We start from the raw sequence: 72,089 nt of genomic DNA on the forward strand, positions 1-72,089 counted from the left end.
ATTGGTGGTATGGACATCCATTCAATGGGGAGGATTTTAAAAGGGTTACGCGTGTATATTACGCGCGTAACCGCGAAAACCCGCTCCTGCGCGCGCCGAGCCTAGTTTGCATAGGCCCGGCGACGCACGCAAGCCCCGGGACGCGTGTAAGTCCTGGGGCTTGAAAAAATGGGCGGGGAGTGGGTGTGGCCAGAGGCCTCTCCACTGCTGCTGGGCCCGGGGATCGCGCGCTGGCCAAGGCAGGCATAAATAAAAAAATAAAGGTAGGGGGGGATTTAGGTAGGGCTGGAGGGCGGGATACATAGGGGAAGGGAGGGGAAGGTGGGGGGACGGAAGGAAAGTTCCCTCCAAGGCCGCTTTGATTTCGGAGTGGCCTTGAGGGAACAAGGAAAGCCATCGGGGCTCTCCTAGGGCTTGGCTCGCGCAAGTCACACAAGTGTGCAGCCCCATTGCGCGCGCCAACCCCGGATTTTCTAACATACGTGTGGCTGCGCGCGCATGTTAGAAAATCGGGCATAGATTTGTGCGCACCGGGTTGCATGCACTAATCTACGCCCGCGCGTAGGTACAAATATCTGGCCCTATATGTGCAGATTTAAATGACAGATGTGTACATTTCTGGGACCAAAATCAAACTTGGCACTAAATAGCACTAAATAGCTAAGATATTTTTAAAGGAAATAACTGATTCCCCTCACGCAGACTTGCTTTCAAAACATGGCCCACAGGATTGGGACTATGAGACTTTGGGACTATTGAAAATATGGGAAGCAAGAAAATGCATATGTGATCACAAGATCTGGAAACTGAAGCCTAAAAGGAGCTGGCAAATCAGAGATCCTTGCCAAGATAAGTGAATTTAACTTATTTTATTTGCAAAAGATAAAAATTAATAAAAGACCTCTCAGCTGCCTCTTTATCCAAGATGAAGCATCCTAACCTCTTTAGCCTTTCTTCATAGGGGAATTGTTCCATCCCCTTTTTAATTTTGGTTGCTCTTCTCTGTACTTTTTCTAATTCTGCTATATCTTTTTTGAGATGTGGTGTCCAGAACTGCACATAATATTCAAGATGAGATTGCATCATGGAGCAATACAGAGCTTTGTGATATTCTCTGTTTTATTCTCCATTTCCTTCTTAATAATCAGTAGCATTCTATTTGCTTTCTTATCTGCTGCTGCACACTGAGCAGATGATTTCAATGTCTTATCAACAATGATATCTAGATCTTTTTCCTGAATGATGACTCCTAAGAACATAAGAACATAAGAAAATGCCATACTGGGTCAGATCAAGGGTCCATCAAGCCCAGCATCCTGTCTCCAACAGTGGCCAATCCAGGCCATAAGAACCTGGCAAGTACCCAAAAACTAAGTCTATTCCATGTTACCATTGCTAATGGCAGTGGCTATTCTCTAAGTAAACTTAATAGCAGGTAATGGTCTTCTCCTCCAAGAACTTATCCAATCCTTTTTTAAACACAGCTATACTAACTGCACTAACCACATCCTCTGGCAACAAATTCCAGAGATTAATTGTGCGCTGAGTAAAAAATAACTTTCTCCGATTAGTTTTAAATGTGCCCCATGCTAACTTCATGGAGTGCCCCCTAGTCTTTCTATTATCCGAAAGAGTAAATAACCAATTCACATCTACCCCTTTTAGACCTCTCACGATTTTAAACACCTCTATCATATCCCCCCTCAGCCATCTCTTCTCCAAGCCGAAAAGTCCTAACCTCTTTAGTCTTTCCTCATAGGGGAGCTGTTCCATTCCCCTTATCATTTTGGTAGCCCTTCTCTGTACCTTCTCCATCGCAATTATATCTTTTTTGAGATGTGGCAACCAGAATTGTACACAGTATTCAAGGTGCGGTCTCACCATGGAGCGATAAAGAGGCATTATGATATTTTCCGTTTTATTCACCATTCCCTTTCTAATAATTCCCAACATTCTGTTTGTTTTTTGACTGCTGCAGCACACTGAACCGATGATTTCAATGTGTTATCCACTATGACGCCTGGATCTCTTTCTTGGGTTGTAGCACCTAATTTGGAACCCAACATTGTGTAATTATAGCATGGGTTATTTTTCCCTATATGCATCACCTTGCACTTATCCACATTAAATTTCATCTGCCATTTGGATGCCCAATTTTCCAGGCTCACAAGGTCTTCCTGCAATTTATCACAATCTGCTTGTGATTTAACTACTCTGAACAATTTTGTGTCATCTGTAAATTTGATTATTTCACTTTCCAGATCATTTATAAATATATTGAAAAGTAAGGGTCCCAATACAGATCCCTGAGGCACTCCACTGTCCACTCCCTTCCACTGAGAAAATTGTCCATTTAATCCTACTCTCTGTTTCCTGTCTTTTAGCCAGTTTGCAATCCACGAAAGGACATCGCCACCTATCCCATGACTTTTACTTTTCCTAGAAGCCTCTCATGAGGAACTTTGTCAAATGCCTTCTGCAAATCCAAGTACACTACATCTACCGGTTCACCTTTATCCACATGTTTATTAACTCCTTCAAAAAAGTGGAGCAGATTTGTGAGGCAAGACTTGCCTTGGGTAAAGCCATGCCAATACAAGTTACCTTGTATTGTGTAGTTATAATTTGGATTACTGTTCCCTAAAGGCTACTTTTAGGCTTCAGTTTTCAGACCTTGTGATCACATATGCATTTTCTTGCTTCCCATATTTTCAATAGTCCCAAAGTTTACGTGCACAAGTGCCGGAACTATCTAGGGGGGTGGGCCGGGGCGGGGTGGTCAGCACCATTGTATGTTTCCCAGGAAAGCGAGCACCCCCCACACATGCATGTGCAGATTTTAAAATCTGGCACCATGTGCACGTGGCCATCAGATTTTATAACATGTGCGTGCATGTTATAAACTCGGCGCGTCCATGTGCATGCGCCAGGAACCGCGTGCACATTGAGGCGTACAAGCTCCTTTTAAAATCAACCCCTAAGCGTATTACTTTGCGCTTGGTTACATTAAATTTCATTTGCAATTTGCATGCTCAGTCTCCCAGTTTTGCAATGTCCTCTTAAAATTTCTCACAATCCCCTTGTGATATAACAACTTTGAATAATTTTGTTTCATTGGCAAATTTGAACACCTCACTTGTTGTTCTCATTTATTTATTTATTTATTTATTTATTTATTTATAATTTTTCTATACCGACATTCTTGAACAAAATATCAAATCATATCGGTTTCCATATAACAGAACAGTTGCGGCTATGGCGTTACATAGAACAATTGAGCAATGAACATAGAACAAGTCAACAATAACAAACAATAACAAACAATCATTTCCAGGTAATTTATAAATATATTAAAAAGCATCAGTCCCAGAACAGATCTCTGGGAAAATTTACCATTTAGCCCTTCTTTCTGTTTTCTATTTTTTAACCCGTTGGCAATCCACAATAGGACCCTGCCTCCTATCCCATGATTTTTTAATTTCATAAGAAGTCTCTCAAGAGGAACTGCTTTCTGGAAATGAAGATGCACTATATCAACTGACTCACCTTTATCTATATGTTTATTAACACCCTCAAAAAAGTAGCACATTAGTGAGGCAAGATTTACCTTGGCTAAATCCATGTTGGTTTTGTCCCATTAAACTATGCCTATCTATATGTTCAGCAATTTCGTTCTTCATGATAGTTTCTAACATTTTGCCTAGCACAGATGTTAGAATCTCTGGTATGTAGTTTCCTGGATCGCCCCATATCGCTTTTTAAAAATTGGCATTACACTGGCAACCCTCCATTCTTCAGGTACCAATATTACTGATAGATTACAAATTTCCATTTCTACTATGTTCTCTCACCTAGCTTGATAGTACCCTGTTATAAAGTCCATCACGCTAGGGTGAGAGAACATTGTAGAAATCTCATGTTTGTGAGACTTTCCTCACTCCAAATGATATCAAATTTTCACCAGGATGTACTGTACTGTTCATACATCTCACTCTGCATGTAATACTGGCCCCTAAATCCTAAACCACCACCAAAACCTCACCTTGAGCAATTAGCTGGCCCCCTTATAGAGATATAAATAGTTGACTACTAGGAAGCTCTTCCCAGAGGCTCTCTCACCCCCCCCCCCCCCCCAACCAAGCTAGTGTTAAAATCATGTAATAGTATATGTTATGCTATCACATGGTGCAATATTGCCCCTCTTTTTAATTAATCTCACCCAAACCCCTCCCCGATCCCACCCCTTTAAAAGATGTGCATTCACACCGTGCAGCAACATGATTATCTCATGCGTTAACACGTTGTTGTGTGTTGCGATCCCCCCTGCTGCTGCGCTGCAGGAGGTCTCTTACCTTCCTCCAGAGGCCGCTCTGACGCCAGGGCCTCGCCTGCGCATCATCCAGGACTTGCTCCAGGGCCTGAGAGGCCTAGCTGCTCCTGAGGCATGTCTGTGGCTTGCAAGCCTCAGCGTTTGGACTTCCTGCTTCCAGCCACGCCCATTTCTCTAGGGGCTGGCCCGCAGCTCTCTACCCTAGTTATAGGACCAGCGGTGGGCGGTCCTGGCAAGCTCCTCCCAGGGAGTTGCCTTCTACCTCCAGTATTTAAGGACTTTCTGTTCACTGTGTCTTTGCCTTCGGATCGGGCTCTACAGTAGTCTGTAACTCTCCCGATCCAGGTCCTCCGTGACTACGACTCCTGCTTGTCGTCAGCCTGCCTTGACTCCGGTCCGTGACTCCGACTCCTGCTTGTCTTCAGCCTGCCTTGACTCCGGTCCGTGACTCCGACTCCTGCTTGTCTTCAGCCTGCCTTGACTCCGGTTCGTGACTCCGACTCCTGCTTGTCTTCAGCCTGCCTTGACTCCGGTCCGTGACTCCGACTCCTGCTTGTCTTCAGCCTGCCTTGACTCCGGTCCGTGACTCCGACTCCTGCTTGTCTTCAGCCTGCCTTGACTCCGATCCGTGACTCCGACTCCTGCTTGTCTTCGGCCTTCGGATCAGGTCCTACAGTCGTCTGTACCTTGCTGATCCAGGTCTTCCGTGATCATATGCTTTGATGGATCCCTGTCCAGTGTCTCTGCCTAGATGTTTGTTCCTGTGCCTGCCAGCCGTAAGGACTTCGGATGTGAGTATCCCAGCATCGGAGTTCCTGTTCGCCTGGGTCTTCCCCGCGCCCTCCTTCTCAGCGTGGTCCGCGACCAGCCTTCCTAGGCTGTGTAGGGCGCGTCTGGGACAGGGTGGTCCGCGACTCAGTCCCATGGGTGGGCTGAGTAGGGCGCCCTGATGGACAGTGCAATGTTCCCGTCCAGCCCTGTCTACAGTGTCTGCTTCAGCCCTTGCCCGGATGTCTTCCTCTGCCAGCCGAGGGGGCTTCGGATGTGAGTATCCCAGCATCGGAGTTCCCGCTCGCCTGGACCTTTCCTGTGTCTCGCTTCAGCCCTTGTCCTGATGTCTCCGTCTTGCTTCAGCCTGCTTCTGCCCCGTCTGATGTCTTCTGTTTAAGGACTCTGTCTGCCCTCGCCTCTGTCCGGCCTGCTGCCCATTGCCGTTCCCTGCGGCAGGTCCGAAAGTGCCGGGAACAGTCGGAGGACCGTTCATTAGTCAACTTCCCCGTGTTGGCTACCATGGGCATGCAGGTCCGGCTGAGGGCCGGACTTCCTGCTTCTGTTCCTGCCTGCCTGGCTCACCATGCCTGCTCAGCTCACCTCCCACGGTGTGGCCTTGGGCTCCTCCTGGGGTCCTGCCGTGGCCCAAGGGCTCACCACCCGCCCGAGACGCCCGCGCGCGCTCGTAACAGTTGTGTGCATTAATGCCAAAACACATTTTGATGAAGACCTTATAAGACTCCTGAATTCCCTACATACTTCGGGATCCTTAGTGTAATAGATTTGTGCAATATGATAGAGAAGATGAAAGGATATATATGAAGAAGCATTTGCATGCATGAATATAGAAAGTATGTGAAATGCATATATGAGTCTACAAGGTATAACTGAATGATTATGAGAAACAAAGTCTAATTTGTGAATAAAAGGAAAAAGACATTTAAATTAGGATAAGATAGATGGTGTAAATGTTGTATAAAGTAATGGAGGCCAAAATGGTTTTTAAAAAGTAAGCTGCTTTCTTATTAAAAAAAAAAAAAACATGTCAAATTTGCTCTAATACTACTAAATAATGAGAGCTACATAGCTATGGCAGAAATCTGGGCCAGTGTTATTCTACCATAGGCCATTTAGATCTGAGTGATTTTGCAGGTGACTAAAATAATGTATGTTTTTTGTTAAATAAGTGCTTATGGGCATATCTGTGGGTGGCACAGAGAGCATTTATAGATTGTCTATGATGGATTCTCTTCTTGTCGACTATCTCGTGAATATTTTTCTGTGGCAGGTGCCATGCGATAAACTCCAACTATTTCTTGCTGTTCACACCACAGAGTCCAAAAAGAGTTTTGGTTAATCAGGTCATACATTATTTTTATCCCCTCCCCCATGGGTTAGTTGGAGACTTTGATGGCAAATTGGCAATTGTATAGGTCCTACTGTTGCAGGATCAGATTAAACACAGTACTGAAACACTGTTAACACTTCCCTCCGAAGTGAAAACTGCCTCCTACCTTTCTGTATTAATGATGCATAAAAATTCACAGAAGCAATGAATAATAGATCGGTCTTGAATGATATGATCTGTCACTTGGTACCAGGCTGTTAGTAGGTCCTTGAATCAGATGGTGTACTCATGCTCCACAAATAAGGTATCAGCTGCTAGTCAACCTCTGCAGCTATGAGGCATGAGTTATAAAAATGAACTCTTCAAGCAATAAATGAATGTAGTACGCTGGTGCATTCGCAATGAGAGGTTGAAGAGAGCATTTAATTTAAAAAAAAAAAGACTCTTGCTAATGGGCAATGGGCAAATAGACTCCCTGTTGGTTAATGAGGGCTTCTTTTATACATCGGAATTCATAATAGTAATACATTTCTCAACACATTTCAAAACATTCGATACTCTTTGTTTTTCCTGGAAGCAAACTTTCATACTGAAAGTACTTAAGTGGTTGCTAATGTAAGACCGAGCGGGAGAAGTCAGTCTTTCAATCAGATCTGTAGGAGGGGGTTCCATACAGAGTTTTTCAAAAGGGTTAAGGCTCCTGCTGGTCCTGTTCCTTATTTTCTTAGGGTGATGTGTAGTTGTCAGATAAGGATGTTGCTTAAAATCTACAACTTTCTAGTAATAGATATGCAGAAAGAAAATATATTTTGCTGTCTCTGTGACCAAAATATAAAGGGACCTCAAATGTAGGAAAAGGCAGAATATGAGATGCTTCTAAAAAAAGAGACGCTGTATAGCCCAAGTAATTTGACAGTTTTTCCAATCTACTGCAAAAGCATAGATACCACTTGACTATGCCCTTGCTTCCACATGGCTATGTTTCTTTAGTGCTGGTCCCATGCTTTTTTTTGAATGACATGTTTTTTTTGCTGACAGTACCTCCACTGACAGGCAGACTCATTTCTACCCTACCCATTTTGTGAAGCAAAACTTCTTTTCAGTACTCCTGAGCCCGCCTTCTCCAGCCTTATAATGAATGAATTATAGGATGGTAGGAGATCTCTACTCATGCCCTTTCACTCATGCACTTTGCTAGCTGGCACTTGTGTTTTACGTGCGACAGTTTCCAAGAAATCAGGGTCAGACCAGATTGTAAAATTCAGTATATCTGATAATGGTTATGAAGGCATTCCAGTTGCCCCTATTGGTTATTGTTCTAAACTTCAAGGGCTCCAGACCAAAACCGTCAAAAGATCTATCAATATCATTCCCTCTCTTGATCTTATTCCAAGGTTTCCTTTTTTTTGTCCTATTTTTTTTTTTAGATTTTATTTGGGAATACAAAATGTATCCTATTAATTGTGGGCATGATCCCTGCTTTTAAAAATCTCCTTCACTAAGGGGGCCATTTTCTATCCGTATCGCATGCGAAAAGGGAGTTTTCGCACGCGAAAATCCCCTTTTTGCGTATGATAGCAAGCGGGGGCAGAGTCGGGGCGGGGAGGGGAGGAGTCGGGGCGATGAGGAGGTGACGTGGCAGTATCTTCGCTGGTGGCGATAAGATAAGTTACGTTATTGTCGCCAGTAGCGCACCCAATAGCACCACCTTTCACAGTGGCACTATTGGGTGCGAAAGCCGGCAGCGATCACACCGCGGTGGTGCGATTGCTGCCGACTTTTGCAGGTCTGCCCCCCGTTACCTCCGGGATTCACCATTCTCTGCGAGAATGGAAAATCCAGGCCTAAGTCCACTCATCAGCTATATTTTCTGTATATGTATGAAACACATATACAGTATGGGGGTCATTTTCAAAGGAGTTACGCATGTAAATGTGACATACTATCGTAGCAATTTTCAAAAGCTATTTACTCGAGTAAAGTGCACTTACTTGAGTAAATCCTATGGACAATTCAATGGCATATAGGGGTAGATTTTCAGAGCCCTGCTCGCCTAAATCCGCCCAAAACCGGGCGGATTTAGGCGAGCAGGGCCCTGTGTGCCGGGAAGCCTATTTTACATAGGCCTCCCGGCGCGCGCAGAGCCCCGGGACTCGCGTAAGTCCTGGGGTTCTCGGAGGGGGGCGTGTCGGGGGCGGGCCCGGTCGTCGCGGCGTTCCGGGGGCGTGTCGGCAGCGTTTTGGGGGCGGGTACGGGGCGTGGCTATGGCCCGGGGGCGTGGCCGCGCCCTCCGTACCCGCCCCCAGGTCGCGGCCCGGCGCGCAGCAGGCCCGCTGGCGCGCGGGGATTTACGTCTCCCTCCGGGAGGCGTAAATCCCCCGACAAAGGTAAGGGGGGGGTCTAGACAGGGCCGGGCGGGTGGTTTAGGTAGGGGAAGGGAGGGGAAGGTGAGGGGAGGGCAAAGGAAAGTTCCCTCCAAGGCCGCTCCGATTTCGGGGCGGCCTTGGAGGGAACGGGGGGAGGCAGCGCGGCTCGGCGCGCGCAGGCTATACAAAATCGATAGCCTTGCGCGCGCCGATCCAGGATTTTAGTGGATACGCGCGGCTCCGCGCGTATCTACTAAAATCCAGCGTACTTTTGCTTGAGTCTGATGCGCAAGCAAAAGTAGGCTGATCGCGCTTCTTTTAAAATCTACCCCATATTGTAGCAATTTTGAAAAGCCCACTTACTTGAGTAAAGTGTATTTACTCGAGCAAAAACCAGTTTTGCTCGAGTAAATGCTTTTTAAAATCTACCCCTATCAGTTCAATATCCATTCAAAGCTTTAAACAGATCATCTAACGGTCCAACTGACTCCATCACAGGCTTTCTGCTTCGGATATATTTAAAAAAGATTTTATGGTGAGATTTTGCCTCTATGGCCAACTTCTTTTCAAATTCTCTCTTAGCCTGTCTTATCAATGTCTTACATTTAACTTGCCAATGTTTATGCTTTATCCTATTTTCTTCTGCTGGATTCTTCTTCCAAGTTTTGAATGAAGATCTTTTGGATAAAATAGCCTCTTTCACCTCCCCTTTTAACCATGCCGGTAATCGTTTTGCCTTCCTTCCACCGTTCTTAATGTGTGGAATACATCTGGACTGTGCTTCTAGAATGGTATTTTTTAACAATGACCACAACTCTTGCACACTTTTACTTTGGTAGCTGCTCCTTTCAGTTTTTTTCTATTTTTCTCATTTTATCAAAGTTTCCCTTTTGAAAGTTTAGCACGAGAGCCATGGATTTGCTTACTAGGGATGTGCAGACAAAAAGTTTATGTTGATAAGTCCATAAGTTGAAGGTGAGGGTCAATTTCGTTCAATATGGACATATGGAGAATTCCATAAGTTGAGGCTATGTCCATACGTTCACCGGTTCCCTAAATAAAAATTTAAACCCCCACCCTCCTTAATCCCCCCCCAAGACTTACCAAAACTCCCTGGTGGTCCAGCGGGGAGTCAGGAAGCCATTCCTGTATTCTTTTGCGAGGAGCACGTGACGTCGGCGTCACGTCGGAGTGACGCCGACGTCACGTGATTCGCCGTGCCTCCGCTCCGGGACCTCCGTTGGACCCAACCGGAACTTTTGGCCAGCTTGGGGGGGCCTCCTGACCAACTTATTCAACATAGCTATGTTGAATACGTCGAACCTAAATAAACAGTTAAACCCCCCACCCTCCTGACCCCCCCAAGCTGGCCAAAAGTTCCGGTTGGGTCCAACGGGGGTCCCGGAGCGGAGGCGCAGTGAATCACGTGACATCCGCGTCACTCCGACGTGACGCCGACGTCACATGCTCCTCGCAAAGGAATACAGGAATGGCTTCCTGACTCCCCGCTGGACCACCAGGGAGTTTTGGTAAGTCTTGGTGGGGTCAGGAGGGTGGGGGGTTTAAGTGTTTATTTAGGTTCAACGTATTCAACATAGCTATGTTGAATAAGTAGGAAATCGCAATCGTTGCACCTCATCACTTTTTCAAGTTAAAAAAAAAAAAAAGTTGTGTTTTACATATGCGTTCAAAACGAATGCACACCCCTATTGCTTACTGTCCCCCTTCCAGTCATTAATTCAAATTTGATCTTATTATGATCACTATTGCCAAGCAACCCCACCACCATTACCTCTCTCACCAAATCCTGTGCGCCATTGAGAATTAGATCTAAAATTGCTCCCTCTCTCGTCGGTTCCTGAACCAATTGCTCCATAAAGCTATCATTTATTAGGGATGTGAATCGTGTCCTCGATCGTCTTAACGATCGATTTCGGCTGGGAGGGGGAGGGAATCGTATTGTTGCCGTTTGGGGGGGTAAAATATCGTGAAAAATCGTTAAAAATCGTTAAAAATCGAAAAATCGAAAAAACCGGCACATTAAAACCCCTTAAAAACCCACCCCCGACCCTTTAAATTAAATCCCCCACCCTCCCGAACCCCCCCCCAAATAACTTAAATAACCTGCGGGTCCAGCGGCGGTCCGGAACGGGCTCCTGCTCCTCAATCTTGTTGTCTTCAGCCGGCGCCATTTTCCAAAATGGCGCCGAAAAATGGCGGCGGCCATAGACGAAAAAGATTGGACGGCAGGAGGTCCTTCCGGACCCCCGCTGGACTTTTGGCAAGTCTCGTGGGGGTCAGGAGGGCCCCCCACAAGCTGGCCAAAAGTTCCTGGAGGTCCAGCGGGGGTCAGGGAGCGATTTCCCGCCGCGAATCGTTTTCGTACGGAAAATGGCGCCGGCAGGAGATCGACTGCAGGAGGTCGTTCAGCGAGGGTTCCGGCGCCTCGCTGAACGACCTCCTGCAGTCGATCTCCTGCCGGCGCCATTTTCCGTACGAAAACGATTCGCGGCGGGAAATCGCTCCCTGACCCCCGCTGGACCTCCAGGAACTTTTGGCCAGCTTGTGGGGGGCCTCCTGACCCCCACGAGACTTGCCAAAAGTCCAGCGGGGGTCCGGAAGGACCTCCTGCCGTCCAATCTTTTTCGTCTATGGCCGCCGCCATTTTTCGGCGCCATTTTGGAAAATGGCGCCGGCTGAAGACGACAAGATTGAGGAGCAGGAGCCCGTTCCGGACCGCTGCCGTTCCGGACCGCCGCTGGACCCGCAGGTTATTTAAGTTATTTGGGGGGGGGTTCGGGAGGGTGGGGGATTTAATTTAAAGGGTCGGGGGTGGGTTTTAGGGGGGTTTTAGTGTGCCGGCTCACGATTCTAACGATTTATAACGATAAATCGTTAGAATCTGTATTGTATTGTGTTCCATAACGGTTTAAGACGATATTAAAATTATCGGACGATAATTTTAATCGTCCTAAAACGATTCACATCCCTATCATTTATTCCATCCAGGAACTGTATCTCTCTAGCGTGTTCCGATGATACATTTACCCAGTCAGTATTGGGGTAATTGAGTATCCCAAGGGTCATTATTAGGCCTGATACTATTCAATTTATTTATAAATTATCTGGATGATGGAGTAATGAATGAGATGGTGAAATTTGCAGATGATACTAAACTATATACCTGATTCATTAAGGGACACAAAATGGCAGAAAAGCCTTAATGAATCTGGCCCTATGCAGGGTAGTTACAACACAAGCTGATTGAGTAAAACTGCAGGAGGATCTAGAAAGTTTAGGAACTTTAGGTATCCAAGCAGCAAATGGAATTTAATATAGACAAGTACAAACCGATGCACATTGGGAGAACAAATCCGAACTGCCAGAACACACTGTTGGGAGGGAGGTCCACTCTGGGAAACTGCCATCAAGAAAGGGACTTGGAATTATTGTGGACCACACCCCAAAACCTTTGGCACAGTGTGCACTGAGTAGCAGCATCCAAAGAAGCACGGATAATTTGAAAAGGCATTGAGGACAAGTCTGAATTTATTATCATGCCTCTGTATAGAATTCTGGAGTGAGTACACTTAAAGTATTGTAAGCAGTTCTGGTCGTTCCACCTCAAAAAGAATGTATTGGAGCTCCAGAAAATACAGAAAAGGCAAACAGAATGGTGAGAGGACTTGGAAAAGAAAGTGAGAAAAAGTTTGGGGTTTTTTTTTTTTTAGCTTGGAAAAGAGAAGACTGAGGGGAGAACATGATAGAGGTCTACCAGATCATGAGTGGAGAAGATCCAACCACAAGTAAGCGTTTGTTTACCCTGTCCAAAAATACTAGGATCAGAAGGGCATCCAATGAAACTCTGTTAGCAGTTTCAAGACAAAAGCGCACAGGACTCAAGTAGGGTCTGGATGTGTTCCTGGAATACAAGGATAATATAACAGATATTAGAAACTGTGTGGGAGCCAAGTTGCTGTACATAAATATCTACAAGCAGCTCTTAGATGAATTCTGAGTTGAGTCTCTTTGGTTATTGCAAGAGAGGCAGGTATCTATGAAATATAAAAATGTTAATATGTAACTACAATTTATAGCATGAGTTAACATGTTAAAATTAAATGCAATACATGTCTCCGTCCACCAGATGACACGAGGAGATTTATTTAAAGGAGAAGGCTTGTTTATTTTAAAACAAGGTTTTATTTATATAACTTTATGGATTAAATAATCCATCAATAATTTACTGTAATGATCACTTTGACAATACATAGCTAACCATTGGGGTCATTTACTAAGGTTTTCCTCCCATTTTATGTCTATGGAGAAAATGCTTAGTAAATCAGGCCCTATATCACAAAACCATAACAACAAAGAAAGCAGCACATATCCTTCATATATCTCACAAGAGAAAACAAATCAGCAGCAGTGGTAAGTGTTGAACAATATCCTCCCACCTCACAAAATAATTCTCCTGAACACTCTGTCTACAACAAACTGAATCTATGGTGTGACCTACTCACTAGTGAACCAATGGAAATCATGTGGTTAATACAAATTTGTGCTAAGAAGGCTGATACTCCCCAGTTCCTCCAAATCAGCTCCAACTCACACTCTCCTCTCAGGAACAAATGGAGTAGAGGAGCAGTAGCGATTTTGAAAGGGACAATTGGTTTAACCTGTTTATCTACTAGGGAACTCAAAAATAGTGAAACTATGTACCTGCATGACAACAACTACCCAAATTGGGAATCTTCCTGGTGTATCTCCCTCTATCAGGCTCGGCTGAAACTCTACGGGACCTCCTAACAGTAATCTCTGAAATAACACTGGAGCATCCCAGAATGCTAAACTTTGGTGACTTCAACATTGATGACACACACCAAGACTCCATATATCACGGCCCTTGTAAGACCTAGGTTTAATTCAAATAGCCAAGAGCCAACCCACAATGCAGGCCACATATTCAACTCAGTATTTGCACCATTCTGGGTACTTACAGATCTAGAAATAGGAAATATGCAACCCACCAACTCCCTTGGCCACACCATCACATGATATAATTTGACTTCTGCTCATCTCCACCCCAAGAAAAAACAAAAATGAAAAAATCCGACATAGTATACCTAAAATGAGGGACCATCCTACACTCCTTCCAAAAGGACAACAACCTCCCCCCCCCCCACCCTGCTGCTTCTACCACTACAATGAGGGATAACTGGAATAAAGACCTCAAATTTGCTTTTAGTTCCTTGGCCCCACTGAAAGTTACCTACATAACAAACATTAAGCCTAGAATGCTAAACTTTGGTGACTTCACTCAGAACTGAAAGTGCTCAAGCAAATCAGCTGAAAACGAGTGCAAACAACACCAGATACTTTATTGCAGAACAGGCACAGAAGTAAAGAAAGCATATTTCACAGCTACAATCCACCAAGCAAATAACTCTCCTCAGGAACTATTGCAAACAATTAGCTCATTAAATCTACCCCTACAGTAAACCCCCCCCCCCCCCCCACACACACACACACACTTCAGAAACACACTGCAATAAGCTAGCAAGGTTTTTTAATGCCAAAATCCTATGCATCTAATTTGAACTGAACAACAGCCCAACAAGAACCATACCACATTACAATATTTTATTTATTTTAGATTTATATTCTGCTTTTCGCACTATTTTTCAGCGCTTCAAAGACACCTTGCCACACTTATACTAGCCTCTGAATCTTACAGGAAAATGAGGCCAATACCGTCTTAGACACACTCAAAGCTACCACCTGTCAACACAATTGTTGGCCTTCTTGGATAATCAAACAAGCTAAAACTGGACTACTTGACCATCTCCAGTCCGTTGTCAATGCCTCACAGAAGGTCTCTTACCAGATTGCTTGAAACAAACAATTATATGGCTTACACTAAAGAAACCCAGCTTAGATATCAATAACCTAAACAACTACCCCTTAGTCTCAAACTTCCCATACCTGGTCCAGAGATGGATTTAGGGTTTTGCCATCCTTAGGTACTGTTGCTGCTGTTGCCCCTTCCCTTCCCACCATAAGGTCATACAGTAGGGAGCAGGGGGGTCTAAGGCACAGTCTCAAAGTTTTCTGCAGCAGCACGGGAGTAGATTTTGTGGCAATAATTATTCAATCCTGAAGCACAAGGGAAACCATTTGTTATGGATGCCGGCCGCGGCAAACCGCGACCGGGGCCGACCATCATGGCCGCCGGCCGCGGTGGTCCGCGGTCGGGAAATAGCACTCACCCGCGATGCTGGGTAGACTCGGGGGCTCCTGCAGGAGCAGGGAGCCTCCTTCGGCGTTCTTCTCACGGCCTTGGCCGCTGCCCGGGCCGGCCGCGGAGCCCAGCAGGGCAGCGATGACCCCTCCCACTTCCTGGCTGCATAGGGCTGCGCGCGCAGCTGAAGAAATGATTTAAAGGGGCCACGACAGGAAATGTCGTGGCTCCCTTCTGAAGACTCCTCCCTTCTTCCAGGTATTTAAGGCAAGGTTTGCTCCTCAGACCTTGCCTTGGTATTGAGGATCAGTTTCTGGTTTCCTGGTTGGTGTTCCGGATCTGCTTCTTGCCCCGCTTCTGCTCTTCTCCTCGTTGGACTGATTCTTTGGCTCCTGTCCCTTGGACTGGTGGCGGTGACTTTTTGGCTTGGACGTGGACTGGCTCTGGACCCTTCTCCTTCTTGTTCCCAGATTGGCTTCAGATCATTCTCCCGTCTGCTCCTGGACCGGCTCTCGACCTCTCTCTGGACTGGACTAGGACTCTTTTTCCAGTATACACCCGGACTTCTCACGACCTGCTGGAGGCGCCAGCCATCTGGAAACCACAACCTGCAGGAGGCGCCTGCATCCAGACCATCTTCATTCTTCAGGGAGTCTCCTAAGTCCCAGCGGCCGTGCCCCTACGGGCTCCTCCTGGGGGGGTTCACGAGCTTCCAGGGTGAAGTCTTCAACTCTACCTTTCCAACAGGCCTTGCCATCCGACGGTAGAGACCGACAAGGGTTAACCCCCTTCTTGGCAGTGCTGACTCTACTTCGGAACAGGAGTCCACTCTCCAATTCTTAACAGAATACCAAGGCCATGGACCCGGCAGAGGCCTCAGCTCATCAGGTTATTCCTGGATTAGCCCAGAAGGTCATGGAGCAGCAACGAATACTAGAATCCATGGCGGCTTCCTTGGAACGGCTTAACGCCCGGCTGAATTCTATAGCCGCAACTCAAGCCATGCTGCCACCACTACCCTTGGTGGTGCAGAGCAATCCCTGGTCTGTGATTCCCCTACCGACTCCTTCACGTTACGCCAGAGACCCTCGCCTGTGTCATGGATTTCTCGACCAGTGCAGCATGCACTTTCACCTTCAAGCCTCTATCTTTCCAGATGATCTCACCAAAACAACATATATCCTATCGTTGTTGGAGGCTAAGGCCCTAGCCTGGACTTCCCCTTTCTGGTGATGGTCAGATCCAATCCTACAAAATCTGCCTAAATTCTTGGAATTATTTCAAGCGGTGTTTGACGACCCCGGGAAACAAGTGGTCGCGGGTTCCAAGATTTTACAACTCCGGCAAGGAGGTCAACCACTGGCCGACTATACTATTGAATTCAGAACTTTGGCATCCGAACTCCACTGGGAGGAGAACTGTCTTCGGTCTATATTCTTAGAGGGCCTGTCACCTAGAATAAAAGATGAAATACCACAATCCTTGGATGCTATCGTGGACTTGGTCACCCGAATTGATCGACGACTGCAAGAAAGACCGCGGGAGGGATCAAGAACGAGGAGGCACGTAGCAGGAGCCAAGTCTTCCCGTTCGGTTCCCGCCTCCCAAACGGCACCTAAATCTGAAGGAACTACGTAGAAACCTATGCAATTGGGGCGAGGTCCCCTTTCTCCAGAAGAACGGCAAAGACGCCGCATGGTTAAAAGGTGAAGTGAAAGAGGCTATAATGTTAAAGAATATCTTTCAAGAAATGGAATAGGTATCCAAATGAATAAAACAGCCACCGCCATTGTAAAGATGGCCGCCGGCCATTGGCGCCAACTTTATGAGTGGCAGCCGACGGCCCGAGAATGGGAGATCGCTCCCAGGACCACCACTAGACCACCAGGTAATTTTAAAATGTTTTGGGGGGGATCGGGAGGGTGGGAGAAGCTAAGGGGTCATCTTTAAAGGGTCGGGTGTTTTTTTTTTAATCGGGCCATCGGTGCCATTTTTGAGTGGCAGTCAAAATGGCGCCGATGGCCCGAGAGCAGGAGATCGGTCCCCACGCCCCCACTGGACCACCAGGTACTCGTAAAAAGTTTTTTTGGGGGGGGTTCGGGGGGGTGTGGGAAGGTAAGGGGTCAATTTTAAAGGGTCGGGCCTCACTAAAAAAAATTAACGATGTGAATCGGAACCAAATCCGATTCACATCTCCAGCGATCAGATTTTTTTCTCCCTCCAGCTGAACCCGATCGTTAAGAAGATCGGGCACACGATTCACATCTCTATTACTTAGGTCTTCCTTAAAATAAACCTCCCACTGCTGGATTTCCCTAAATTTCCATGCGAGTTGCAGGAGGACTGAGTTCATAGCTACAGTCAATCAATGCCCATATTGTAATTTTTTCTATCAGTGCCTTGCCGTGTTTTTACCAGTTGCCACTGAATTGTATTGTAAACTGCCTTGATTATTAAACTAATATTATTAAACTAAACTAAAACTCTTGCCACTGCTACCCAGCCTGCTTCTCGTGCCCTGCCTCTCTCCTGATTCAGCTCCTTGCTTTGCTATTGTACCATTGTTGTTGCCCTGCTTGCTCCTTCCACACTGTATATATCTCTTTGTTATACTGGGGTGTTTTGGCTACAAAAAACAAAAAAAAGTAGAAAAGAAAAAAGTAGAAAAACGTCTCCCCCACCCTACTTCTCTCCTGGTACCATGGTTTGCTGTGTTGTTATATAACGGTTACAGCCTAGCCTGTACCTCCAACCCTGATTCACTCTCAGTTATACTGGTGTTATTTTGGCCCCAAAATAACAATTTTTTTTTAAAGTAGAAAAAGAAAAATGGACTTTTCCTAATCTACCTCCTTCTATTCAGAACCTTCAGCTATATATATATGTATATTCTGCCTTTTACAACTTTTAGCTGTTTTGGACAAATAACAACAAAGCAAACATTTTATAAACATTTCTTACATAGAATAACTAAACATTAGGGGTGTGCATTCGTTTCTTATGGATTTGTAATCTGCAACGTATAGGGCCATGTTCGTTGTATTCGTGGGGAAGCGAAACGTATCACGATTCCCCACGAATACAACAAATCTTCGCCAAATTATTCATCCGCCTAAAGGAGCCAATTTAAACAACCCCCCACACCCTCCTGACCCCCCCCCCAAGACTTACCAAAACTCCCTGGTGGTCCAGCGAGGGGTCCGGGAGCCATCTCCTTCACTCACACCCTCGGCTGCCGGTATTCAAAATGGCACCGATAGTCTTTGACCTATTATGTCACAGGGGCTACTGGTACCATTGGTCAGCCCTGTCACATGGTAGGAGTAATGGATGGCCGGTGCCATCCATTGTGACATAATAAGGGCAAAGACTATCGGCGCCATTTTGATTACTGGCAGCCGATGGCCTGAGTGCAGGAGATCGCTCCCAGACCCCCACTGGACCACCAGGGACTTTTGGCAAGTTTTGGGGGACCCTCCTGACCCCCACAAGACTTGCCAAAAGTCCAGCGGGGGTCCGGGAGCAACCTCCTGCACTCGGGCCATCGGCTGCCAGTATTCAAAATGGTGCCGATAGCCTTTGCCCTCACTATGTCACAGGAGCTGACTGTTGGCCCCTGTGACAAAGTGAGGGCAAAGGCTATCGGCGCCATTTTGAATACTGGCAGCCAATAGCCTTTGCCCTCACTATATCACAGGGGCCGACGGTCAGCCCCTGTGACATAGTTTTATTTATTTATTCGACTTTATATACCGACTTTCAATTTAATATCAAGGCGGTTAACAATCATGGAATTTGCAGTAGCAAAATTCAAAAAAACATACCCATATAACAAACTTCTCCCTAAAAATTTTACATTATTTTTGGCTAAAATAATAGAATAAAATACATATTACTTCCACATAAAAGTTACAACCTTTCATAAGAACATAAGAACATAAGAAAATGCCATACTGGGTCAGACCAAGGGTCCATCAAGCCCAGCATCCTGTTTCCAACAGTGGCCAATCCAGGCCATAAGAACTTGGCAAGTACCCAAAAACTAAGTCTATTCCATGTAACCATTGCTAATGGCAGTGGTTATTCTCTAAGTGAACTTAATAGCAGGTAATGGACTTCTCCTCCAAGAACTTATCCAATCCTTTTTTAAACACAGCTATATTAACTGCACTAACCACATCCTCCGGCAACAAATTCCAGAGTCTAATTGTGCGTTGAGTAAAAAAGAACTTTCTCCGATTAGTTTTAAATGTGCCCCATGCTAACTTCATGGAGTGCCCCCTAGTCTTTCTACTATCCGAAAGAGTAAATAACCGATTCACATCTACCCGTTCTAGACCTCTCATGATTTTAAACACCTCTATCATATCCCCCCTCAGTCGTCTCTTCTCCAAGCTGAAAAGTCCTAACCTCTTTAGTCTTTCCTCATAGGAGAGTTGTTCCATTCCCCTTATCATTTTGGTAGCCCTTCTCTGTACCTTCTCCATCGCAATTATATCTTTTTTGAGATGCGGCGACCAGAATTGTACACAGTATTCAAGGTGCGGTCTCACCATGGAGCAATACAGAGGCATTATGACATTTTCCATTTTATTCACCATTCCCTTTCTAATAATTCCCAACATTCTGTTTGCTTTTTTGACTGCGGTAGCACACTGTACCGACGATTTCAATGTGTTATCCACTATGACACCTAGATCTCTTTCTTGGGTTGTAGCACCTAATATGGAACCCAACATTGTGTAATTATAGCATGGGTTATTTTTCCCTATATGCATCACCTTGCACTTATCCACTTATCAAATATAATAGTAATAATAAAACAAAAGTTAAAAAACTCTTCTAACTTCATCCCCTTTCCTCTCCCCTGCCTATACCTTCTTTGTTCCTATACTATACATAGTGAGGGAAAAGGCTATCGGCGCCATTTTGAATACTGGCAGCCGACAGCCTGAGTGCAGGAGATCGCTCCTGGACCCCCGCTGGACCACCAGGAACTTTTGGCAATTCTTGTGGGGGTCAGGAGTGTCCCCCAAAACTTGCCAAATATCCCTGGTGGTCCAGGGGGGTACGGGAGTGATCTCCTGCACTCGGGCCATCGGCTGCCCGTAATCAAAATGACGCCAATAGCCTTTGCCCTCACTATATCACAGGGGCTACCAGTGCCATTGGTCAGCCCCTGTCACATGGTAGGAGCACAAGATGGAGCTGGCCATCCATTGCTCCTAGCATGTGACAGGGGCTGACCAATGGCACCAGTTTCCCCTGTGACATAGAAGGTCAAAGGCTATAGGCGCCATTTTGAATACCGGCAGCCGAGGGTGTGAGTGCAGGAGATAGTTCCCGGACCCCCGCTGGACCACCAGTGAGTTTTGGTAAGTCTTGGGGGGGGGGGGGGGTCAGGAGGGTGGGAGGTTGTATTTAATTCAATTTTAGCTTCAAAACGAATAAGAATTAATACATGTACGTATCGGGGGCCCCCCTTGCCGAATGCAACGTATCTGCCCCCCGACGAATCCGAATCCCAAATGCAACAAATGGCGTCCCTCAGCACATCCCTACCAAACATTAATATACAGGACTCTATGCAAGTTTGGGGGTGCAGGGGCATGTCTGCTACAGGACATTTCCAATTGCCTTCCCACCTTATTTCACAATCCTAAGTCAGGACAAGACAACATGTGTTCTCCTCAGAAACAGACTTTTATTTATCAGATTTGGCGGGATATAGCATTTAGAAAATAACAATTCCTGTCTCTAACATCCTGGCGACTATGCACCAGCTTTCCCTAAAGAAAGTTCTGAATCACGGTCGGTTTCACACATGCCATAAAACTTAGCCTGCTTAATATATTAATTCTTTTGGCTAACTTACTTACCCCTCATCCCAGCTTCAGGCGATATCCCTCTGTTCACCTCTGAAGCAGACATTGGCTGGAGTTCTGGAGAATGTGGGCAGGGGAGAGATGTCCTTTCTGGACTTGGTACTGGCAGAGTGGGCAGGTGGTCCCGGAAGGAGGCTTGCTTCTGGTTTCGGTACTTGCCAGGCTATCTAGGCTTGCTCTCACCTCTCACCATCTTAGACTCTGTATCACTCTCCGTACCTGTCTTCTCCCTCCTCGATATCAGGGAGTGCTGGTCTGCTTCTGGCCCCCCCTTTCACTTTCAGGGATGCTTTAACCACAGGTTCTCACTTTCTCGGCCTTCAGGGGCTCCTTCACTTGCAGGGTCACTCCTTTAGGGTGTCCTTCACTTCCAGGATCGCTCTTAGGGTTTTTGCTCTTCTTTTTTTTGCCCCCGTCATACTTTCCAGCTGATAAATATGCATAGGTTCATGCATAATCACATGGTGGGTGGAGGGTCTTTGCCACATTGCAGGTCTTTTTCCCCCTTCCCATTTCTTAGGGGGGGGGTGGAAACTGCCACATCCGTATGCCAAACTGTGAACCAGAGTGTTTTTCTCTGTCTCCGACTGCCCCTCTCTCTTCCAACGGTGAGGATCTTTGTGATCTCTGGACTCTGCCTTGGCTGGTCCTTGACTCCTGGCTTATGAGCTTCAGGTGTATTGTCCCTCTGCCTTGCTCCTATTTACACAGGAACATATAAACAGGCAGATCTGATAAGGTATCCTTTAGAATATCAGGGCCATGTCTCTTGTTTTTCTACTAAGTGCTATTGTAAAGTTCATCTGGGCAAATGTTCTTTCTCTTGCTGTGACAGTGCTTTTGGGGCCTGTCAGTATTAGCTGTATATTTCTTTGGCTATTATGATTCATATTTGCTGCTTTTAGGGGTAAAACATGATATCTCCCTACAGGACAAGAAATAACAAAACGATAGATTTAGGGGGTCATTTATCAAATTACATTAGGCCCTAATGCCCATGCTAACTGCTGCATCACGAGATGCATATGCAAATTTTATTCAAGTGGGAGGCATACATGGAAATGAGGGGTGGTTAACACTGCATGCAATAACATATCACATGCTATCACAAGGTTTAACTACACCTTTTTTTTCCCAGTGTTATGCCTTCAGTATCTATGCATTACAGCCAAATGGAATTTATCACAAATAAGAGAGCCTCTATGGAGGCTCACATATAAGTAAACTTTTTATACCACTGTAACAGGGGAAATTCATTACTGGGGGTGAGGTTTTGATGTTGGGCTAGGTTTTGGGGTGCAGTTTTACATGCACAGTCAGAGGTCCAAACAGCACAGTAGACATCAGTGAAGATTTTATGTGATTTGGAGTTCTGTTTGGACCTCTGACTGTGCATATAAAACTGCACTCCAAACCTAGCTCACCACCAAAGCCTTATCCAAGTTACTAGTTGCCCCTCTTACAGTGGTATAAATAATTTACTTATATGAAAGCTTCTCTCTCTCTCTTCTTTCCTCTCTCCATCAGCCTCAAATTGTGATTAAAAAAAAACTGTCTAGGCAGCTGAAGCTTGGATTGAGAGACATTTGGTGAGGAACCCCCAGCCAATACCATCTATACCTCCTCCGCTCGGCCCTGACGATGTCATCAGGCGGGGCCCATGCGCCATAAAAGCGGCGCGAGAGCGGGGTTCATTCGCAGCTGAAGCTTGGATTGAGAGATATTTGGTGAGGAACCCCCAGCCAATACCATCTATACCTCCTCCGCTCGGCCCTGACGACGTCATCAGGCGGGGTCCTCGCGCCATAAAAGCGGCGCGAGAGCGGGGTTCATTCGCAGCTGAAGCTTGGATTGAGAGACATTTAGTGAGGAACCCTCAGCCAATACCATCTATACCTCCTCCGCTCGGCCCTGACGACGTCATCAGGCGGGGCCCACGTGCCATAAAAGCGGCGCGAGAGCGGGGTTCATTCGCAGCTGAAGCTTGGATTGAGAGACATTTGGTGAGGAACCCCCAGCCAATACCATCTATACCTCCTCCGCTCGGCCCTGATGACGTCATCAGGCGGGGCCCACGCGCCATAAAAGCAGCGCGAGAGCAGGGTTCATTCGCAGCTGAAGCTTGGATTGAGAGACATTTGCTGAGGAACCCCCAGCCAATACCATCTATACCTCCTCCGCTCGGCCCTGACGTCGTCATCAGGCGGGGCCCACGCGCCATAAAAGTGGCGCGAAAGCGGCGCACCACTGCCGCCGGCGCGCCGCCAAAGCCGTGTGCACCTAAGGGGCGCACGCGGCTTTGTCCGGCTTAGTCCGGAATAGACGGAGTAGGCGAGAAATTCTTGTCCGTCTTCAGCTGCCATAGAGGAGAATTAAAAAAAAAAAAGTCACACCGTTTCAGTGGCTTGGCTTGCCCGAAGAATCTCGGAAGGTTAATAATATCAATGCCTCCAAAGAGAAAAGGTCGAGTGAGGGTTTTTCCCTCAATACCCTCCCTCCCACCCGGGCAAAAAACTATCCCCCAACTCACTGCTATTTACCACGAAGGAGGAGCTAAAGTCCCCATTGATGAAGTGCTGTTGGGAGCATCGCGTTTGTCCGGGGAAACAACATTGAGCCCTCCAGATCTGAGGATACCATTTGCTCCAGGTCAGTCTCCACCGCTTGTGACCACAAATTTGAACACAGTACCGGTGAGTCCAGTGAACAAATTGGAGGGTGTGGACGCAGTGAGTCAGAAACTGGGTACAACAAGTGAGCATGGAAGTTCAATACTGCACCATGGGGGGTCCCCTATTATGCAAAACCTTAGTCAAGGTAGAGAAAGACCACAATTAATATCTAGTGGATCTATAATAGAGGAAGACCTATTAGGGGCACAAGGAGAAGCTGCGGTTATTGAACCAATTAAGGAAGGCCCGGTGACGTTAGACTCTCTCTGGGAATTAATAGCCTCATATGACCCACGTTTTCAAGGGCTTACGAGGCAGCTTAATTCAATGTCTGAGAAATTGGATAAAGTAGCCCAGGAACACGATGAAAGAATCAATGAAAATTCAAGCAAGATTGTGGAATTACAAAATGCAGTAAAATCGTCTCAGAATATGTGTCAAGCGTTAATACAAGATAAACAAGTAACTAATAGAAGAGTGGAATTCATCGAGAACAGACTTAGAAGGATGAACTTAAGACTTTTGAATTTCCCAAAAGTAATAGGGGAATCCCCCCGAATGACTTTAAGGAGATATATATTAGAAGTCTTGAAGATGCCAATTGATCAGATTCCATGTATAAACAAAATGTATTTTCTTCCATTTAATAGAAGTAGAGAAGGTAATCCACCACAAGTAGATTTAAATAACTTGACAGAATTATTGGAATCTTCTACAGAAATATATGAAAGGGCGACATTACTGATATCCTTTGTTACAGAAATGGAAGTTAGCTTGTTTATGAAGAGTTATTTTCAACATATTAATGAAAGTTTTATGGGTCAAAAAATCCAAATATTCCCAGACTTGTCAAAAACTACTCAGGAGAGGAGAAAGGCCTTCCTTTCTATGAGACAAGAAGTGAATACACTGGGGGCAAAATTTCTTCTAAGATACCCCTGTAAAGGGGTGGTTACCTTGAATAGAGATGTATATATTTTTTATGCCCCGGAACAACTTAGAGTATTCATAGACTCTAGGAAGGTGGCCTTTACAACCTCCTCTCCTAACCAGGGAACGGGCTAGTTACCCAGATCATATGTAATTGAGGTAAACTTTTTAGGGGTGACTTATTTCTTTGATTAGATATCTATTGATATCCCTTTCTTTGTAACTCCCAATGATTCTTATTCTTTATCCAATTTTATTATTTTTCAAAATGTTTGTGGTCTAAATACTAGATGATGCCTCAATTTGTATTTCTATTTTGAAAATAATTTTACAGAATTTCTGAGCAAAGTTTTTCTTTGTAATGACTTAAAAAATTTAATAAAGAATAAATTAAAAACAAACAAACAACTGTCTAGGCAGTAGTGTGATAAATTTACTCACATTTGGGTGAAATGTATAACAGAATGATAAATCTAGGCCTAAGATTTTAAATAATTGCAGCTCAGCAATTCTAATGTCTGTAATTCAAGAATATTACAAAAAAGCCTGTGCAATAGAGATGTGAATCGTGTCCTCGATCGTCTTAACGATCGATTTCGGCTGGGAGGGGGAGGGAATCGTATTGTTGCCGTTTGGGGGGGTAAAATATCGTGAAAAATCGTGAAAAATCATAAAAAATCAAAAAAACGTAAAATCGCAAAACCGGCACATTAAAACCCCCTAAAACCCACCCCCGACCCTTTAAATTAAATCCCCCACCCTCCCGAACCCCCCCCAAATGACTTAAATAACCTGCGGGTCCAGCGGCGGTCCGGAACGGCAGCGGTCCGGAACGGGCTCCTGCTACTGAATCTTGTTGTCTTTGGCCGGCGCCATTTTCCAAAATGGCGCCGAAAAATGGCGGCGGCCATAGACGAACATGATTGGACGGCAGGTGGTCCTTCCGGACCACCGCTGGACTTTTGGCAAGTCTTGTGGGGGTCAGGAGGCCCCCCCAAGCTGGCCAAAAGTTCCTGGAGGTCCAGTGGGGGTCAGGGAGCGATTTCCCGCCGCAAATCGTTTTCGTACGGAAAATGGCGCCGGCAGGAGATCGACTGCAGGAGGTCGTTCAGCGAGGCGCCGGAACCCTCGCTGAATGACCTCCTGCAGTCGATCTCCTGCCGGCGCCATTTTCCGTACGAAAACGATTCGCGGCGGGAAATCGCTCCCTGACCCCCGCTGGACCTCCAGGAACTTTTGGCCAGCTTGGGGGGGGCCTCCTGACCCCCACAAGACTTGCCAAAAGTCCAGCGGGGGTCCGGAAGGACCTCCTGCCGTCCAATCGTGTTCGTCTATGGCCGCCGCCATTTTTCGGCGCCATTTTGGAAAATGGCGCCGGCCGAAGACAACAAGATTCAGTAGCAGGAGCCCGTTCCGGACCGCTGCCGTTCCGGACCGCCGCTGGACCCGCAGGTTATTTAAGTCATTTGGGGGGGGGGTTCGGGAGGGTGGGGGATTTAATTTAAAGGGTCGGGGGTGGGTTTTAGGGGGTTTTAGTGTGCCGGCTCACGATTCTAACGATTTATAACGATAAATCGTTAGAATCTCTATTGTATTGTGTTCCATAACGGTTTAAGACGATATTAAAATTATCGGACGATAATTTTAATCGTCCTAAAACGATTCACATCCCTACTGTGCAAATAGAAAGGTTTTTACTTTCTTCTTGAAAATTGCTAATTCTCTCTCTTTAATTTCTTGAGGGGGAACATCCCACAGGCAAGGTCCCGCTATTGAGAATACACGTTTCCTGGTTACTTGTGATCCGTACACTTTGAATGATGTAATAATCAGTAAAGATTTCACTGTAAACCACCAAAGATAATTTTTGTTAGGAACAGCAGAATATAAAGTGTTTAAGTGAATAAGTAAATTAATAAATGAGTGAGATTGTGTTTCTTTGTTTTAGAATTTATGTTCTTTCTTGTATTTGTTGATGTTGCTTTTTTTTTTTTAATGGAATGATGAGAGTTTCAGAGTAGAGGAATAAAGAATGCTAGCAGGGGTACTGCCACCACCCGACAAGTCCGCCACCACTGACTCATATGACTACTGCCACTAATTGTGTGGGAAAGTAGCCGTTGGCTACAGTGGGCAGTTCTATCCACTGGTAGTCCAGCAGTTGGGGAGGAGTGGAGGAAACAGAGGGAGAGGCAAAAGGAGAAGGAAGTCCTATGTTCACCACAGAGCACTTAATGCTGCCGAAAAATCCTGGGTTCACGATGCTGTCAACTGTCAATTTGCATGCCTCTGTTGTAGTTCACCTCTGGGAGTGTGGCAGTGTCATTTGTCATCATCTGCATACTGTGTAAGTTGTTAAACAAGAATATAGATCTGTGCAATTGTGAAACCACTTATCAGTTACCCACTACACAGGCCACAGTATTTACATATTAAGAACATCAAAAGAAAGAAAAAAAAAACCCTTTACCCTATAATCCATTCAGCTTGTGTGCATTATGTAAGACAATAATCAAGAAAGATCTCCAGAAGGGTTCTCAGCTTTGGTTTCACCTATTCTTGGAGCTTTCATCATATAGTATAATGGCTTTAAGAGTCTGGCGTATTAAAACTGATTTGTTATGGTGGAAGTAACTTATCTATATTTTACCCTATTACCAGTACACATATATGCTTCAGATTTGTAATGTACAAATAACATTCAAACATGCCATATAAACAAAATGCATAGTAACAAATAATAATATTTTAAAAAATCAGTAGAAATACTGTTAAGCTCATTTTTGAAAAGATGATTTAGTTGCTAGGGATGTGCAGACCAAAGATTTATGTTCATAAGTCCATAAGTCGAAAGGGGGGGTCATTTGCGGTCAATATGGACATATGGAGAATTCCATAAGTTGAGTCTATGTCCATATGTGCAAATAAAAATTTAAACCCCTCACCCTCCTTAATCCCCCCCCCCCCAAGACTTACCAAAACTCCCTGGTGGTCCAGCGGGGTCAGGACGCCATTTCTGAACTCCTTTGCAAGGAGCACGTGACATCGGTGTCACGTTGGAGTGACGCGGCGTCACGTGATTCCCCGCGTGTTCGCTCCGGGACCCTCGTATGACCCAAAAGGAACTTTTGGCCAGCTTGGGGGGGCCTCCTGACACCCCCAAGCTGGCCAAAAGTTCCTTTTGGGTCGAACGAGGGTCCCGGAGCGAACCCGCGGGGAATCACATGACGTCGGCGCCACGTCGGAGTGACGCGCGTGACGCCGCGTCACTCCGACGTGGTGCCGACGTCACGTGCTCCTCGCAAAGGAGTTCAGAAATGGCGTCCTGACTCCTCGCTGGACCACCAGGGAGTTGTGGTAAGTCTTTGGGGGGGGATTAAGGAAGGTGAGGGGTTTAAATTTTTATTTTGGATCAACAATCGCGATTTCCAACGTATTCAACATAGCTATGTTGAATAAGTTGGAAATCCGATCGTTTTCGCCTCATCACTTTTTTAAGTTAAAAAAAAAAAAAGTAGCGTTTTACATTTAAGTTCAAAACGAATGCACACCCCTATTAGTTGCTTTATTTAAAATTCGTGTTGAAATGGTTTAGGTTTGTGTATGTGTGCTACTGCTAATTCCATTCAATTCTTTTAAAATAATTAAAAAATGTAATATGCACTCACAAAGTGACTGAAAATAAATAAATTCATATATAGAATTGCATTTACTTTTCAAAAGTTGGGGTTCCTGTAGTTGAGTGTCTTTTTCCTTCTAATTTTTTTCTCCTTATGCCTTGGTATTGCAAACATTGGCTGGACTATAATTTCCAGGAGACAAGTGAGAAGCTGATAAGAATGATCTGAAACTAATGAAAAACTGATAAGATAAATTGGAATCATTCTTTGGTATTCTTTTTTTCAAGAAATCCCTGAATTGTTTGCTGCAGTGTCCTGGAGGTTAACATTTAATTCCTGGAGCTACAGAACACATCTGGAGAGCTAGCAACCCTACTGAATAGCGATCTAAGGGCCATTGAGCCAGGCCACAGTAATCATACATTTAAAAATTTAATTTAATTTACACAGCTTTTCATTTTATTCTAAATCACATACTGTGATGTACAATCAATTAACATAATACAGCAAAATACAGCCAAAAAAGTAGAAAAACCACCCTGATATAAAAACAGAGAACAAAACAAACTCACTTCTAAACATATAAGCATGCATAAAACAAAAAAGCAAAATCAAACTATGTACATCAAACATTACCTAAACGCCTTTCTAACTGTAACCGACCCTTTGCAAATTGCTCCAAAACTCTTATCCGATTACAAACCAGGGGTGTGCATGGAAAAATCTTGAGTCAATGTGGACAATATGTTGAAGTCCTAACTCAGTGTGAGGCAGTGATCAACAAAGCAAACAGAATGTTAGGAATGATTCAGAAAAGTATGGAAAATGAAAGAGAGTATATTATAATACCTCTGTATCCATCCATGTGGTGACTGCATCTTGAATATTGTGTGCAATTTTAGTAGCCTTATCTCAAAAAAGATAAACCAGAACAGTACAGAGAACGCAACACAACTGATAAAAGGGATCCCTTTATCAGTTCAAGACTGGCTCCCTTATGGAGAAAGGTTAAACAGGCTAGGGCTCTTCAGCTTGGAGAAGAGGCAACTGAGAGGTGATATGATAGAGATTTATAAAATCATGAGTAAAGTAGAACAGGTAAATAGGACACACTTATCCTTTCAAATTGTACTAAGGCTAGGGGATACTCCATGAAACTAAAAGGGAGCAGATTTAAAATAATTCGGAAGAAAGTATTTTTATTCATTCAATGCACAATTAAACTGTGGAATATGTTGCCAGAGGATATGGTCAAGACATCTAATATAGCTGGTTTTAAATGGTGTTTGGCCAAGTTGCTGGAGGAAAAGTCTGTAAAAATTGAGGAATTTAAAAGTATAATCAATGACTAAACCAATCTTTAAAAAACTTTAAATCTATAAGAAAAAGTGGTATCAGAACATAACTGTGCTGTAAAATAAATCTGCTGTCTTGTGCCCCCAATGGGTTTTAGATAAAATCATGTCAGCCTTGGTCATCTAATCATCTAGTACTTAATTCACTTGTAAACACAAATTACTATATGAGAAGAAAAAGTCAGCAGTACTTATTTGCCAAATAAAGGATTATATGAATGTCAAACATCAAACATCCACTTTAAACACAGAACACCAGATGTGCAGTGTTTAGGGAATGTAGTTGCCTCCATCAGAGAATAACTATATGAGGTAAAAACACAAAATTAATAAAGAAAATCATAAAATATTAATAAAAATTTCATTCACCTTTATAAAAAATGCATATAACCACTTAATATACCACTTTTCAAATGAACACTATGTTACTCAAGTATTTCAACATGGCGAGTATTATTGCCCTAAATAAAAATTTTCAAAAACCTTCCCTTCAAAAAAACAATCACATACCTCCTTATAGTTGTCATTCAGCATCAAACACACCTGATCCACTAAAGACATGTTGTGATTCTGCTCATGGGAGGGCACCTCCTGATGCCGTCTGTGACTTGCTGCTGCTTTCCATGGTAGGAGAGTTGCTGCTGGTCCATTGTGCGGTTGGGTGCCACCTTGGTGCGGGTGCTACTGTTCCTGGCGGGGAGTCTCTTCTGGCTTTGCGGCAGAACATCGCTGCCATAGCTCCTGCTCCTGCCAGTGTGCCTAAGCGCACGTGCATGTGTCTCTTCAGGATTTAAAGGGACAGTGGCGGGAAATGCTGCGGCACCTCCCAATGATATCATCTCCTGCCAGCCCTAAAAAAAGGGCTCTTCAGTCTTTGCTCATGGACTTCTCAAGGTCTTCTGTTTCCTGTCTTCATCATTGGAGGTCCTTCATGTCTTCATTCCTGTGATGTTCCTGGTCTCTTGTTGTGTTCCTGGTTCTTGTGTCTTCTGAGTCTTGATCAAGTCTTCACTTTTTTTCCTGGATCCAAGTTCATCTAGTTCCTGAATCCAAACCTTTGCCTTGTTCCTGGGTCCAGTCTTCATCCTGTCTAGAGTCTTCAGAATCTTCGTTGCTGGTTCAAGTCTTTGGAAGTCCTTCCTTGATTTTAAAGTCTGAGACTGAGCTCCTGAATCTGAGTTGCTGAGTCTGAATCTGACTTCTGAATCCGAGTTCCTAAGTCTGAACCCTGAGTCCCAAATTCCTGAGTCCTGACTCTGGTCTTTGGAGTTCTTGTTCCAGCTTCCGTTTTGTTCCAAATCTTTGAGTCCAGTGCCTGCGCCACTATCGGCATGGTCCGCGGTCAGCCCCAGGATTGTGTAGGATATACAGTAGCACCAGACTCTCTCAGAGCCTTTGTCTTGTTTCCAAGTCCTGAGCCTTTATGTTGTTCCAAGTCCTCAGCCTTCGTCTGTCCTCACACACAAACCTCTTTGCAGCGGCAATCTGAAAGGGCTATCGAGTGGCTGAAGGGCTACCCCAGAGACCAGCCTTGCATTTCTGGGCCTCAGTTACTGGTGTGTGTTTGACATTCAAATGTTCCTCTGCCAAGCCAAGTGTGTTCCTGTTTCCAAGCCAAGACTACTCCTGTCTCCAGCCAGTCTTTGCTCGGATGAATTCACCTACCACTGGCAAGGACCATAGCCAGCCCCCGGGGTTGCGCAGGTTGCATCGCAGCATAGGGGATCATGCTCTCAAGCACCCGCCCATGTTCATAACAAATTGTGAAGGCCATAAACTCGGTGATCGTGTCCCCACAAAGGGCCTTCCATGCTTTGACTCTTGTTCCTTTCTGAGTTTTTTTTTTTTTGTCTAAGATCCACAGGAGGCGCCTGCATCCAGATTTTTGATCAAGTTCTTCAGCCTTGGTTCTAGCCTTCAGTATGTTTCAAGCCTTTTCTTCATCCAAGCCTGCAGCCATGTCTTCATCCAGTCTGTCCTTCCTGGTTCTTCACCTCAGTACCATAATCAACTATCACCGGATCTGGTGTCTACCCCTCAAGCCCCTATTGGTAAGAGATAACCTAGGTTCCCCCCATGCCGAAGAGAAGAGGCTGAAGGTAGGAGCTTTGAGAAGGGGATACTGCTGTGATTCTGCTCATATGAAGGCCCCCGCGAGTGGCTCACTCACCTCCTGATGCCACCTATGTTAACTGATGCTTCCCGTGGTAGGAGAGTTGCTGTTGGTCCTCTGTGCAGGTGGGTGCTGCTGTCCTGCTGGTGCTGCTGCTTCCCTGCGGGGATTCTCCTCAGGCTTTGCTGCTGCCAAGGCCCCTGCTCCTGCTGGTGTGCCTAAGCATGCATGTCTCTTCAGGATTTAAAGGGCCTGTGGCGGGAAATTCCATGGCATCTCATAAGAACATAAGAAATTGCCATGCCGGGTCAGACCAAGGGTCCATCAAGCCCAGCATCCTGTTTCCAATAGAGGCCAAACCAGGCCACAAGAACCTGGCAAGTACCCAAACACTAAGAAGATCCCATGCTACTGATGTAATTAATAGCAGTGGCTATTCCCTAAGTAAACTTGATTAATAGCCATTAATGGACTTCTCCTTCATGTCAACTCCATGTCTCCTCCATGTCATCTCCATGTTCTCCTCCATGTCAACTCCTGTCAGCCCTATAAAAGGGCTGTTCTTTGCTTCTGGCCTTCGCAAGGTCTTCTGTTTCCTGTCTTCATTGTTGGGGGTCCTCCATGTCTTTGCTTTTCTGATGCTCCTGGTCTCTCATCCTGTTCCTGGTTCCAGTGTCTTCTGAATGCTGGTCAAGTTTTTGCCTTATTCCTGAATCCAAATTTAAACCAGTCTAGTAATATAGAAAAGCTTCAAAAGGGAATAAAGATACTTGCTTCAATGGACTCTATACAAAGAGCCTATAAAGAGAAACAAACAGAACAAAGAATCATTTTCCAAAAAAAACCCAAAAAACCCAGCCAATTTGAGAGTATGCATAAGTTTAGAGTAAAGCAAGAAATATTCAAAGGCAATGCTTACCTGAATCTGTTAGACATGATGGAAGGTTCTATAAGAAAAAGAAAATGATTAATAATTATTAAAATTATTAAAGAAATAGGTTTAAATTGGTTGAGAGTGCATAAAAGGCTTTTTTTCTGGAAGTACTGCATACAGGGAAAATATTTATTGAGATATATTATTACCAGACTGTTTAAAATCTACTTTTTTATGTTAAAATTTTTACCTCAAAGAGAATTTATTGCAGAAGTTTATTTTCGACAAACATCCCATCACAGGACATTTTCCAAATTTATACCCCTGCTTTCTCTCCCTACTCCTGGGAGATAGACTGGGTAAGTCACTTTATTTGGCCACACCATGCCCAGCAGGAAAGAGAGCTTTTCAGAGATGTCCCTTCAACAACGAATGCTGGTCTCTGGGGTAGCCCTCTGGCCACTCAATAGCCCTTTCAGACTGCCCCTGTGAAGCGGTTTGTTTCTGAGGACAGACAAAGGCTGAGGACTTGGAATAAGATGAAGGCTCAGGATTTGGAAACAATGTGAAGGCTCTGATAGAATCCGGCACCACTTTGCACCCTACAAAACCCCAGGGCTGGCCACAAACCATGCCAATAGTTTATTTTCGACCAACATCCCATCACAGGACATATCCAAATTTATACCCCTGCTTTCTCTCTCTACCCTTGGGAGATGGACTGGGTAGGTCACTTTATTTGGCCGCACCATGCCCAGCAGGAAAGAGGGCTTTTCAGAGATGTCCCTTCAAGGGAACATCATGAGTCCCTACCTATCATCACATTCTCACCCTCAGCCTAGGACACCCAATTGCAAGGGACTCCTGAGGTGGTTTACATTTGCACAGAGTAGAGGTGGTGCGTGAAAATATATCTCAAGTATTTTCATTATAGTTACCCTGAAAACCAGATTTGCTGGGTGGGTCCTGAGGACTACACTGAGAACCACTGCTCTAAGCAAAACATATGAAATCACAGCCTGAGGTCAGTGGAAAACTAACTGTATTAATAAAATACCACAATAAAGCATAGTATAATTAAAACAATGATAAAAATTTAGGGATGATTTTTATTTATTTATTTATTTATTTATTTATTTATTTATTTACATTCTTTTAATATACCGATGCTCAAGACCAGGTCTTATCGTACCGGTTATTTTAAAAGCCCAGCGCATGCCAGAACCAGGAGATATGTGAGTATGCCTGGCCAGTGTCCACTGAGTGGATTTTCAAAGCCGTCCGTGTACACGCGCATCTCCTGGTACGCACACAAATAAGTTGCACAAAAAGGGCGGGGTGTGGGCATGATCTGGTCTGGGCATGGGCAGGACATGTGCGACATATGGCATGATGCGATTCCCTTCGCGAATGCCGGTATAGAAAAACTCAAAATAAATAAACAAATACACTTTGGGCATTCTGGGGCTTTAACATGAAATGTGCATGAAAGTATTTACACGAAACAAACGTGTCAGGGTTCCCTGCTGCGTAACCTTACTATTGCTATGGATGGCGTATAAGTAATAAAATATAATAATCTATGCTAGTCAGTGGGGTTTTAAGGGCTGATGCTAACAGGATAAAATGGAGGCTATTTAACTAGGGGAGTTAGGAAGTCCTATCCCTTGCCTGGGAGAACTGGGAACAAACTGGGTAAACTGGTAATTGCGTCAGCGCACGTGTCTACTAAAGTTCCCCCACTTACACAGTAGAGGTGGCATTTGTGCACACATGCACGGGTCCATGCAATATTGTGCGCACATATACACACGTACAGCCTCTTTTATATCATGTGCACATATATGTGCGTATGTTATTAAATGGTCACGTCCTTTGGTCCGAGCTGGCAGATGTGCGTCTGCACGCTGGTATCAAAGTTACTGACCCAGTGCTGAATACTCTGATAATAATGAAAGAAAAAATGATTTAGTAGCAGCAATAGAAACATAAAGTGGTGTATTATTTATTTATTTTTAAAAGATCAATGGAATATCATAAGGGACATACAGGGAGAATAATTTTCAAAAGCATTTTCATGGATAAAACATAAGTATTTCTGTCAGCAGAAATAATCTTTTTGAAAATTGCCTGCCCGATATGTGCTCATGCGTATCTTTACCTAAATCAAACAGAGGCATTCCTTTGGTTGTATGTGGGGCATGGGTTTGCTTTTATGTGAATACTTTTCTATGTGCATGAATGCACACATTTTCAGGGAAATTTGTGTGGATGCTTTAACAGGTCAAACTTGTGTGTATAGATGGGGTTAGATTAATTTCAAAGCAAGCAAATGCATCTGAGTCCACTTTTTAAAAATTGCTGTAATCCTTTGCATGTATTTGCCGACTAACATATGCACAGCTTGAAAATTACCGCCTTAATGCTATGCAGTGAACATGTTTCCATGTGCTTCCTCTTTTTATTCCAGCAGCACAACTTTGTGTGATTAAGATGATCCCCATGCTCACCATAATGAAGTTAGCATGTGCCAAACAGAAAAAAAACAATTTATAATCCAGCACAATTTATTTACTTAGTATCTCTTATATTCCCCAACTTTCCAAAAATATGTTCAATGTGGTGTACAAAGTGCATTCATAATAAGAACAATTCGGACCCAATATTCAGAACAGTACTTAGCTGGATAAACCCAACTTATCTGGCTAAGTGGCACCTTTTACGATGGTGCTATTGAGTGCGAAAGCCGACAGCGATGGCATCGCGGAGGTGCGATCGCTGCCAGCGTTCGCAGGCCCGCCCCCCGCTTTGCCCCCCCATTAGCGCCGAGATTCACTATTCTCGCAGAGAATAGTGAATCCAGGCCTTAGTGATTTATCCGGCTAACTATGTAGCCAGATAAATCGGGGTGGGAAATGGGCGTAATGGAGGGGAGTTGGGTTAGCTGGATAAGTTATCCATCTAACTCTGGTCGGGCCACAGGGCTGTCCAAAAGTTAGCCAGATAAACGTATCCGGCTAACTTTAAGATAGCTGGGTATAGTCTGCAGCACTGCTACACTGCTTAATATCCCAGATAACTTAGCCAGATAATTATATCCGGCTATCTCGCTGAGCCACACAGACGCTGAATATTGCCCTCTACAATTATACAAAACAGACTAATCACAATCTAACTAATATAAATAAAATGAAAACATGTACAAAACTATGAGTTCATAACACGTGATCCAGACCCAGTTTTATGGATTATCCATTGATGTTGTTGCTCATATTATAGGAGTTAAACAGTACATAGGGACGATTATTCTGGTTTTCCAAACTGCACAAGGCCTTTTCTCAAAAAGAGTAGAAGAATAAAAAGAATCCCTAACAAATTAGTGACATATGTCTACTTCAGCATAGGCTTTAATTACATGTATGAATTTTTAAAACATTTTTCAGTGTCACGCTGATTAATACTTACTCAACTGCTAATGCAAGCCAGCATGTGTTAGTAATGTATCAATTAACCTTTCTAACTCTAATGTATCTAAGCCTCAACATTTTTACATCCACATTATTATTAGGTAATTTTCAAAGTGTCAGATGTTATACAATATCTATAGCATGAAGGTTTATGCATCTAATTAAGTAATCATACTATGCGGGTCTATTTGAGATTTTGTTTAAACAGCTGTAGCCTAAAGACATTGATTTCCAAACCTGTTTTAGGAATCCCCAGCAGGTCAGGTTTTTAGGGTATCTACCCTGAATATGCATATTTGTCTACAGTGAAGGCACTGCATGCAAATACATTTCATTCACACTTATTGTAAATATCCTGAAACAAAAAAACAACCAGCTATGAGATCCTAAGGAATGGTTTGGATGCCACTTTGTTGACTAGAAAATGTTATTGATGTAAAAGCTGGCAATTATTAGAAGTTGAATTATGTAACTGTGGTGTCCCTCTGTGGTGATAATCAGCAATACTCAGAGGGTAAGGGCTGGAAAAAATATCAAATATCCCTTTCCTAAAAAAAATTATAAAACAATCAGTAAGAGCTCAGCTAAATGAATGCCTAACAAAAAAAACCAAACAAACAAAAAACTGGCTGGACCCATATCAATCAGGATTCAGAAAAGTCTATGAAAGAGACAATCCTTGTCACCCTGTTGGATGATCTCCTGTGACAGAAGTCAGACAGACAGCAGTTGTAGTGTTATTGGATATCACAATCTCATACTATCATGACTAGCAGAGGTTGGTATAAGCGGCAAGGTCCTAACCTGGCTTAATTCCTTTCTGTCAAACAGGCAACAATCAGTACATCACTGACACCATATCGGCATCCTTGATCTTGAACTATGGAGTCCCTCAAGGATCCCATACTTTCACCAATACCCTTCAACATATACCTCAAACTACTGGCACAGCTAATTTGAACCTTTGACATAAAGCCAGACCCATCAATAGCTCTAATTAAGTTAAGCACAAGTCTTGCAACTGTTCAAGAATCGACAAAAAAACAACAAACTCCATTTGAAACCCAAAAAAATAGAGATATTATAGATACAGAACAGATATAAACAAGTTCCTGACCTGAAAACTCATTCAGAACCCATAAGCTCTCATGGAAAACACAGGTACAAGGCCTCAGAGCTTTACTTGACTCTGAACTCTCTGTGCTGCCACGAATCCAGACAACAGTAAACAGCTGTCACTTTCAATTACAGACTTTGGGGTAGATTTTCCAAAGTACGCACGGGCGCACATGTGCGCGCGGTACCCGGCACGCACACATGTACGTCCAATTTTATATCGGGGATCGGCGAGCGCAAGGGGGTGCACCTGCTGGGGATTCCTAAAACAGGTTTGGAAATCAATATCTTTAGGCTACAGCTGTATAAACAAATCTCAAATAGACCCGCATAGTATGATTACTTAATTAGCCTGCACTGCCTTCTCCCGTTCCCTCCCAGGCCGCTGTGAAATCGTAGTGGCCTCAGAGGGAACTTCCCTACCCCCTCATCCCACCTTCCCTCCCCCCCCCCCTACCTTTCTCTTCTTTTTTTTGTTGTTTTAAAACTTACTTCAGCTGCAGTCGGCCGGCAACCAATCCCCAGCACAGAGGCAAATGGCCGCTGTGCCGGGAGCCTCTGACCCCGTCCCCGGACCACCCTGCCCCCTCCCCGCCCCGGGACTTACATGCGTCCCGAGGCTTTATGCGTGTCGCCGGGCCTTTTGAAAATAGGCCCGGCGCGCGTAAACCCATTTATGCGCGTAACGTTTTGAAAATTCAGCCATTTATGAAGACCATGCTCGCTTATCGAAAAATCACTCCCATTCACAGTGGTTCATGCCATAGTACAAGGATCTAACAGGCAAGGATCTCCATAAAGTCCATATAGTACAAAACTCCATTGCATGACCACATCACATCTGTACTACACAATCTACGCTGGCTACCAGTACTATAATAGAATGAATTTCAAAACTCTGATTTAGATAGAGTTGGACCTATCTACTTGAGTAAAAAGCTCTCTTCATATTTGCCTTCCAGACCGCTAAAATCCTCACACGGAGCCTCCATAATAACTCTGGTGACAAAAGAAATCAGAAGAACATATACTGTCAGGGACAAAAGGACCACGCAGTAGCTGCACTTGCACTGATTCTTTAATGCCAGAAAACAAAGGAAAGAAAAAAACAAAACGGATATTTCCTGACTTTTGGCTGCAGGAGTGAATAACCAAGGTAGACAAGGTAGAGATTCCTTTAAACAGAAGAAAGAAGGAGAAACCTGGAACAGCTATCAATCCTTCTGGTGCTCCATTAACTCAAATTCCACTCCAAATTCTAAGGAGATGTTGTACTAGCAAGGGCCCTTCCTTGCAGGCTACTATCAGGCCAATACAGTACATTTTACTTTCAGAAATTAACGCCTGCCAAAGGCAGGAGTTAATCTCAGACCGCACTGGGCAACTGTACAGAAAAGCAGAAAAAACTGCTTTTCTGTACACCCTCCGACTTAATATCATAGCGATATTAAGTCGGAGGCTCCAAAAAAAACAAAAAAGTCTTAAAAAAAAAAAATCTGCCCATGGCTTGCGAGTTGGAAAATGGACGCTCAATTTTGCCAGCGTCTGTTTTCCGAACCTGTGGCTGTCAGCGGGTTTGACAACCGAGGCAGGTAAAATTAAGCGTTGGCTGTCAAACCCGCTGACAGCCACCGCTTCTGCCAATAAGGAGGCGCTAGGGACGCGCTAGTGACCCTAGCGCCTCCTTATTAGCGTGGGCCCTAATTTGAATACAAAATCACGCGCCCAGGAGAGGTTCTCTTGAATTTTGCTACTGTAGTGGCCTCCAAAACCTCCACTGGGAGGCTATTTCATACATCTACCACTCTTTCAAGCCTATGTATTAAAGTGCTTTAATAGCAGCTATTAATGAATGTTTATTAGCCCAGGTTAATGACATGCAAATGTTTTTTGCATTAATTTACTAGCATTAAAGATAGCATGTTAACATGGATATTATATAAAAAAAACTTAACTTCACCTTCCTGAAGTATAGTTAAGTTTTTTACATTAATAGTTCTGTGTTCACTTTTGAACATTAGTTTTCTATGTGCTGTTGTATATAATTTTGCATTTCATTACCTCATTAGTATAGTTTTTGCATTACAACTCATAAGTTAATAAACATATGTTGAAAGCACTGTTAACACACAATTGCACATGCTAACAGCCCTTTTAATGTACATTAACATTTGCAAAAGCATTAGCACACTTTGGTATATTAGCCCCTTTATAGAAGAATAACTACAGAACATCTCCTAATTTACAATATTTAGCTCTATTTGAGAGCTGAGGTTAATTGTTGAGCATTAGAGCTTCCTTTTACCAGTTTATAGAAATACGACTGTGCTGCGCTTGAGTTAATTCAGGGAGGACTGATTTGCAGTTAATCACAGAACGTTGATTACATGGACTTTTTAAAATCATGCAAAGCAAAAATGTCTTCTTTGATTGACAATTCCATCTGGACAATACAAGGACTGAATATAATTGTGAACAAGCAAAAATCCTCATTAATTTGAAATGGCAGTACTGTTTAGCAATCTGATTTGGCAGTTCAGACAAATAAACCAAATCAAACCAAAAAGTTTCCTGGATCCCGTCTTACTTATAAGTATTTATTATGAATCTAAATAAATTGAGGTGTTATTGTGTCAGTTGTTATGAAAGCCCCACGTAGGCATCACACCAATTCACACACATATGGATGATTGTGACCTCAGAAATAGAATTTTGTCACTGGGAAAATGGAACCTCAGGCAAGGATCACTGTCAACGCTTCCCTCCTTGTGTGGCAGACACCCTCCTTGGTTGTGCAGTTCCCATGTCTGCCCCCATATTGAGGCAGGCTAGGCCTCCAGTAGCCAGCCTGGGGAGCACATGGACACATCTGGGAGTTACAGGAGGAGCATAAGAAAGGGAGGCATGCAGTGCACATCTTGCTTCTCTTGCCTCCATTCTCTTGTGCCCTCCTCACCCCACTCCCAGTTTTGCAGCTCTAATGAATGCCCATCTTGACCACCCTTGGCAACAGCCTTGCTTACAAAAGAGAGATCATGGCCATAAAAGGTGCTAATCTCTTATTTAGAAAATATAACATATATAATATGTTAGGAAAAAGGAGATTTAGGAAAAAGACCATAAATATGAAGGAACAGAGAGAAGAAACAGTTACTTTGCTGTTTTGAGGATTCTGCGTGCAACCTTTTGAAAATCCGGCCCTTAGTCATTTAGATAAGGGAGTGCAAATTTTTGATGAGATATTTGAAACCTTGGAGGACGAAATGAGACTGGGAGTTACTGAAGACTTGAATTCAGTTAGTTTTGTGAAGATAGACAAACTTTGGAGAATTTGAGTTGGTCTCATTAGTTGAAATAAAGTCTTTAGTCAAAGGAGTAAAAAAATCCAAGTATTTGCTAGACCCTTGTCCATCTCATTAAATCGGAATGTTACCAGACGAGGCCTTGAAAGCCTTAGGAGCTCAGTCAATTCTTCTCAGTGTGAAGGTATGGTTTTCACTATTTTAAAAAGGCTGCTGTTCCAATTTTAAAGAATGAGGATGCTGACCCGAGGATATGTTCCAACCTATAGCAAACTTTCCATTTGTTGCAAACGTATTAGAGAAGCTGGTGACTTTGTAGATATCTGAGTTTTTGGAGAAGGCTAATAAGTTGGATCCAGCACAAGTTGGTTTCAGAAGTGGATGTAGCATGGAGTCCATCATGGTGCACATGATGGGCTCGGTGCTGCCTACTCTAGATAAGGGACAAACAGTTTTGATAGTACTTCTTGATATGTCAAGTGCATTTGACCTTTTGGATCATGGTACTTTGATCTCTCGATGTCAGACCTTAGGGTTAGAAGGAATTGTTTTAAAATGGATTTATAGTTTTTTTTTAAAGAACAAGATGCATATGGTTTTTCCAAGTTTCTTGCTCATATTAAGGAGAAGCATACTGTGGGGTTCCTCAAGGATCCTCACTGTCTCCTCTATTTAATGTTTATTTGGTCCTGTTAGAGCCTATCATTGGATCTTTTGGTTTTGCCCCTTTTATATATTATTTATTTATTTATTTATTTATTTGCTTTTATATACCGACATTCGATCGAGATATCACATCGGGTTTACATATAACTGAACAAATAAAGCAAGATCTGCTTATTTTACATGGTAACATGGTAACTTGTATAAAATAAACATTGTAACATGGTAACTTGTATAAAATAAAAGAGAGAATCGTTTATATTAAAACATTAGTACATTGTAACTTGGGAAGATACAGACAATGTTCAAATTATTGTGGCATTAGGTCAGGATATGGATGTCACTCTTTCCCATCTTGAAAACTGTATGATTATAGTTAGTACTTGATCAGGAGAAAATCTTCTGGTTTTAAATTCTAAGAAAATAGAGATTTTGTAAATTGGAGCCAAATTGGAGAAATAGCTTTCTATGATCAGTGAGGAAGTGAGATCATTAGGAGTCAACTTAAATGCTAGTTTGACGGAAATCAAATAAATGCAGTATTATGAACAACTTATCAGCATTTAAGGCTGTTGAGGCTATTAAAATTGTTTCTGATTTTTGCAGCAATAAAATCAGTGGTGTATGTTTTTCTAGCAATTGCAGTACTGGATTATTGCAATGTCATATACTGAGGTCTTCCTGGTGTTTTGATAAGAAGCTCCAAGTAGTCCAGAATATGGCAGCAAGAATTATCATGGGTCAGTCCAGATGGGAATCAGCTGCTCCCTTTTTAGTAAAACTGCACTGGTTGCCTGTATGTTCAGATTGTTGGTGCTTGCCTTTAAGATCTTGCATGGCACCTGCCCATTGCATATGTTTCAAAGGCTATGCTAGAAATCATCAATCAGAGATGTACGCTCACCAGCTTCAACTTCCATCAATAAAAGCTTTTCGGCATGTTATGCTACAAAATAGATCATTCTCTATGATTATGCCCAAACTATGAAATGATCTTCCTTTGTCCATCAGGGAGGAGAAAAATCAAATGTGGTTTCACTATAAATTGAAGCCCTGGCTGATGATTTCCAAGTTAAGGGGCATAATTGTTATAAACTGGTATAAGCAGTAGAGGTTTGCGCTGTTCTGTCTTGCTGTATTTTTCACAATGGTATTTTAATTACTGTTATTCTTATTGTTTTGTTTCTCTTGTGTTTTATTTTAAATTCAGTGTTGTATATCGCTTTGGAAGATTTTATTATAAAACCTGGAAAGCGATTAATACATTTTATAAATAAATAAATATATCTTTTTGAAGGTGTGGTCTTCTTGGTATTCCAAGTGAGGTCTCACCCGGGACATAAGAGGGGCAATATCGCCTCCCTTTTTCTGTTGACAATTACTCTCCATATGCAACCAAGCATCTTTCTGGTTTTTACTGTTGCTTTATCCACCTGTTTGGTCACCTTAAGATCATCAGATACAATTACTTCCAGATCCCGCTCTTCCTTTAAGAAGTTGCCATCCTGGGTTAGACCGCAGGTCCATCAATCCCAGCAGCCTGTTCCCAACAGTGGCAAGTACCCAAACATTAAATAGATCCCATGCCAATGATGACAGTAATAGCAGTGGCTATTCCCCAAGTCAACTTGATTAATAGTTTATAGACTTCTCCTCCAGGGACTTAGCCAAACTTTCTTTAAACCCAGCTTCATTAACTGGTCTAACCACATCCTCGGACAATGATTTCCAAAGCTTAATTGTGTGTTCAGTGAAAAATAATTTTCTCCGATTTGTTTTAAATGGACTACTTACTAACTTCATGGAGTCCCCCAGTCCTTCTATTATCTGAAAGAGTAAATAATCAATTCACATTTACCCATTCTAGTCCTCTCATGATTTTATAGGCATCTATCATATCCCTCTTCAGCCATCTCTTCTCCAAGTCGAACAGCCCTAACCTCTTCAGCCTTTTCTCATAGGTAAGCCGTTCCATTCCCTTTATCATTTTGGTCCCCCTTCTCTGTACCTTCTCCAGTGCAAATATATCTTTTTTGAGATGCGATGACCAGAATTGCACTCAATCTGTTCTCAACATAGAGCAGGGATGGGCAATTCCAGTCCTCGAGGGCCACAAACCGGTCGGGTTTTCAGGATATCCCTAAAGAATATGCACGAGAGAGATTTGCATGCACTCTGCCTCAGTCATATGTAAATCTTTTTCATGCATATTCATTAGGGATATCCTGAAAACCCAACCAGTTTGCAGCCCTCGAGGACCGGAATTGCCCACCCCTGCCATAGAGTGATACAGAGGCATTATGACATTCTCCATTTTATTCTTCATTCCTTTCCTAATAATTCCTAACATTCTGTTTGCTTTTGACCGCCACAGCTCACTGAGCCAAGGACTTCAATGTATTATCCACTATGATGCCTAGATCTTTTTCCTGGGTGGTAACTCCTAAGTTAGAACCTAACATCATGTAATTACAGCGTGGGTTATTTTTCCTTGTATGCATCACCTTGTTCTTGTCCATATTAAATTTAATCTGCCATTTGAATGCCCAATCTTCCAGTCTCACAAGGTTCTCCTGCAATTTAACACAATCCACATGTGATTTAACTGAATAATTTTGAGTCATCTGCAGATTTGATCACCTCACTATTGAATCCCTTTCTAGATCATTTATAAATATATTGAAAAGCACCCTGATGCACTCCACTGTTTACCTTTTTCCACTGAGAAAACTAACCATCAAATTCTTCTCTGTTTCCTTTCTTTTAACCAGTTTGCAATCCATGAAAAGACATCGCCTCCCATCCAATGACGTTTTGGTTTTCTTAGAAGTGTCTCATGAGGGACTTTGTCAAGCGTCTTCAGAAAATCCAAATGCACTGCATCTACCAGTTCACTTTTATCCACATGTTTATTAATCCCTTCAAAAAAATATAGCAGATTAGTGAAGCAAGATTTCCCTTGGGTAAATCCATGCTGGCTGTGTTCCATTAAACCATGGTCTTTCCATATTTTCTGTGGTTTTGTTCTTTAGAACACTTTCCACTGGCAACAGAGGTGAAGTCAGGCTCACTGATCTATAGTTTACTGGATCACCCTGGAGCACCTTTTAATTATTGGGGTTACATTGTGCTTAGAAAAATTTCACCTGCAATATTGTACCTTTCCCTTTGGCTTTTCCATCGTAAACACATTACTCTGTATTTTTTAGCATTAAATCCTAGATGCCAGACCTTAGACCATTCCTCAAGCTTCGCTAGATAGCTCCTCATGTTTTCCACTCCTTCCTCACTGTCCACCCTGTTACAGATTTTGGTATCATCAGCAAAAGGACAAACTTTTTCTGAGAACCCTTCTGTTATGCTGCTCTCAAAAATGTTGAAAAGTACCTGTCCAAGGACTGATCCCTGAGGCACATCGCTAGTAACAACCCCCTCCTCAGAGAAAAATCCATTTACCACTAACCTTTGTCTCCTCCCACTCAGCTATTTTTTAATCCAGTCAATCACTCTAGGATCCATAACAAGGGTGACTATTTATAAATCTTCTGAGTGGAACCGTGTCAAAGGCCTTGCTGAAATCCAAGTACACTACATCTAGTGCTCTCCCTTGATCCAACTCTCTGGTCAACAGTTAAATAAATTGATCAGATTGGTCTGACAAGATTTATCTTTAGTAAAAGCATGTGTTGCAGATCTTGCAATCTATTGGATTCCATAAAATGACCTATCCTCTGTTTTATCAGCGATTCCATTAGTTTGCTCACCGCTGGCCTGTAGTTCCCAGCCTCCTCCTTACTTCCACTTTTATGAATAGGAACCAAATCCACCCTTTTCAGTCCTCTGGAACAGCTGCAAACTTTAAAATAGCATTGAGAAGATCAGCCAGTGAAGTTGCCAGGACATCTCTACGTTCCCTTAGTACCCTTGGATATAACCCACCTGGCCCCATCACCTTATCTACTTTAGGTTTAATTAGCTTCTCATTAACACACTGTTCAGAAAGTTGAATGAGGTTAACTTAATTTCCAATCTTATTTGTGTTTGTTTTATGTGGTCCTGCTCCAGGTCCTTTGACAGTGAAGACTGAACAGAAATATTTGTTAAGCTCTATTTCTTCATCAGCCTCTAAATAGTCCTTCCCCTCACCTTAGAATGAGCCTTTATCTCTTGCATCCTAATACTGAACCACACCATCCGGTGGTCACTGGTTCCCAGGTGATCATCCAGTTGCCTGCAGTCAGTTTAAGATTTTAGTGTTCTGTATTGGGTATCAAAAGCCCGGCAGAAGAGCCAGGCTTGTATTTTGCTTCCTGAAGTAGGAGCAGTCACGTATTTGTCGGGGCTCTTCTGGAAGAGATTTTCAGAGGCCAGCTGCCTGTGGAGGATTTATTGAGAGTATCTTTTCTGTTGATGATGGAATTGACATTAAAGATCTGCGTGATGATCTTCGTGGTCCTGAGGACAGATATACAGATAACCTTTTGCTCAGGTAGCTAGGCCTGTCTCCTCTTAGAGCTTTGATGATCAGTGTACATCATGCTATCTAATGAACAGACTCCCCAGACAGAATGATGGGTGTCAGCAATTACAGAGCAAATAGATGACCTAGATAGTTACTGGTTGCCTATTTCTCCAGAGTGTACTACTGCAAACAAAGAAAAAGGTACAAAAAGAAAAAGTGCAAAATAATCACAGACGTCTGCATAATCATCTTTAAAGGTACCTATCTTTCTTTATGTATTATAAGTAACTAACCTATTACAATAAATTGGGAGTTTAGTTTCTTTAAGACACATAGCAGACTTTAGCTCAAAGTTTGTAGAAGTGAGATAGGAGGTTTCAGGTTTCAGCATAGGACTTGTGAGTAGCAACCATGCAAGTGTTAGAATTCTGTCCAGCTTTGGGAATCTTCTGTCTATGAATTCCCATTTCAAATAGAAGAATACATGCATGGATTAAGAGGACTTTTTATATTTATATGCTTTTGATCCACCTGTCTGATCACTTCATCCCAGAAATCCCAGATAGGACCAAAGTAACTTGGAGATTCTATTAGTGTCGTTTGAAGTAGCAGTGAAGGGAAATATTATAACCTATGTATGATCTTAAATTGTATATCTCTGAATCAGTGGGAGATAAGGGCGGAGACAGGGGCAGAAGAAACTTTAGGCAGAGCCGCCTTCCACACATCAAATTACTTGAAATGTAATTTTAGGCAGTATTAGACAAATATTGATAGCTGAGGGATGCTCTCAGACTCTGAATCCAGAAAAGACTGCGAGTTATTGAGTGGATACATAGTTTTTGTTTTGATATTCTTATCATATGTGAACCTGTGCTGCCAGGATATAATATCAGATCAAATCCACCATATTCTGCAGCCTTATCATAGCAAAAAGACACTGTTGCTTTACACATAGAGGATGGACCATAAGGATGAGTGGAGAAAGAGATAAAGTCATTTGTGCAGAGTTATTTTTGGATTCTATGTTATATTTTAAGCATACATCCAACAACATAATCCTGAATGGGATAGAAGGGCAGCGTATTAACTTTGGTGAATGAATGAAAGTGCTGTCTATAGCCGGTGATGTCTCCCCAGTAGCAAGAGACGTCCATTGATTAAGATATATCAACAATGAAGCAAATGATATATTTTATTAAGTCAATAACAGAAAGGTCACTTCATTCCCTGGTTATTTGTAGATTTGCATACGTAATTTCAGATGCTTTTTGTTACAGGTAATTCATAAGATAGCTTGATTTAATCACCTGAGGTCCAAAAAGGGAATAAAATGCCCAGATCATACTGAACAGATAAAGCTATTCATTTTAAATGCATTAACAGCTTGTTCAAGCTTCCAGTATGACCTTTAAATCTCTTTTCCCATTTTATTGATCTTTTACTTCGTGTGATGAAAGTCATAACATAGCCTTATTTAATCTCAGTTGCACATGTTTATTATCTACAGCGCACTGATCTAGCACAAAAATAGAAAGTAGGAGACTTTTAATTTAGCATTGCTCATTGGTAAACATCATTGACATAGCTCCATCCAAAAACAAAATAAATAGAAGACTTGTAGATTATGTTTCATATATCCACTAACATATATTCTGGGAAACCAATAAGAATCAGTAACAAAAAAAGCAACCCCCACCCAGAAAAGGAGAAAGAAAACTACACAAGTCTAACTTATAAAATCTAATGCAGCTGGTGGTAAAGTGTAATTACACAATTACACCATAAAAATATTTGTCCTTCTTATAGAAACATCTACATCTTTACAGAACAGCCCAAGTTCCTCTGTTCCTTATTGGGTCATAGCAATAAACACTCTTGAGTTTTTCTGTATACAGCTAGCAGGGGAGAAAGTATCATTGTAACCAGACTCACAGGTGCAATTAGCTCTGTAGCTCTGCTCTCCGACATTTGCTGTGGGGATGGACTTAAGCTGGGGATGGATTTAAGCTGGGGATGGATTTAAGCTGCAGTGTAGAAACTAAGCTGAAGCTCATCTTTTTGGATAGGAGATGGAAAGATGTAACTGCCAGAAGCTTTTCCTAGCAAGGAGGAACTGAGCCCATGCTGCCACTTCAGGTGAGAAAGAGCCTCTATTGTCACAGAAATGTACAGTCACACTGAGGTGCCAGTGTAAAAATCCAAATATGTAATGGAAATTTAATTGGCTCCATGTTTTCAGAGCAGGTTAATTCAGTTCTGATTTTACCCAATTACAAAAAAGGTCTTGTAGTCCTGTGTTGCTTTTCAGAGCTAATGAGAGTTTCAGCTCCATGCAGCAATACGTTGGGACTAAGTCCTGGTATCAAGTGTGCCCCCAGCTAAATCTAGAAGGGGGTTTCGTAAAAATGCCACCCAACATAGGGCCTGAAGATGTAGGAGACTTGAACTCTGGTGTTTCTATGTCCAAATATACATTTTTGGGACTTTTAAATGTTTCTGCAAAGTGTGGCAAAAAACTGCAAAATGGACTGCCAAGATGGCTGCTGCTCCCACAATGGTTGGGGAAGATGATGGATGCGCGAGAAGATGATGCCACTCGCTAAAACTGGGACATGCAGCCAGCTGCCATTCTAGAATTATGGAACATTGAAAGCACCTCAGGTCTTGCATGAGGAAAGAGATGGATAATGCAACTGCTGGGAATAATGTTTTTCTTGCTATTTCAGAGCTAAGATATGTTTTCTCTTTGAAAGCAAACTGTGGCTTGTTATTGCCAACAAATTTGACTAAGCAGGAGAAACGTATTTCTGTTTCTGGCATGGGACGTTATAGAGTGACGATAATATCCGGATCTGTCTGATCTGGGGAGGTAGATGGCAGCGCATACTATCAAGCCCTGAGGGCAGCCAGGATTCTGCTGTTTTATTATTTTTTTTTGCTCTGATGACAACTATATTCCCCCAGAGGCTGATGAAATAAGCGCGCTTTGAAAACGGGCACTTGTATTGAGCGCCCGTTTCCTTAATGCTCATGCAGACCCATCCCCTGGGCACCCGATGCAATATTTAAATGAGGGGCTGCGTAAAAAAGGACACGCTAGGGGAGAATTGTGCATCCCTAGGGCTCAAATGCTTTGGGTGCACACAATTGCACTGGGCGCTCAATACAAGCATCTGTTTTTAGTCTGCTTCTTCTGGCCGATTTTGCTGAGGTTGCTGAAGATGCCCATAGCTAAGTGCTCCTTGCTATGGACATCTAAATTATGCATCCAGAAGAATTTTTTTTTTTTTTAAATCAAGCCAATATCCATTTATTTTTCAACATCGCAAGCAGTAAATAGTTTATAGTTTATTGTTTTTTATATACCGTCACATTAGCCATAGCCTTCACAACAGTTTACAATATAAATAGGATAAAAGAAATACAATAAAACATTAAATAAGTAGCGATAACAGCTAAAATGTTAAAAGAACGTTAATAGAGGAATGTAGCTGTTAAGAAAAGATAAAAACATTCACTCTTAAAATAATATTAAAATTTAAGTGTCATAATGATACTAAGTAGTAGGAACCACAGAGGACCATATTTTTAAATTTCTCATGAGCCCTTGACTTTCAGATTGACTTTATGCCACCTCCAGGGCTGGCATTAAACTTGTCACACTAAAAAGTCTGTGTTGGGCACCCAGCAATTTTCTGCATCAGGGGGTAATAGTAGCCTCATCTATATGGAATTTACATGTGATGGGAGCTATTGGCTACGCATTGGTTTGGGTGCATGTTTTAGATATGCTTATCTCCTTATTGCAGCGGTGCTAGCCTAGCCTATCCAAAACTCATGTCCAATAGGGATGTGAATCGTTTTTGAACGATTAAAATTATCGTCAGATAATTTTAAAATCGTCCAAAATCGTTAGAGTGCACGATACAATACAAATGCCCCCGATTTATCGTCAGGGGCATTTGTATTGTATCGTTAAATAGGGCGCGGGAAAACCGGCACACCAAAACAACCCTAAAACCCACCCCGACCCTTTAAAACAAATCCCCCACCCTCCCGAACCCCCCCCAAAATGTTTTAAATTACCTGGGGTCCAGTGGGGGGGTCCCCACGCGATCTCCCGCTCTCTGGCCACGGCTGCGTTAAGAGAAATGGCGCCGGTTATCATGTGACAGAGCGACCGTATGACATAGTGAGGGCAAAGGTAGCGCCGGCACCAGTTTGAATATTGGCAATACGGCCCGAGTGCAGGAGGTCGCTCCCGGACCCCCGCTGCACTTTTGGCAAGTCTTGTGGGGGTCAGGAGGCCCCCCCAAGCTGGCCAAAAGTCCCTGGGGGTCCAGCGGGGGTCCGGGAGCGATCTCCTGCATGCGTGACGTCGGGAGCCGGGAACCAAAATGGCGCCGGCGCTACCTTTGCCCTGTCACATGATAAGGGCAAAGGGCCACCGGCGCCATTTCTCTTAATGCAGCCGTGGCCAGAGAGCGGGAGATCGCGCCGGGACCCCCCCACTGGACTCCAGGTAATTTAAAACATTTTGGGGGGGTTCGGGAGGGTGGGGGATTTGTTTTAAAGGGTCGGGGTGGGTTTTAGGGTTGTTTTGGTGTGCCGGTTTTCCCGCTCTCCCCCGATTTACGATTTTTTTTTTTTTTAATTCTTTATTTATGACTTTTCTAATACAATTTGTATCATAAAGTGAACAGGAAACATGTTGCATACTTTAGGAAACAACAATATTAAGTAAAGCTTTCTAATACAATAGAATATTTTACCTAAGTAGCAACCAATTCTCAAATAATAAACCAGTAAGAGACAAACTTTAAAGGAGATTATAGGAAATTAATATTAAATCAAGGCATTTACCTGAAATTAAAAAGCAGAATAATTACTTTATTCCCCTGAAAATACGGTATGCTCTGGGGAGCTATGAGTATCTATATAGAGCTTTAATTGCTCTGGGGAAAAAAATATAAACGTATCTGCATCCTTTTTGATAACGCACTTACACGGGTATCTAAGGACAAAAGTTGCACCAAGAGAAATCACATTTTGTCTCATGCTCAGAAAGCCTTTCCGTCTTTCCTGAGTTATTTTGGAAACATCAGGGAACATACGAACCTTACTACCATGAAACAGCGTGTTTAAATTTTTGAAATACACTACCATAAGCCTACTAACATCTTGTTCAACTATTAGTGATACATGCAATGTGGAATAATCAATTATCTCAATAGCCGAAGATTCTAAAAAGTTTGTCAAATTTTGAAAATCCATAGCAGGAACTGCCTGTTCGTTTGAACGATTCTGACCCAAAAGAAAATAAACTTTATTTATCAATGGAAATTGCGATTCAGGCAGTAAAAGAACTTCGGCAAAATATCTTTTTAGTGTTGTAATAGGCATCTCTCCCATTATTCTAGGAAACTTGATTAGCCTTAGATTCAAACGGCGGTTCCAGTTTTCCAATAATTCAAGTCTTCTAGAAAGAGCAGCTCTGTCTTGTAAAGTAGCCAAATTAAAATCTTTAAGGTGATTTATTTCAGATTCGACCTTCACAACTGATGTTTGGAGTTGGGAAAGAGTATCATTCTGAGCTTGAATTTTATTATTGACTTGGGAGGCAAAAGAGTCTAATTTTAGGTTGCAATCTCGAACAGCAAGCGTTAGCCCCGCAGAGAGTTCCCATAGAGATTCAAGGGTGACGACCGCAGGCCTTACCAGAGGTTCAGGATGTTCACCCGATGTCGAGAGGGTCACTTCAGTGGAGTCTGATGGAATTACGGGTTCAGCGAGGTTCGGTAGCCCTTCCCGCGGTGAATCCTCTCCACTGCCTTCTTCCTCTAAGCCACCCGTCGCTTCTCCCAGCAACCCCGTCGCTGTGACCTCATCGGTCCGCGCTGGTTGCTGTGCTTCCGGGGTCGAGGCTCCTCTGGCTGCTGGCGGGCGTACTTCGGGGGGGGCTGAGGGAAACCTCCGTCCCTGGTGAGAGCGCCTCTCCTCCCGGCGCTTTCGCAATGGGATTCACCCCCTCGAGATGTACTGCTCCCTGGGCAAGGAACGATGTTATTAAGGCCTGCTCCGATAGCTGGGTAGGTATAGAGGGGAACACCCTCACCCTGCCTTTTCTCTTCGGTGGCATTTGTTTAATTTTTCGAGTAAAGCTGGAGCGGCTCTGTTCCGTGCACCCTTCAGGACGCCATCTTGCCTCCTCTCTACGATTTTTAACGATTAAAAAAAAAAAAAAACAAAACACGACGATCAGATTTCCCTCCCCCCCCCCAGCCAAAATCGATCGTTAAGACGATCGATCACACGATTCACACCCCTAATGTCCAACTGCATGTAAACCTGTGCACTTGGCTGGGTGCACTTTATTGCAGTAGGGAGCAAAGACTACAGGATCCAGTTTTCTCCAGCCTCTCCACAATCAATTTTCAGAAAAGCATATTCATGAGGAGTTAACTAACTTTTATGGGGTAGATATCCATAGGTGGCCATGTAATTAACTTAGGGCATTATTTTCCAAGCTGCGTTATGAGCTTTTCGCATGTGTTAAACACCATAACTCATGGTGCGATGCTAATTTAGAAAAGGGGTGGTGTTTGGGGCAGGATTTCTGGCCAAGTGGGCTGGCTTCACAAGTTGCAAAGCCATATCACACAGTTACTCGAGGTGAGGTTTAGGTATTAGTGTAGGGGTTAGGGGCCACTTTGACATTTAGAGTGAGACATACAAACAGAAAAGTGCTCGCTTGTGAAGATTTGATGACCTTCAGAGTGAGGAAACTCACCCAAAGATGAGATTTGTGCAAAGTTCTCTCAACCTAGCTTGATATTACCCAGGTAGAGAGTCCATCAAGCTAGGTTGAGAGAACATTGCACAAATCTCATCTTTGGGTGTGTTTCCTGATTCCGAAGGTCATCAAATCTTCACAAGAGAGCACTGTTCTGTTTGAATGTCTCACTCTGAATGTCAAAGTGGCCCCTAACCCCTACACTAATACCTAAACCTCACCTCGAGTAACTAGGTGGGCCTCATATAGAGGTATAAATACCTATCTAGTATGAGGGCCTTATAGCTAGATTCTCTCTCTCTCTCTCTCTCTCTCTCTCTCTCTCTCTCTCTCTCTCTCTCTCTCTCTCTCTCTCTCTCTCTCTCTCTCTCCTCCCATGGTTATAGGTAGGAATTACAGCAGTTGTGGCACTTACCAAAAAGTTATTGCACTTTGTGATAAATAAACTATTGCCATAAAACATGCCCCTCTTCCTATTGCATGCAATAGTTTGATGAATCTAGGCCTTAGCTGATTAGAACGTATCCAGCTAAGTTACGATGTATATTCAGTGGCATGGAGAAGCCGCTGAATATAAGCATATGTATGCACTTATCCAGATAAATCTACCCAGCTAAGTTTAGACATTTATTAGGATTTATGAATCACTTAATACTAAAAAATAGGTCTAAGCGATATACAAAAAAATAATACGTAATTACAAAACCTAACACAGTTATGAACATAATAAAACATAACTTAAATGTAAATTGATAAATAATTAATAATCTAGTGCAGTTAAGAACTAATAAACATTAGAACAAAATTAAAATGAGAAATAATAAAAACAAACATGAACTGATAAATTAAATAATAAAATCTTAAAAATAAGCATATTTAAACAGGAAGGTTCTTCTGACAAGCTTTCTAAAATTTTATAGAATCACACTGCCTAATCTCTATAGGGAAAGAATTCCAGAGTGCAGGACTGGCCATTAAAAAGGCGCATTAATGAGTGATGTGTAAACGGGCAATTCTGGGTGATAGAACGTCTAACAATCCACGCTGGGAGGAACACAAGGTTCTAATAGGTTAGTAAAATTTTAGAATAGCATTAGCCCATGGACAAGTTTGGTCAGTAACGAATTTGAAGATTGTCATTCCAATTTTATATTTGATTCTCTCACTTAAAGGGAGTCAGTGTAACTCAATTAGTGTTGGGGTAATGTGGTTGCATTGCTTCAATCCTGATATTAAGTGAGCTGTGGAATTCAGCAACAGCTGCAATGGTCAAAGTGTTGTAAGTGGTATGCCAGAATATAGGTTATTACAATAATCAAGTATAGGAAAAGTTGATGCTGCTGTATGGGGTGTCTAAACATACCTGTACATGTTATGGCTCCGGTGCAGGGGGAGCATATGGGACACCAACCCTGGAATGATGTGGGATGGCAAGGTAAGGCTGGAGCAAGGTTGGGACAAGAAGAGACTGCAGGCAGGGCTGGACTGAAGCTTAGACTAGAATAGAGTGCAGATAAGGCTGAAACCAAGGTCGGGACTGGAACAGCATGCAGATAAGACTTGAACTGAGGTTTAGACAGGAACAGCATGCAGGTAAGACTGGAACTAAGGCTTAGACAGGAACATTGTGCGGGTAATACTGGACTGAGGTTTAGACAGGTACAGACTAAATCTGGACATGACAGGCAAGACAAGGACAAAAGAGAGCATAGGACATTCAGGCCTGATGGCAACAATGCAGGAAGGCCTTAAAGGGCAGGACAAGGAGAGGCCTAGATAGTCCACAGAGCAAGGTTAGGCCTACATAGGCCAGAAGGCAAGGCAAGAAGCAAGAATTTCCAAAGGGTACAAGGTAAGGCAAAGCTGAGGTCAGCAGGTCCAGAAACCACAAGACAAAACAAGGCTGAGGTCACAAGGCCCGGAGTTCACGAGGCAAAACAAGGCAAGGCTGAGATCAGAAGGCCCAAAGGCCACAAGGCAAAGCTAGGAACAAGAAGGCCCAGAAGCCACAAGGCAAAGCAAGGATAGGCCTGGTAGGCCACAAGGCAATGGTGGCTAGGGCAAGGAGCCAAGGGAGACTTGATGCAGAAGCATCTTGGGACTTCAAGACAGTATAAGGCTGGAATCTGGATGTTGGGCAGGCAGGAGGGAGGACTTTGGTCAGCCTGGAGAGTATGCTTTTTGAGGTCCCCTGGTGGAGGGGAGGCTGCAAGGCAGGTTGAGTCATGAGACTAAGGATGGAACAGTTCGGAGTGAAGCTCACTGGAGGCCTCTGCTGGTAGGGAAGTGCCTTTGTCAGGGTACAGTAAGGCTGCATAGCAGCTAAAATTGTAACAGTATACTCATGCAGCTAACTCTGAATATTGGTAGTTAGTCATATAAATTATAAGACTAAGTTGCTCTACCCCGATATGCCCAATACCTCCCCACAACTTATACAGCTAACATTTTAGCTACATAAAGGACATATATGTCTAAATGGTGGGTACTTAACATGGACACATATTCATCAGCCGCTATTTAGCTGCATAAGTCCCGCTTATCTGGTTAAATAGTGCTGAATGCACTTTGAATATTGACCTCAAATTAGATAAGGTGATGGGGCCAATGTAATACATTTGAGGGTATTAAGGGGACTTAGAGATTTTCTGGCAGCTCAACTGACTGATCTTTTCAATGCTTCTTTAGAGTGTGACACACAGTCTCTCAACTCATCTCATACATGCACACAATCTCTCAACTCATCTCATACACGCACTCTACGGGCCCTCAGCCTCTCTCTTACCTCTGGGCTCCTCTTCACGGGTCGCTGCAGGATGGGCTCTGCAGCGGCCCTGTTCTTCGCGGGCCGATCCGCGGCAGCAGCGTCCCTCTTCTTTGTGGGCCGATCCGCAGCAGTGGCGTCCCTCTTCTTCGCGGGCCGATCCGCGGTGGGGACCCTGCTACCGGGCCTCCTCCTCCTCTCAGCCCGCTGCTCCTCTTCTGCACGTGGCTGATGCTCCACCTCCTTCCTGCCCGTGCGGCTCTGGCAACATTTTTCTTCCGGGGCCGCGTGGGCAGGAAGGAGGAGCACCACCTGCGTGACCTTTTTCTTCGAGCCGTGGTGACGTAAGCTCCACCACGGCCCACCGATCTTCCTGCTGTGTGTCTCCGGCACACAGCACAGCCCAGCCCAGCGAAACGTCACTGCTCAACCGCCAGTGGGATGCGGTCTACCGGCGGCTGCATTGGTTCCCACTTGCCGGTGTGTCACGTGCACCGGGCTTGCGCGACACACCGGCACACCTCAGGCGATACACTAAAGTGTTGCGACACACACTTTGGAAAGCTCTGCCTTAGACCCTTGCGAAGGCAACCAAGGACTGGAAGCTGGGCCCTTATATAGGGCTGAAGATCAAGAAATGCCCAAGGCGGAGTCCAGGTGGGGCCCTGGGCATTTCCGGCCGCTAGCCCTTTAATTCACTGAAGGAGGCATGGCCTGCGCCTTAGGAAGACAGGAACAGGAAGTATCAGAACCATGGTCAGCGGCCATGCTGCCTCTGAGCAGTTCAGGGAAGCCGAGCAGGCCGCACCCAGGCCTGATGCTAAAGCAGTGGCGTCCCAGCCACGGAACAACCAGCTGAACACGGCTTCCTGCCACAGGCGATGCCGGGGACTGTGGCCTCAGGCCGCGAGGGAGATGACGTCAGTGGCGACTCCTGCCGCGAGAAGAAGGCAAGCTGACTGCGGTTCCATGCTGTGGAGGTAAGCGCTTGCTCGCGGTTGGAACTTTGAGCAGGAGCGTAACACCGCCATTTATCACTATCTTTTGAGCCTTCCACTCAGACAGTTTTCTAACCTAGTCAGTCCCTCTAGGTTCCATACCAAGGGTACTCAATTTATTTCTAAATCTTCTGTGTGGAACTGTGTCAATGGCTTTGCTGAAATCCAAGTACACTATGGGGCAGATTTTATAAAAAAAAGCGCACGCACATACTTTTGTTCGCGCACCAGGCGCAAACAAAAGTATGCCGGATTTCAATAGATACGCATGTAGCCACGTGTATCTGTTAAAATCTGGGGTCGCCGCGTGCAAGGCTGCCCAAAATCGGCAGCCTGCGCGCGCCAAGCTGCGCAGCCTGCCTCTGTTCCCTCCGAGGCTGCTCCGAAATCGGAACGGCCTCTGAGGGAACTTTCCTTCCACCCCCTCCCCCCGCACCTTCTCCTCCCTTCCCCATCCTAACCCCCCCCTCCCCCGGCCTTATCTAAACCCCCTACCTTTGTTGCACTAGTTATGCCTGCCGAGGCAGGCGTAACTTGCGCGCGCCGGGCCGGCTACCAGCAAACCATGGTATGATCCGGGGGCTGGTCCGGAGGCCGCGGCCATGCCCCCGGAACGCCCCGATGATGCGCTGGTCACGACACACCCCCAACATGCCCCCCAGGAAAGCCCCGGGACTTACGCGCATCCCGGGGCTTTGCGCGCGACGGTAGCCTATGCAAGATAGGCTCGGCGCATGCAGGGGGTGGTTGGGGTAGGTTTTCGGGGGTTACACGCGTAACCTACATGCATAACCCTTTGAAAATCTACCCCTATGTCTAATGCTCTCCCTTGATCCAATGCTCTATTCACCCAATCAAAGAAATTGATCAGATTTGTCTGACAAGATTTATCTCTGGTAAAACTATGAATCCTCAGATCTTGCAATCCATTGGATTCCAAAAATTGTACTATCCTATGTTTTAGCAGCAATTCCATTAGTTTGCTCACCACAGAGTTCAGACTAATCTCTCTGTAGTTCCCAGCCTCCTCCTTACATTCAATTTTATAAATAGGAACCACATTCATCCTTTTCCAGTCTTCCGGAACTACTTCACACTCTAAATAAGCACTGAAAAGATCAGTCAGTTGAGCTGCCAGAACATCTCTAAGTCCCCTTAATACCCTCAAATGTATTACATTGGCCCCCATCACCTTATCTACTTTGAGGTCAATATTCAAATTGCATTCAGCGTTATTTAACCAGATAAGCGAGACTTATGCAGCTAAATAGCGGCTGATGAATATGTGTCCATGTTAAGTACCCACCATTTAGACATATATGTCCCTTATGTAGCTAAAATGTTAGCTGTATAAGTTGTGGGGAGGTGTTGGGCGTATTGGGGTAGAACAACTTAGTCTTATAATTTATATGACTAACTACCAATATTCAGAGTTAGCTGCATGAGTATACTGTTACAATTTTAGCTGCTATGCAGCCTTACTGTACCCTGGGTAATATCAAGCTAGGTTGAGAGAACTTTGCACAAATCTCATCTTTGGGTGAGTTTCCTCACTCTGAAGGTCATCAAATCTTCACAAGAGAGCACTGTTCTGTTTGTATGTCTCACTCTGAATGTCAAAGTGGCCCCTAACCCCTACACTAATACCTAAACCTCACCGCGAGTAACTGTGTGATATGGCTTTGCAACTTGTGAAGCCAGCCCACTTGGCCAGAAACCCTGCCCCAAACACCACCCCTTTTCTAAATTAGCATCGCACCATCAGTTATGGTGCTTAACACATGCGAAAAGCCCATAACGCAGTTTGGAAAATAACTCCCTAAGTTAATTACATGGCAACCTATGAATATCTACCCCATAAAAGTTAGTTAACTCCTCATGAATATGCTTTTCTGAAAATTGATTGTGGAGAGGCTGGAGAAAACTGGATCCTGTAGTCTTTGCTCCCTACTGCAATAAAGTGCACCCAACCAAGTGCACAGGTTTACATGCAGTTGGACATGAGTTTTGGATAGGCTAGGCTAGCACCGCTGCAATAAGGAGATTAGCATGTCCAAAACATGCACCCAAACCAATGCGTAGCCAATAGCTCCCATCACATGTAAATTCCATATAGATGAGGCTACTAGCCATTACCCCCTGATGCAGAAAATTGCTGGGTGCCCAACACAGACTTTTTAGTGTGGCAAGTTTGATGCCAGCCCTGGAGGTGGTCTTCTGGCGCCAGCCATCCAGTGCTGGCTCCATGTGACAGGGGCCGGCCAATGGCAAGGGTACCCTGTCACATGGTAAGGGCAAAGGCCATCGGCGCCATTTTGATTAGTGGCAGCCGACGGCCCGGGAGCGGGAGATCATTCCCGGGACCCCCACTGGACCACCAGGTACCTGTAAAAAGTTTTTGGGGAGGTCGGGCTCAGGTGCAGCCGATAAACAAAACCGCGATCGGGCCGGACGAAAAAAAAAACACGATGTGAATCGGAACCGGAATCAGAACCGATTCCGGTTCCGATTCACATCTCTAACAGGAATTAGATCTACTTGTGGGATCTTCTAGGAACTTGAATAGCAATTCTTATCTTCTTATGTTCTTATGACCAGTCAAGGTGACACATTTTTTCAATCCAACTTGGCTTCCCAATTCATTTTTACCTGAAAGTGAAAGAAAAATTTACTTTTGAGAAGTCACCATTTTGTTCAGCCATTTCTCTGTTGGATTTCAGACAGAGAGGTTCTGATTCTGAAGCTCTTTCTCATATTTGGAGGAAAAATTGTGTACAAAGATTTAGAAAGGAAGGAGAAAGCAAGATGGGTTATTGTCAGTTGTCACAGTATCACTAATCTCTTTGTTGACTTTTCCAGGATTATAGTAGCGACACTGTCTGCAGCCCATAGCAGAGAGTGATCTGTTTTCACTGTGAGCCGTGGTATAGCGCAATGACTCTGATTGGCAGACAGTGCAGTAGCCTTTGCTCTGTGACCTTCTGTGTGTGGGAAGGAGTCAGTTTACTTTGTGTATGTGTGTGACTCTTCCACAAACTGTGTCACTTAATTACCTGTCTAAGTCTACATATAACCAGCAAACAGAAAGCAGTGTAACTATATGGCATGCTTTCATTTTAAAATTGACTGTGTCTGGCCTGCTGTCTGTGTGAGTGGCTCCACTAGTGCTGGATGCAGATTGTAGAACCAAAAGCAACTTCCAGTGATCTGAGTGTTTCAAATTATGTCATACCCCTGGAATCGCCATGGCAACATCAATGCGAGTGGCAGAAGAAAGACTTTTCCTCATCAGGCATCTAGGGCCAGCACAAGCAACCCTACTGATGATATTAGTGATAGGATCAAGAGTCTTTTGACCAACGCAAGGAGAGATTTTTTTTTAGGCATGGGAAACAAGCTATAGAGGTAGGGTAGGGTAAGAAACTGGAACAGCAGCTGCCTGCTCCCATCTCGATTGTTCTATGGGCAGAAGAAGGCAGTCAGTGGAGACATGATTCGGAGTGGAGCAGCCAAAGCTAGCACAATGCTGCCACTGTTTTCTCCTAAGCAGAGTTTTAGAGAAACTGCTGATTCAGGTGAATCATGGAAGGGATGTCCAGACTCAGAGGATTCTGAACGCCTACTAGGATTTAGGGAGTCAAGTGACTGGTGTGCTACCTAGTGAGCAGCCATAGGAGATGGCAAGTGATACTGCCAAGGCCAAGAGCATATCCCCGAAAGAGGAGGTAGCAGAGATTGAGAAAGATGCCCCTGGTATTTTCCCTCCTGTCTTGTTCTAAACCCCAGCCCCAGCAGCAGCGCCCAGAATCCAGAGAGAGAGAGAAGTGTGAGGCACGTTACAGTAATGGAGCACCAGCATTATGAATTCATTAATTTATTTAAAAAATACTTTTTAATCACCTTCCTGATGACCTCTCTCAAAGTGATTTACAACAAAAATTAAAACAATATTTTATAAACAACAAATAATCAAATATTCTAGATAATCAGTTTAACCTAAAGAACTTTGTGAACACCACAGCGAAAGATTGTTTCTTCAAATTACAAGTTCTCAGAAATTTAAAACTTCTCCTTCACCTCCAAGATTTCAGACTGGTATTGCAATCCATCATCCTTTCAAAACTGGACTATTGCAACTCTCTCTTGCTCGGACTCCCAGCCAACACCATAAAACCTCTTCAAATGGTTCAAAACTCAGCCGCCAGGATCCTCACCAACACCAAAAAAAGAGATCATATCACCCCCGCTCTTCAGCACCTCCACTGGGTACCCGTCAAGTTCAGGATCCTCTTCAAAATCCTCACGATTATCCAGAAAGCCAAACACAACCTCACATCCATCGACACCACTATTCAAATCACACCTCACACCTCATCCAGACCCATTAGAAGCGCCTATAAAGACACCCTGTTTGCCCCACAAGCAAAATCAGCCCTAAGAAAGAAGGCCCTCTCGACAGCAGGACCTCATCAATGGAACGCTTTACCACCAGACCTCAGGCAAGAGCAGTGTCCATCTTCCTTCAAAAAAAGACTTAAAACATGACTATTCAGCCTAGCCTTTCCTGACTCCTAATGCTATTCTTCCCATATTCCAGATTCTAGCCTTCATAATCTCCTAATTCTTGCAACCTCTGACTGTTAATTCCTCCTCTCTTTCTACCGCAATTCGCTCCCACCATGTTTCCCAGCCACCTCTCCAAAGCTTTCCACCGAGACATATATTTACGAGAAGTTAATTGATATGATAGGATATGTTACAGTTTACAATATGTTAAGTTATAATTCATTTCATATTTTTATGCCTTCTTTGTTCTATGTAACGCTCCTAAGCGAATTTTGTTGTTATTATGTAAACCGGTGTGATTTGTATTCTTACAGGAACGTTGGTATAGAAAAATTAAAAATAAATAAGTAAATAAATAAATAAATAAATGAATTCATTAGAATCATATATCATAAAACCATTCATCCAGCAGACCAATATTAGCTGACAATCTGTCTCCCCTATTGCTAATCACTCATCAAGGCAATGACATGAGCCAAGTTTTTAATTTCTTTTGAAAACTCAAAGTTTCCTTCTCTTCCCTAAGATCTCGTGGTAGACTATTCCACATGCCTGGGACCATAAATGAGAATGATCTATTTGCTATCCCTTGCTATCGAAACCATATCTGTTCACTGTCTTCAAATTCCTCCCTGTTTCATGCCATTTTAATTTACCTATCAAATGTGGTGGACGCTGACCATGCAAATCTTAAATGTCATCACTGGGAGGCAATATAGTCACGACAGTATTGGAGCAGCTGAAGTCTTTCATGTGCTACCAGTGACTATACAGACTGTAGTATTCTGGATCTCTTGAAACCTTTATGTCAGTTTTGATGGGAGACGCATAAACAACATATTACAATAGTTGATATGAGATAGTACAAGGGCATAAGCCACCGATATCAACATACTCAAATCCAGTTACAATCAAAGTTGTCGCACCAGATATTGCAAGCTATTTGAGAGATTTGGCTGACTAACTTCAAATGTGAGGCTAACACAGTACCCAATGACTTAACCTTCTCTTTTGGAGGAGTAGCCTAGTGGTTAGAGCAGTGGGCTATGACTCAGGAGACCAGGGTTCAAGTCCTTCTGTAGCTCCTTGTGACCTTGGGCAAGTCACTTTACCCTCCATTGCCTCAGGTACAAACTTAGGGCTGGATTAACTAATGCTGCAAGGCATAGTGAATCCCATGGTAACGGCGGGCGCAAAACGGGGGTGGTGGTCCTGCGATAGCTGGCAGCAATCGCACCTCCGTGGTGCGATCACTGCCGGTGTCGCGCAAAATAACCACACCTTTTATGGCGCGCCAAATATCTACATCTTTTCGGCGTGAAACTGACAGTGATAAAGATGCTTACCTTTCACTGACAGCGCAGTCTTCATAGCGTCAGCCCCGGTGTCGCCCCGACTCCTCCTCTTCTGAGGCTGACGCCGCCCCGACTCCGCCCCCATCTTGGTAACGCGTGCGATCCGCTTGGTAAATGACCCCCTTAGATTGTAAGCCCTCTGGGGATAGGGAAATACCTACAGTACCTGAATGTAATCCACTTTGAAGCACTGAAAAAAAAAGTGCGAAAATCAGAATATAAATCTAAATTTAAAAAAAAAAATTAATACCCTTCACGACTATATAGAATACATTCATTGTTAGAAGGCCATCACTGGAGGAGAGGTACTGGGTCATCTTTCGAATAGTGGCAAAGAGCATCATTTGCAAATATTTCAGCTATTAGCATTGGCTTCAGGGGAAGCTACCATTATTATTTTGGGGACCTAGCCTTCCACTCTAAACACAGCAGCATCCGGAGCAAGAAACCACATGAAAGGGGAAGTCCACCTACCAAGCTGAGCCCCAGCCCCTTCCCTCTGTGAGGCGGCAGGTACGCAGACCTCACGCCCACGTCAGCCGTACGTCATCATGGAAAAGATGGGGCAGGATTTGTCAGCCACTAAAGAATGTATTTCTGGCACATTTTACAGCTTGGGGACTGTGGAACAGTTATTGTGAAATGTGGACCACATCGGTCTCATTGGAGCTGAATGTGGATTTGACATTCTTATTACTGAGATTTTACAGCATAATCTGTCCTGCTGCCCTTCTGATACACATTTGAAATAAGCAGTTTTGGTACATCTAAACTTGTTTAGCAAGATAAACACTCTGGATAGATTTTTTTGTTATGTGCCCTGGGATTTACACTTATTTTTGTGATGTTTACAGTTGCTAAAAAAGCTTTTTGAAAAAATATTCTCTTGTAAGTTTTTTTTTTTTTTTAAACCAATGATAAAAAATTGATTGGGTTTATCCGCCCTCGAGCCCATGAAGGTTCTGAGGTTTTCCCTTCTAGATTTTTATAGGCTTTTCCTTAATTTTAAAGAGCCTGATTGTCAAAAGCTTTTACATACTTAAAACTGGGTTTTACACTTTAATCGTGAGAGTGGGCTTTTGACATTTACTACTGAATTATCAACAGGTTTTACCCGTGTTAAATGCACTCTGAGGAATTGATAAGAATTGTAAGGGATACATAGATGGATGGGCAGACTAAATGAGCCATATGGTCTTTTTCTGCCGTCGTGTTTCTATGTTTGTAAATGGTTTTTGAAAGTTGCTACGATAGTATGTTGCATTTACATGCATACCTCCGTTGAAAATTGAGCATATTTATGTGCCTTTTGAAATGTGAAGACTTTTTCAGTGTGGCTGCGTGTTGTACGATTGGCAGGAAGACCGAATGCACAGGCGCAGTGAACTAAAGCCCACGTTAATTTGCCCTCAGTGCCTTGCCGTGTTCTTGAAGTTGCCACTTTTGCTGCTGCTGCCGCCTGTCCTGCTCCTCTCGGCCTGCCTTTCTCTTGGTTATACTGGGCTGTTTTAGCATTAAAAAAAAAATTAGGAAAAAAAAAAAAAAGATAAGGAAATCCTTTTTTTTCCTCATCTGCCCCTCTCTGGATGCCTTGGGATTCAGGAATCTTGTTACTGTTGCAGCCCGGCTGGATTCTCCTGCCCTGCCTCTCTCAGGGTTCAGTGCCTTGCTCTATTGTTCTGCCATTTTTAGTGCCCAGCCTGCAACCGCCCCTTTCATAGTGCATTGGGGAACTCCTGCCACTGATGGTTCCACTATGGCCCTCCTATGGTACCTTGAGGTATGTGTGCCATTGTAGGCATCCTTTGCCCCCATTTTGTGCCTCAGGGTATACATGTGCCACTTTTGCCCCCTTTTTTGGTTGTCTTGTGCTCTTTATGCCACTGTTTATTCAGCTTTGCCCTGTTTTATTTTATTTATTTATTTAACATTTTTCTAGACCGACATTCGTTGGGAACATCACATCAGTTTACATGGAACATAACAGTCGCATTATAGGGCTATACAGAGAACTGATAAATAAAACAAACTAGTATCTTGCAACAGGGATAATAATAATAACGTAACTTGGAAAAGAAAACAATATGATAACTTAAATCAGGGATAATAAGTGATATACAACATAGTACAATGAAAACAGGAGATTAATTACAATAATCTTGTTTATATATTAACGATGTACCTGAGATGATAGGGAATAGATATTAGAATGAAATTGGCTAGGTTTAAGATGAGATGGTAGTAAAGGTGTGCAGTGTGCAGAAAGATTATAATTTGAATAAATATATGAGGAGATTAAAAAGGTGTGAGTCAATAACAGGATTTGTGCCATGGAGTGTTAAGGCTGTTGCTGTTGATGCCCTTTGCTAATCTTTTTAGGGGTTTTGATACCACTTTTCTTCCTACCTTACCCCTCACTTTTTGCCTTGGGGTGCTCATGCCACTGTGCTTGCTGATCCTCTCTGAAGTCCATGGTTTAGGGTTTTTGTGCCACTCTTCCTCCTTCCTTACCCCTGAGTTTTTTTCTTGGAGTGTTGATGTCACTCTTCTTGCTATTATGCTCTTCAATCATTGCATTTGGGTGTTGATGTCATTGCTCCTTCTCCTTTGCACCTTTTTTGGTACCTTTGGGTGTTTTTGCTTCTGCTCATGCTGTCTTCAAAGTTTATTTTCAAACTCTTTGACTATTGGTCTCATCTGGTATATGGATGCACCCAAATAAAGTCATTCAGAATCAAGTCTTTGAACTACTACAGTGCACATTGGCTCATCCAAACAACATAGAAAAGGTAATGGCAATCATGCTGATACTATTACCAAGCTGATCCATTGCTTTGTACTCTTAGTGAACCTCTCACAGTCCATTGGGCATCTTCATGCCGCAATGCTTGCATTCCTGCATGCCATTCCATGGGTATTTGATGCCATTTTTCTTGCAGCTTTGCTCTGCACCTATGCTTTGGGGTTTCATCACCAATGCTATTGCTGTTTTGTCCCTCTCTCGGTGCCTTACAATGTTTTTGTCTTCACTCTTACTTATTTAGCTTTCACTCAATGCCTTGGGTGCCAGGATTGGTAATATATGGGATCCAACCAGCCATACTGTCGGTTTGAATCCACTGGGTATACTGCATGGACTTTATTTATTTATTATTTTTTTGTATACCGATATTCAACATCAGTCATCATATCGGTTCACATATAATAAGAATGAAAGAGAAATACAATTTGTAAAGTTGAAAGAAAATAATATACAAAGTAATTGCAAAATAAAAGGATAGAAAATGGAGGAAAATAAAATAATTAATTGAGATTAGGAGAATATTGTTATAATCATGTTGAAAAAGCTTTTAGGAAAAGTAATGTTTTTAATTCTTTCTTAAATGTTTTAGAAGAATATTCCAGTCTTAATTCGATTGGAAGGGAATTCCATAATATCGGGCCGGCGATTGAGAATGCACGTTGTCTAGTTGAAATAAGACGGGATATTTTTGGAGTTGGAATTATAAGTAGACCGGTATTTGTGGATCGTAATGATCTTTTTGATGTTTGAAAAAGGAGTGATGAATCCATCCATTCAGACTTGTTGTTATAAAAAGCTTTATGTATCGGTGAAAGAGTCTTGTATTGTACTCTGTAAAAGACAGGTAACCAATGAAGATCCTTGAGTAGTGGAGTGATATGATCCGATATTTTGAGGTTACTAAGTAGACGTGCTGCCACATTTTGTAATAGTTGAAGCAGGGTAATGGTAGATGCAGGTAATCCAATGAGAATTGCGTTACAGTAGTCTAATTTGGAGAAAAGTAGGGCTTGTAATGCTATATGAAAATCGTGATGGTGAAGTAGAGGTTTAATCCTTAAGATTTGAAGTTTGTAAAAACCCTCTTTAATGATGTTGTTAATATGTTGTTTAAAACAGAATTCCAAATCCAATATGATTCCAAGGTCCCTTATATTAAATTAGATATTTTTGTTGGCTAGGTTATTATTAAGATGAAAGTTAAAGTCAGGTGATATTTATTGCAAATGTAAAGTATCTCAGTTTTATAGTGATTAAGATTAAGGGATAATTGTGATAGTAATTGTTTTATAGTGTTGAGATAGGAGTTACAAAGATTTAATGATTACCTATTTACCTAGAATGGTTTCATGTCCTCTTGGGCTGTCTTATTACACTGGGGTGTTTTTACCTCAGCAAAGACACAGCAAAAGGGAAGTCACTCTTCAAACCTGATCTTTTGACCCTTTCCCCCCACTGATGCTATAGGGTAACTGCATGAGGATTACTATGAATTACTTCAGGAGATGTCCTGTGGTTTCATCCTGCCTAAGAATATTAAGTTCATCATTTTACAGCATCTAGAGTTTTTGATTACTTTTTTTTTGCCCTATACCCAAGTCTGAGGATGTATTTGCACATCATGCCACTGTTTATGATATTTGTCTTCTTTTGTGGTGCTTTGGGGGTCTATGTGTCTCTGTTGTTGGTGCCATTTATCCCTGTTTTGGTGTCCTGGTGTCTTTATGCCAATTATTTTGTACCCTTTGGCCTTCTTTTAGTGCTCTGGATGTTTATGCAACATTTTGGGTTGAACTGTTCAGTCAAATGTTGGAACTCCACACGGTTTGTCATGTTTCCTTGACGCTAAACTATGAAAACACCTTTGCTCTTGAAGGTAATCTATCCCCTAATGAAGGATCCACTCCAGGATTTTCAGGACTAAGTCAAGACTAAGTCCTGTATATCTGGAGTGGCCCCTAGCTAAAGGTATAATCCAGAAGGGAGCTATATTTGTTTTAATTTTAATCAACAAATATTTGACAGATTCTAATTAGCATAAATACCACAGAATTTTGCAAAATCTTGTCTCTGAATTTCATCTAACTGCTCTGTATTTCACTGACTCTCTCCCACTATCAATACATTTTTGCAGACATTGCTTAGGTGGCAGTCACGAATATTTCTGAATAATGAAAACTGCCAAATTCACTTGAAGGTGGATTTGAAAAGCCCTGCACCCGCCAGAACCAGGAGATACGCGCACAAATGGAGCTTGTGCGTGATGAGTGGACTTTAAAAGCCACCTGAATATGTGCGTATCTTCCGCAGTGTGCACATCGTCGAAGTTTTCAAAAAGGGGTGGAACATGGGCATGGTCTGGATGGGGTGTGGTCATTTTGGGGTGGAACCTGAGATGTGCATGTAAATACCTAGCTGCCCTGGTGTGTGCTGAAGCCCCCCTGCTGCGAAACTTTACTTCTGCCATGGATGCTGTGATCTGTGGGATTTTAAGAGTCGAGGCTAATTTGGGGGACCTAAGGCTATCAAACCAGGGGGTTTTGGAGGACCTAACTGCTAACTGGATGAACTGGGAATGAACTGGTCTTACTGGCATTGGCTTTGGCGCCACTTACGAGGCAGAAGCGTCATTTGCTTGTACTGGCCACTTAAAATTGGGCACACGTATGCACGCAGGCAGGTTATTATATAACATGAGCGCATATACGTGCATAAGGTTCAATTTTAAAATAGGTATGTGGGCATCCATGTGTGCACAGTTCCCAGCGTGCGCACATGGACGTGCCAATTTTAAAACATGCGTGCGTCGCGGCGTGCATGTTATAAAATCAGATACCCACACGCTCATGCATGCCTGATTTTATATCGGTGTGTGCATGTGCTGGCGGGCGGTGACTTGCGAGCGCAAGGGGGGGGGGGTACATTTTATAACAAACGCGGACTAGGAGGAAACTTCCCTAATCCCCTAGATAACCTTCCTCTCTTTTCCCCTCTCTGCCCCGACCCCTAAACCTCCTCTAACTAACCAATTATTTTAGTTTTAGAACTTATCTGCTCTCACGAGCAGTGGTAAATTGCGTGCTGTCCCGGCCAGCCACCGCCCCTTTTCCAAAACCCGGCTCTTCCGTGCGTGCGTGTGCATGTGCGTGGCCAGGCTGCCGGACCAGCCACGCGCATATCTCCCGGTATTTGCGCCTGCCTGGGTTTTAAAATTGACCCTTTATGTTTTAAAATGGCCGTGTCTCTGGGTGTGCATTTTGTGCACAATTATTTTTATAGCAGCTAATAGGACCAGTGTGCTGAGAATTAATACATCAAATTCTTACATGCAAAAAGCCAAAAGGAAGAAGGTGCAATTATTGCAAATATTGTGTCAATAAAAATGCACCTACCAACTCTAGAAGAACCTTTTTGTTTTTGAAATTCATAAATGCAATTGAATCTACCATATAATACAAATGCTTGCTTCTGCACTGCTATATTCAGTATGTTTCCACTTTTTTTTTTTTTTTTAATCAAGGGGCTCTCACCAAACCTGATTTACTGGGTGAGACGCTATCTATGCTCCTGCACATCCTGATTACATTGTCGTCTATAGTACTTGCTGCTGCATACAGAGCCTTAACCTGCTCAAAATGTTTACTGCTAGTACAAGACCAGAACAATGCTTTGTGGTATCCGAAAATCCATTAACTGGTAACTCTCATTCTCTGGGAAAAATGGCGGTCTCCCAGTCCTAATTCATTATCCAGAAAAACCTCTATTATTCATAGAAAGGTTGGCTTCACGTGTTCCATTGTCTGCAAAATCTTCTATTATCCAAAAACCGATTGGCTTTGCTGCATGACCCATTGTCCGGAATAACTCCCAGTGTCTGAAATTCTTTATCAGAAAATTACAGCTATCTCGAGAAATCCATTGTCCCGAATGACCTCAGTCCTGACCAGTCAGGATAAATGCTCCTGCATTGTATATTTATGCTAACATGGGCTTGCTATTTTGTGTTTATGGCAAAAATCCTTAGTGCAAGCCAATTGAATCCCTTCTAAAGCAACGGGAAGTTAAAGCCATGGTGCTGCCGCGTGCTGTCGGTCAGCCTCTCTGATTTCATCGCCTGCAGCCTTGCCCGTTTGACATATTTTTGGCCAGTGTTGTTAATAAGTTACTATATATCGAGGGGGTGATGTTTCAACTTTCACTCCAGTTTTGCTCCATTTTTTTTTTTATTTATTTTTTTTTTTTACAGCCGATTGGAATTGGAGTCAGGGGAAGAGAAAGCATCTTAACACGAGATGAAGAACATTCAGAAAAACTACACATCATTATTTTAAGCTTTTAAACCTGATGTTGATTTATCATTGTAGTCCCCTTTGGGCAGTTTTTAGCTGCAAAAGTGGAAGGTAAAATGAACGTTGCACTAAATTAAGTGGTCAGAGAGCCCCCGCGGATTATTGACACAGCTGGTATAAAGAAAAGGGGTGCTGAAACTGAGCTTTCTGGCTTGAACGGGTTTTGCTTTCTGCTTCCATCCAGTTAACAGTTTTTTTTTTTGTAGACCTGAAATTCCATTTTTCCAGAGCCACAAGTCGTACTGAGAGCTCTACTCCGGTTAATTTAAGTACGAGCTTCGGTTAAAGTAGAGCAGGGTCCTCTTCTAAAGAATTCTCACCCCTAAATGTACTGCCTTCAAGAATCTGATAGGTACGAGGCTACATTTTTTTGGGGGGGCTATACCTGGCTTTGTACCCCGATAAATACCCTCCTGGTGCTTAACACATTGGGGGAAATTTGATACATTTCTCTCTTCCCTCTCCTTGGTTTGTCCCCAGTTTCCTCTGAAGATACTTTCTCAGGTACTTTCCTCTACTTGGCTCCCAGACTTTACTAAAAACATTTTCTAGCTAGAATGCACAGCAGCAAGGTTGGGCCTACAAAACCCCCCCGAAACAAAAACCAAAACAGTAGTGTTTCCTTTTGTTACCTCCTGTGAGAGGGGATTGTTTGAAAAGCCTATTGATTGCAGAATTAAATATTTGTATGCTTTTAGCTGCTGTGCACAGGGAGTAATTCTACAGCCCCCCCCCAAAATGACATAAATAAACTGAAGAAGGACAGAGAGAAATAAATTTAAAAGTTGTACTTTAATTAATGATGACATTAAATCTATTTGGCACTGTCTATTAGACTACAGAACCTCTCCCTCTGTTCCTGGAGTTTTCTTTCTTTTTCTAATTATGCTGAATTACTGCTCTGTGTATGTGATACCCAGAAGTCAAATAATGCAGTATTAACACATTAATCAGCTAGACTGCTAGGCAGTTCCAAGGACTTTCCTTCTACGGGGACTAAGCAGTTTTTACACATGATTAATAAGCATGTTTAACTAAAATGCATTCATTTGGTCACGCTGTTTGTTCTGTAAAATCTGTTGAGATGTGATTACAGTCCATCAATTGCATAGACGTCAAAGCTTTTGTCTTTCATGATTGCTATATTTTTTCTTTCTCCTTTATGAAAAATGACCTGGCATGGGAAGTATCATTTATCTCTGTCTTCCTTAAGAGCACGTGGTACAGATGAAGACTTTAATAAAGGCCCTGTGTAATTTTATGCCTTATTTATTTATTAAAAATGTTGTTATATCATCATGTTTGTATTTGAAGTGAGGAAGACCACAGAGTACTTTCAATCAGAGACATTTGATAATACTATGCAACTTAATAACACCAGCTACAGCAATAGTACAATGCACAAGGAGCCTACCTTTCAGCATTTTTACATGTGTAAGTGGATGCATGGAGATTAATGCTAGCATTTTATAAACTATGCAGTGGGAGCTGCACAGAATGCTGTGGAGTAGGGATGTGCATTTGTTTGCAACGCATTGGCAATCCGCAACGTATACGTCCCTATTCATTGTATTTGTGGGTTTGCGAAACGCATCGCGATCCCCCACGAATACAAAGTATCATATTAGTTTCATTCTTTTGGCTCACAGTGAATTTTTCTTAGTGGCCATTTGAAATAGGAGATAGCAAAAACCAGCCCTTTCCTGTGAGTCATAAGTGACCTCACAGCCCTGTCACAGACTGGGTCAGACAGGTTGGCAAGGAGACCAGAATGCAACCTATCAGAGCTAAGCATTTTTTGTAATGCAGCCAATCGCCGCTCTCATTCAGTGCTCTGTGACGCTATTCCTAATGATGCAGCACTATTTATACCTTAAGCACGCGGCGTGCCACGCACTTTCTTGGCGGGGATGGTCTGGGGAGGTGATCCGGGGAGGTGGCTGCACTCAGAGCTAGTCTGAGTGTCTCAAATCTGTATTCAATTGCTAGCTACTTTGATAGAATTTTCCATTGAAAAATATATTTGTTTGATATGGCTGCAGTGCTGCGCCAGCTAGCCATGCTTTTTTTTACCGCAATTTTTTTTATTGATCTGAGACGGTCTCTCACTCTGTGCCACTGAGAGAAGCTGCTAGCAGTGGCATGTTTCTGCTTATTTTACCTCTTGGGGTAGGTTGCAAGCAGGATTTGGGTGTTGTGGGTGAGAGATATATTAAATTGCTAGCTACTTTGATAGAATTTTCCATTGAAAAATATATTTCTTCATTTTTGCTGCTGTGCCCAGCAAGCCATCATTTTTATTTAACTGCAGTTTTTTTTTTTTTATTTTATTGAACTCAGGCTGTCTCTTTGTGCTCTTTTAAGCCAAGAAGACACACAGTGCACTCACTGGGCATCAGTGGGCACTGGGCAGTTTTGCAGACTCACATGTATATTATTGGGACAGCAGTGCTCTCTGAAGCCAAATCCCTAATGGGCCTCTTTTGTAGTTACAAGCTTGGTGTGTGCACGCAAATAGCAGTCCCAATTTTAGTGTACATCCAGGCACAGCCTTGTGGGCCTGGGGGCACTATTGCATACTCATGTATATTGGGACAGTGGTGCTCTCTGAAGCCAAATCCCCAGTGGGCCTCTTTTGGAAATAATTATTTTAATTGAAATCCCTAGTAGGCAGGAACATTAAATTGAATAATGTCAGGGAAAGCTAGACGTGGTCGAGTGATTGGGACTGGCATAGGAGGCACTTCAAAAGACAGTGCCAGTCCCCCATTAAAGTTAAAAAGGGACCTGTTCCAATTTAAAATCTCTGGAGGGGCAGGCAGTTCCATCCAAAAAAAAATGAAATTTAAAGATGATGCATCGCCACCACCTGTTTCTCACCCTGTAGTTTTGGAGGTGAGGGAACGGGAGGCTGAATCATGCCAGACAAAATGGTGACACCCA

Source organism: Rhinatrema bivittatum, chromosome 2 (genome assembly GCF_901001135.1).
Source record: "Rhinatrema bivittatum chromosome 2, aRhiBiv1.1, whole genome shotgun sequence".
Classification (NCBI taxonomy): Eukaryota; Metazoa; Chordata; class Amphibia; order Gymnophiona; family Rhinatrematidae; genus Rhinatrema; species Rhinatrema bivittatum.